Source organism: Arvicanthis niloticus, chromosome 23, assembly GCF_011762505.2.
Source record: "Arvicanthis niloticus isolate mArvNil1 chromosome 23, mArvNil1.pat.X, whole genome shotgun sequence".
NCBI lineage: Eukaryota > Metazoa > Chordata > Mammalia > Rodentia > Muridae > Arvicanthis > Arvicanthis niloticus.
This window is the reverse complement of record NC_133430.1, coordinates 9,293,979-9,355,099: the sequence shown is the minus strand read 5'-3', so window position 1 is coordinate 9,355,099 and position 61,121 is coordinate 9,293,979. Positions and strand designations below refer to the sequence as shown.

General features: G+C 48.8%; 1 protein-coding gene across 7 annotated transcripts; it reads left to right on the top strand.

The window, feature by feature from the left end:
• The first annotated feature begins 29,325 nt into the window (after positions 1 to 29,325).
• On the top strand, positions 29,326 to 60,820 carry LOC143436778 (uncharacterized). Of its 7 annotated transcripts, none has more exons than XM_076921172.1 (8): positions 29,335 to 29,438; positions 32,044 to 32,137; positions 32,362 to 33,083; positions 38,194 to 38,274; positions 38,383 to 38,456; positions 38,558 to 38,730; positions 47,118 to 47,201; positions 60,487 to 60,820. In XM_076921172.1, the coding sequence occupies exons 3-8, from the start codon at positions 33,021 to 33,023 to the stop codon at positions 60,603 to 60,605; spliced, it is 594 nt and encodes a 197-aa protein (XP_076777287.1). In that variant the 5' UTR covers positions 29,335 to 29,438; positions 32,044 to 32,137; positions 32,362 to 33,020; the 3' UTR covers positions 60,606 to 60,820. The 7 variants fall into 7 exon arrangements, with proteins under 7 accessions (XP_076777292.1, XP_076777287.1, XP_076777290.1 ...); XM_076921175.1 differs by lacking the exon at positions 38,194 to 38,274 and adding an exon at positions 34,729 to 34,840; XM_076921173.1 differs by lacking the exon at positions 60,487 to 60,820 and adding an exon at positions 47,504 to 48,868.
• Positions 60,821 to 61,121: the final 301 nt, after the last annotated feature.

Here is a 61,121-nt window from a genome sequence, read left to right as displayed (position 1 = left end):
CATAGTTCTGCATCTATAGACATCCAGTAAACCAGATCTCCACTGGGGAGGGCCATCTCTCTCCAGAGACTGGGATATGACTCAAATGGGCACTAGGCAGAGCCATAGGGTGGATAGGTTCATGCTCCCTCAGGGCACTGACGGCCTCCGAAGGTAAGCCATTTTGGCTAATCTTTATTTTTATGTGACAGAGAAGTAGCTTGTTGTAACAGATTCAGATAGGGAAGAATGTCGATTCCCCCAAAATATTCACTGCTGACTGGTTGCTGTGGCCCCTTCCAAATATTTTTAGGCATATCCAGTCATTTAACTAAATATGTACACACTCGTGCTTTTTTTAACAGATGGGATCATCCGACACAGACGGTCCCTTCAACTCGTCTTTGCTCCCAACAACACACTCCCGACTTCCCCTGCCTGTGCATGCCACCCCGGCTTCATTCTGTCTATCAACCAAGTAGTAAACAGGATTCCTTAAATGGAAGCGTTTCATCAAGCCATTTCTTTAATGATGGGCAACGAGGTCACCATAATTTTATTGGGGGGGGGGGGTTCTAATTACAAATAGAGCTGCTGGGGGAGAAAGGGGTGACCCAGACATTGTATCTATATGTACAACCTATCACAAAGGAGCATTTGAAGTGCTCTTCTAAACAGGCTATGCCAAGCCATGCTCCCATAATGGCAGATAACTTGGAGAATTCTCTTAAATTGGGAGAGGCTATCTTTACAACCACAGGGGATGCAAAACGCATAAGAAAAATAGGAACTTGGCATGAGCCGTGGGGAAAGGGAGCATGTGCCTCTTTTCCTCCGCCCTCGGGGGCTGCTTTGGGGGAGCTGAGCCTTGCTCGGAGGATGTGGAGGATTCCAGGGTTTGTTGACCCCCCCATCTATCTATGTCAAAGGATCCTGCCCAGCATCAGTCAGCTAGCTGGAGCTGACCCCACTGGCCAGTTTGTTACCTTTCCCCGGAGGCCCTTTGCTAGCAGGAGGTGGGACTTCTTCCAAGAAGCCCTCCTTCCTCAGTGGGGCTGAACAAGATCGTCTAACTTCCTCAATTAACCATCCCGGCAAGAGCATGCTTTTCCTGAGTTGCTAACACAAGAATGGCTATTCTTTCCCAAATCCTCGTTAAAAGATCTGGTTATGGAGATTCAGGTTTCTCAGGAGGGACAGGAGAAGTTCCATATTTCAGTCACTGTCAGAGACCTTGACACAGTGTCCCCCCAGGCCCGCAAGAGGAAAGCCACATGCTTGGCTGGTGTGGTCAGCACCCTCTGCCCTCTTCCTGCCCCTAACCGCACTTCAGAACCAGAAGCAGGGCTTCAAACAGAAGGTCACTGGGCCCCCTGGCCTTGGTGACTCCCTTCAGAAGTCAAAGGTCATCCAAGACACAGGAATCTCTTCAAAAGTCAAAGGTCGTGCAGAGGCCTTTCCTGCTGTTTGTGCAGGATGGGGGTGGTGTGGGCAGCAATACAAGCACACCGGAGGTCAGCACCCCTCCCACACACAGGGGCTCAGAGGACACACTCCTGGGGGACGTTTGAATCTCTACTTCCTATGCCTCAGTTTCCTTGCTGGCTCGGATGCCCCGTACAGGACCAGCTCTGGAGTTCACTGTATCTCATTTCTTAGATGGTCATCGTGGGCTACCCAACCCCAGGCACTGCCTTTGTAAATGGGTGAAGGGAGAAATCCCAGAATCTGCTAAGTGTTAGCCATGGAAGCTTAAAGCCCTTCTCTAGCCTCAAGATAGTGTCTGGCTGTGGAGAAATCCCACCGATTGCTGAGTCAGGTTCTATGAGAGTCTCCTACAACCGGACAAAGAGGAAGAGATTTCCCAGGACTAAGGAGGCTATGTACATGGAAGCCATGCTTTCTCTCTCCTAACATGAGCTGCACCCACCACCCTGGACAAGCCTGGTCTGGCCCCAGCATCCATCTTCCTTATGTATTTATTTAAACCCTGCTGCATGCTGAAGAGAACTTACAGCTTCACCATGAATACCATCTTTGTACAGCTTTCCAATGCTCAAGGTCGGGAAACCTAGGCAGGGTAGCCTGGCTTGGGGTGGGGCTCCTAACCTGGCTAGAGGCCCAGGCAGGTCACCTAGACATTGCTGTCTCCTCATACAGAGCTTCCTCAGGCTCTCTGACCTGGGGACAAACAGAGCTTGGCAAGCTCCCTTGATGGGAGGATAAGACCTATTGAAACTGTCCCTACACATATAGATAACACTTCGGGGCAGGAGCTTAGTGTACACTCTCGGGCCTGGTGCGGAGAGCTGTGCTATGCAGAAGGAAGGGTTTGAGAGCCGTCTCCTACCCAGGTCTCTGTATATGTAAGTCCTGCAGTTTCTAGGCAATCCTCACCCACTGGGGAGAACTGTTCCTACATCTGGTAGGACAGCTCCTGTCCTTTTCATGACACTTGCCTAGGTCTCAGGGTCTGCCACTGACCAGTTACGGCTCCTTTCTCCACATTTGTGATATATACTGTCTATCCTCACTTCCTGGCTGTCCTTCAATCTCCTGGAGTGCCTTTAAAGCTATCCAAGGGACGGCAAGAGTGGATGTTCCTTTCTGCTCACCCTTGAGGAGCAATAGCCAGGGTCTGGCTATTTCTTCATGAACAGAGAGAGAGAGCTTTAGGAGGTGGAGGGGAGACCAAGAGAATGCTGGGTCACTGAGGACCTTAAGGGAAGTCATGTCACCAAAGAGTCTGCACTCAGGAGAGGTTCTCAAATCTGTCCCCAGATGGATGAAGATATTGGGAGTTATGAAGATACGTAGCCACTTTCTCTGCAGCCCCTGGTCTTAAAACTCAAAGTACTTGTACTGTCAGGATGGACACTCTTCTAGAGAATTCTGTAGGTCTACATAGTGAAGAAGAGACTTTTTCAGAGACCGCTGTCCCCTACACTCAGTCTGGAAACTTTGGGAACCCTGTCCAAACACCTGTGCAGCTTTGGGTCAGATAATGAAAGGAAACGTGTAACAGTGAGAGCCGTAGCAGTTAGTTCTGGCCATGGCTAACACAATGGCTGCTTGTGGAGTGTAGAGGGGAAAGGCAGAGTTGAAACCAGACCCTGGGTCCCATGTACATTCCAGCCTGTGCCGGAATGAGCCTGCACGTACTCTGTCCCATTCTCCATGGCGCCTGTTCCACTTGTGATGGAGGGACATCGGGTGTCCTGCCACCTGTTGGAAACTCAGATGCCTGTAACCAAAGCAGGGCTGGAAATAGCCTGGAACATGGCATATCATGTTGGTACTGCCCTTGACCACCTGTTAGGGAGGTATCTAAAGAAGACTCTGAAAGGCAGAGACCTTTTATGGTGCTAGTTTGTTGCTCTGCAGTTCTCGGGATTGGAGCCAGGGTCTTGTGCAGGGTTCCGAGATGGGGGCCTCAGTACGTATCTCAAAATAGCCTACAACACGTTGTATAGACTCAACTTACCTCAAAGTCGAAAATCTCCTGCTTCTGGTTCCTGTGTGCTGGTATCCCAGGCCTCTCTCTTTGCCTCATCTGCAGAGAGACAGACTTTGTGATTCCCTCTGAAAGATCAGCTATGGTTCTTAGACACACACAGACCTAGATTCCCAAACCTGACTAAGCTTGTCACTTGGAGCCATAGCTCCCTTGCCTGCAGACTAAGGAAGGAGACCCTCCTTTGGGGGTCATGCAAAGCCCGAGAACTGTGAGTGTCCAGACAGAGTCCATAAGAAACTGCAACATAACTGTACTTGTCCTAAAACTCACCAAAGGGCAGAGTTGAGGCCCTTGGAGACAGGATCAGTCCTTTGGTGGCTCTTGCCATAGGTTAGAGCTACCACTTCAGAAAGACCTTTCAGAACGGTACAGAGGTTACAGTCCTACAATAGAAGGTCAGCAATGTTACAGCTCCTGGCACCAAGTCACTCCAGTGTCCCAAGGGCTGGGCTTATAAGGAAAAGATGCCATTCCCCTCTACCCACCCACTAGGTTCAGGCAAAGGTCTTGAGATGGCTATAGAGAGCCAGCAGGGCAACAGAGCTTCTCTGGGGGTCCTGGCCAACATACCCAACACACACAGATTCCTGGCCCCGAAAACAACCCAGGACATGGGACACAGTGCCAGGAAGTTTTTGTTTGACTTCTACAAGTTGGTGGCTGCAGAATGAGAATAAGAGACCTTCATTAGACGTTCCTATGGATTTAGGTGTGTGTGCATAATGGTAGCGATACCAACGTGCATGCCAGATTGTGACAGAACTGGGTGTCGCCGTCAGGTCTGTTCACTGCTGGTTATGTGAGCCTGAATATGTTACTTCTTACTGGTGGGCTCGTTTTCCCAGCCTAAAACTGGGACAGAGAGCTTTCTTGATCAACTCTTGTAAGAATCAGGCACACAGTCCTCTGTGTGTAATCACTGTAGGCTGCAGCCTACTTCCCACTAGGCTAAGGCCCTGCCTGGCCCCTGAGCCCCAAGCTGGAACCTGGTAAATCATCTCTCTGCCAGGAAACTCCTGCAGTAACCACACTGCTCTCCCTGTATGTCAGCTGGGAACACTTGAAACTAACAGAGGACAGCGGCTTTAGGCAGAAGTAAATTGCACACTTCAGAGCACAGGATGGATGAATCCTTACGTAGCCAACTCTGGGTGTTCTGGGTCCATGGAAGGAATAAGGCATGGCTATAGGACTTTGGGAATGAGAAAAAGACCAATTAAGGCAATTTGGAGAATGGTGAGTCTCCAGGCCCCACAGAGGAAAGGGCAAAGAACATGAACAAACGAGGAATGGGAGGCTCACAAGGCTTAGGAGACTTGCTCTAAGCCCCCAGGCAACAAGCAGTTGGGTAGAAATCCAGGACCAGGCCTGTCTGGTGCCTCAGCTCCCCAAATCTCCACAGGCTTGGGGAGCAGGAGGGATTAGCCCCTGTGTCTGTCCATAGAAACCCCGTGGCTCCTCACAGGGAGGCAGGGTGTAGCGCCATTGAGTCTCCTGTCCTGGGCTATTTTAGGTCTTCTGCTGAGAGCACAGGAATTCGGGCACATGGTCTCAGGGGTCAGGACCACCTGTCCACCCTTCCCAAGTGAAGGCCAATAATGGGTGAACCAAGGTTGGAAAAAGTCAAGACTACCTCAACTCCAATTTTAGCCCCACACATGTGTGAGATCAGGACATAGCTGTCTCCTGCCAGACTCTCAGCATGTCCTATTAAGGACAGACCCTCATCCCACACCCTCTCAATCCATCACTACCTGCCACAGGCAGCTTGGGTACGTACAGCTTTGTTCTACTTAGAAGGCCTGGAGCATGGCAGGGAGCTCTCTGGTATCTTATTTCTACCTAGGCAATGGGCCAAGGTGAGAGTCTGGGGTCTGGGTACCCTGGAATTTAAGGAACAGAGGTTTTTTTTGAATGAAGGGTCAGTCAATGGCTACAAAACAGGAAGACTTAGAGTTGACCCTTCCACCAGTTGAGTACCCCAGGAGTTCTGGCTCCTAACATGGAAAATGGGACCCAAAACCCACTCTTACCGGCCTCTTGTAGGGATTAGCTGATACCCTGGCAGCCCCTTGGCTTGGGCAGTCCAGCCATGTGAGGCCCCAGCTTGCCCCGCCTCAACCCTGAGCTGGCCTGCTGGCGGGCTTGACCTTGTCCCACAGGCAAAGGCCCTAAGGGAGAGAGGAGGGGGCTTTAGGTCCAGAGATGGCTTGGCAAGCAGAGAGGCCTTCAGCAAGAAATGCTGGCTGCTCTCCAGGGCTGAGCCCCTGCCCTGGCTGAACAGAAGTAACAGCTGGTGGGAGCCTTCACTTGTCACCCTGAGGAGTCCATCTTCAAGGGCGCTGGCCTCAGTGCTATGTCTTCCCCAAGATACCACCAGCTTCTGGTACATCTGTCCATTCCGTTATGAGCTTTGGCTTCCTGATAGTTTGGCTGAGCTGGAGCCTTTGTGCTTGGGACCCCTTGAGACCCTGTAAGAGTGTAGATGTCATGCTTGCCTGAACATATTTCTTGGTTTCCTAGAGAAAGCAAGCGGGCTGCTTTTTATACATAAACACTAGGAGATTCCCCAAATGACAACTCTACCCTCCTGACAGAATAGGACATACATTTAAACATGCCTAATTGAAGCTGTGGGGATATGGGCAGTCACCTCAGGAAACATGACTGCCGAACTTCCGTGTTTACAGTTGGTATAGCAGAGAACAGATTTGAGACTCATGTAAAATCACAAAAGCAGGCTGGGGAGATAGTCCTGTTGATTATGTGAGGGTTGGGTGAACATGAGGGGACTGAGTTCAATTCCCTAGAAATCATGTAAAAAAAGCTAGACCCGGTGATATGTACTTGGAATCTCAGAGTTTATGAAGTAGAGACAGAAGGATCCCTGAGGCTCACTGGCTAGCTAGCTTTGCCTAATCACTGAGACCCAGGCTAAAGACCTGTAAGAAAACACACACACACATACACACACGCACACGCATGCACACAGGCACATGCGCACATGTGCACACACACCCCACTACCACAAGAACACTGGGAAATAAATATATGACAATGTGGTTTAAGATGAACATGGCTGAGAGACAGGAAACAAAAGAGTGACTGTTCTAGCTTTTGTCCCAGGCTGAGATTTCAGGCCTTAATTCCAGGAGGGAAAATTCAGACAGCTTCTGGAGGCAGCCCTCACTGAGGAGCCAGCATTGAGCAGGGAGAAGTTCGGGGTGCCAAAGCTCTCAGGTCGGAGTACAATGAGAAGGCCATAAAGAAAGGAAATCTCTGAGGCTGCCAGGACTTGCCCTCAGTCATCCAACAGAGAATTGTGCTTGTGTGTGTGTGTGTGTGTGTGTGTGTGTGTACAAAAGAGAAAACTGTCAGGTACTGTGGGTGCCCCCTCAGAGGTAGAAATGCTTGCCTAATGTATTACAGGTCCTGGGTTTTATCCCAAGTTCCACAAAACAACAACCACCACAGTTTAAATCATCCAAAGAGATTAGACAGGGAGAGTGGCCAGCATTCACTCACCGGGGCTATGGATCACTTCTCTGATCCCTCAGTCAGTCTGGAAAGCCTCACACTCTCAGGGTGCTGGATGGAATTCTCAGAAGGTGAATTCTATCCCCAGCAGAGGGAAATAATTAGCTTGAGATTAAATGTGTTTCCAACCCACCTCTTATGTGATATAAACCAGACCCTAAAGGATGAAACCATTCCCAGGTAATTCGACTGCACCCCTGAACGGAGCTCAAGAATATTTACAGGAATGCAGAGATATGCAGCACACACTCCCGGGTGAAATTTCCAAGATCTGGCAGCCAGTTAAAAAGTTTACCAGACATTCAAAGAGGTTTAAGAATACCACCCACAACGTGGAGGCTGGCTAATTACAGCTGACCTGAGACTCCTCAGACTTTTGAATAAGCAGCAGAGAGAGGACTTAGAAACGGTGATTGCAATTCTATCTCCGAGTTTCAAAAGACACATAGCCATGCAGGAGATTGGGAAAAGAAGAAGACAAATTGAACTTCCAAGGACCTCTGAGGTGAACAGCACACTGCAGGGGACCACTGGCAGACTGGACATGGCAGGGGAAGAGGACATGGAGGAGTGGAGGACTTCTAAAATGCATCACCTGAGGGGATCAAAGACCCAAAGTAGCACCAGAGAGTTGTTGGGTGAGACCATGCACCTCAATGTAGAGGTGACTGGGGAGCCTGAAGCACAAGGGAGAGCTGGGTTAGAAGAGGTATTAAGAAATAATAACCAGTATATATGATCAGATTCACCCACAACCAGAACTCAATGAACCCCAAGTGAAGAACAAGGGAGCAAAAAATGACACCCAGACACCCCACAATCTGTCTAAACTAGTAACCATGGCAAGGAGGGAAAAGCCTTAAAGTGTGTGTGTGTGGGGGGAGACAGGGATTTAGAGAACAAAGCCAAGGATTAATGCAGATTTCTGGTTAGAAACAACACACAAACAAGAGGATGGCAGCAGCATCTTTGAAGTGTCCTTAAGGAAAGAGCTGTCACTCTCAAATTCCACCCTCTCTGAAAATAACTCCCAAGAACAAAGGTGCAATAAAACCTTTTACAGACATCCTGGAACTGAAAGGGTGTACCCACAGCTCAGGAAGTGTCAAGTAAACCCATCAAACTGAGGAACACCAAACATCACGCGATGTCAAGACTGTTTCTTTTTGTTGTTTTTGAAAAAAAAAATTTTTAATTCCCTTTTTTTTTAAAATATGTATTTCATATGCTGTGTGTGGTAACCCCAATCCAACGCACTGTCATGAAGATCTCAGACTTAAGAGTCCAGCCTGGTCTACATAGCAAGTTCAAGGGCTGCATAATGAGACTGTGTCTCAAAGAATTAGTTTATTACTTTTAATTATGCATATGTGTGCAGGCACATGAGCATGAGTACTGGCACCTGTGGAGGCCAGACACATGGGGTTCCTTCGGAGTTAGAACTCCAGACAGTGGTTGTGAGCTCCCCAGTGTGAGTCCTGGGAGTCATATGCATGAACTCTATTAATCACTGGACCATCTCTCCAGAGCAATTTTTAAGATTTCATTAGCAGTTTAAGACAATTAGCAGTTTAAAACACTGGAGATGTAGTGTAGAGTTTACAACACACAGAAAGTAGCATTTGTGACCATAGTAGAGGGAACCGGTGTCTTGGGGGTTGAAGTCCTTGTTCTCTGTGTGAAGCACCTTCAACGTGTGTGCTACAGTTCTTAAAAGCAATGAGCAAAGCAACAAAGTGAAGAATTGTGGTTAACAAACCTACAAGGGAGATAAACTGGTAGGATACAAAGTAACAATTAGCCTGGAAGATGGAAGACCAAAAGAAGAAAGGGGAGCTGGTAGAGAAAAGGAAACCAAGTAGAAGGTAGGTTTAAATGTAACTAAAATCAATCAGTGCACTACGTTGACAACCACCCCCATTAGCAGAGAAGCAAGGTTCAAGCTGCCTGCAAGGATGTGGAAACACAAAGGATGAGAAGAGACTTGAGCTGCTAACCCTGACCAAAAGAAAGCTGAGGAGTGTGGGTGTGGCTCCGCAGTAGCGTGATTGCCAAACAAGAAGCAGGGTGCTAGGCTGAGTCTCTGGACGGCAAATAAAGACCACATTAATGCCAGACCAGTGGGCTTCAGAGAGCAGCCCAACACCAATGCTAAAAAGGTTCATTTTGTAATGATAACGGGGTCATTAATCCATTGGGCATGATGACCCCCCCGCACAGCTTCCAGATACACAAAGAACTACACAGAGAAAGAGAGAACTCTGCCACACTAGGTGGGCATTTCTACATCTTTTTTTTCCCAATACTTGATGGAGCAAGTAGGCGGAACGCCAGCAAGGGTATGCAGGGCTTGGACTGCCCAAGCCGCCAACTGCACAGAGCTGACATTTATGGACCACTTCATACACAAGATATTTCTTTCAAATGCACATAGAACAGTTATAAAGATAAACCACAGTCTGGGAGGCAAGACAAGTACTGAGTGTAAAAAGATACAGGTCATAGCAAATTTCCAAAGAACCCCAGACTCAAAGACTAGGAAGGATAAATGAAGGGGGAACAGCAGACAGGATTTTTTTTTCTTTTCTTTCTTTGTGTGTGTGTGTGTGTGTAGGCCTGGATAGCTTTAAAGTTATGGCAATCCTCCTGCCTCATCCTCTCCAGTGCTAGCACTGCAGGCATGCACCACCACCCCAGCCAGAAAGTATTCTGTACTATAAACAAATCATATAAATAGCTTATCATACAAATTATAACATACGGGAATTTGAGGACTCTGTCCACCTCTGGAGTCAAATGTTTAGTTTAGGTCCCTGTCCCTCACCTCCAAACTGATAAGCCAGGAAAAGGACAACATATTTAACTCAAAGTCAGCAGAAAAGAGGAAATAACCAAGATCAAAACAGAAAGCCACAAATCATAAAACAAACGTGACAGAGAGAAATCAATGAAACCAAAAGCTGATAGTGTAAAAGATCAATAAGTGTTGGGTTGGGCCTGGCGGTTAGGCTTGTGATCCTAGCTGTTCCGGAGGCTGAGGCCGGGGGTAGGGTGCAGTTGGGCTGGAAAGTTCAAGGCCTGCCTGAACTACAGAGTAAATTCAAGGCCTGCCTGGGCAACTTAATGAGACTTTGTCTCAACATAAAATGTACAAGTAGAGCTGGGTATAGCTTTGTTACAGACTGTAAACCCCTAACCCAGAGGTTCAACATCCAATCCCCATAACCACAAGAAATACAGCCACTAATTGAATGGATAAGTCTGTAGGCAGGGAGACTGGGGAGAAGGAGGAGGAAGAGGACACTTTACTGATATTAGCAATGAGAACGGCAGCTCATTATTTATCTCCAGATGTCAGAAGCACGGTAGGGATAATTACAAACTCTGTGCCAACTGCATTCTTGTCTAAAGCCTCATGAAAATCTAATATAACAAAGCTATGGAGATCCCACAAATGGGTTTAGCAAAACTGAAGGCTACAAGATCAACATGAAAACACCAATTGTATTTATGCTTACCTGCTACAAATAACCAGAAAGTAAAGAAATAAGTTGAAGGAAAAGTACTACCTGTAGTAGTATCAAAACCATGAAACACCCAGGGAAACATTGGCCAAAGGTTAACACAGTGAAACTATAAAGCCTTGTCGAGAGAAGTCAAGGATGCAAGCAGAGAGGGGCCTAGAGAGATGGTACAGCAGTTGGGAGCACTGGCTGCTCTTACAGAAGACCCAGGTTCGATTCCTGCCAGCCACACAGTGCTTCTTAAGTATTGATGACTCCAATGTTTAATTTAATGGATTTGGTGCCTCTGATGCTTTCTGACCTCTGCAGGCATGAAACATGCATGTGCTACACTCATATACAAAGGCAAAATGATCATACATGTACAATAAAATATATCTAATATTTTAAAGAAAGAGTGGGGGAATAAATAAGGGGCTGGAGAGATGGCTCAGCAATTAAGAACACTGGCTGCTCTTCGAGAAGATCCAGGTTCAATTCCCAGAACAAACACACACACACACACACACACACACACACAATCACACAGATGAGACTTAGAGGAATGGCATGGCTTGGCAGGTTTCATGTTAAAGCATCATTGTTGGTTGGGTATGAAGGCACAGACTTGTGACCCTAGCACTGAGGAGGAAAAGTTGGGAGAGTAGTGAGTTGGAGGCCAGCCTGGACTACACAGCAAGACCCTCCCTCAAAGCAAAAGCAAAAAAAAAAAAAAAAAAAAAAAAAAAAGCATTTTCCCTAAAATACAAGTCAGTATAATATTAATAAAAAATCAGAAAAGTTTTTTTTTTCTTAAGTATAGAAACCAGTAAACTCATGCTAAGTGGATTCTAAAGTGTCTATGGAAATATGAAACACTGAGAAGAATCAAAGTCACTCTAAAAAAAAAAAAAAAAAACAAAACAAAGAATCAGTAGGTGCTACTGCCTGGCTTCAAGACTCACACTTCATGGTGGAGTCCATGGTGAACATGAAGTCAGTCCTCAATCTCTGCCTCCCAGTGCTGATGTGAACTGCCATGCCCGGAAGATGAGTCTTCAAAGCATGTTCTAGGCTTCTGTCCTGGGGCCTAGGGTGTCTTCTTGTCCTGCCATGCAGAGAGAAAAGAACACAGCTGCATATGGGTTCTGCTGAGGATGAAGGGGTAAGCGCAGGGTATCTTCTCTCCCATGAGGGCTGCTGGGTAAGCAAGCAGGTTAATAGTACACACCTTCTACTCACTTCCCTTGTAAATTTAAACATGCTTGAATAGTTCTGGATCATTCTGGGTCTTATACCGGTGCCAGCTAGCTCTCTGTCCCGGCCAGCTTTGTTCCAGACACTCAAGGAAAGCTCTGTAACCTAGCTAGGGCTCGGGGATAAATGGCTTCCAGGTTCTCCTTGTTAGGTAAAACCTGCGTGTTCTTAGGAGTTCACAGGGCATCCATTTTGCCAGCATTTCATTAGTGGACTTCCTGGAGCCGTGAGGATGGGGGCGGGGGTGCATCTGGGAAGAGAAGAAAGAAGAAGCTGAGAAGGAAGAACAGGACACTGCCCCCATCCCCCCGGGGTTGGCCCAATCCCTAACATGTGATCCTGAAGGGAGAATGGTTGAGAGTCAGCCCCTGAGCCAGAGCTATCTTTGTTCAGCACAGTGGTTTGGTTTTTCTCTTAGCACCTGCACTTTGATTTCCTGTTGGACTGAAAGGAAATATGCATGACTGCCCCCTAGGAATTTGTGAGGCACAGCCCTTGCTTTGGGGGACCTCCTCACAGAGTTTCAGACCTGGAAGAGGCCCATCTCTGTATTTCAAGAAAGGGTAGTGTCCAGGTGGCCGAGAGAAGAAGAATTTGTGTGTGAACTTGTTTTCAGAAGAAGATAAAATTCCAGGAGAGCCCCTCTTAGCTTCAACTTTCTCTCCAGGCTCTCTGAGGAGCCCTTTTCAGGGAGCTAGCTGGTTTCACAGTACAAAAGGTGACTCTGCCAGCTGCCTCACTGGTTTCCCCACCAGGCTCAAAACAAACAAACAAGCAAGCAAGCAAACAAAGTCCCAACCCATTGAGAGAAAAGAGAACACTCATATCTAGAGTGTCCAGACTCCCCTGGGGTAATGATGTGCCCTCTAATGAGGTCTTTTCTCCACAATAGGCTCCCCACCCCTGCCCCCTCCCCCACACACCACACAAGGGGAGGCCCCAGAGGAACAAGGGCCTTCCTTGGTCACATACCATTGGGTCCATTGGATTTTTTTGTTTCTATTGTCTTCTCCTTTGTTTTTGTGGTCCCCTCCTCCCTTGCTAAACAAAGGACAAGAATTTTTCCTATAATTGTCTCAAAGATTATAATTCTGTGACAGTTTCCAGATTGGACTATTGGGAGACTTAAATGACACAGGCTCCAAGGAACATTAGAGAGACATTCTGGATCTTTCTGACAGAGTAACAAAAACATCCCTATTGCCATCAGGTTTCTCTGCCTCAGTTGTCCACAGGGAGTGCTTGGTTCCCTCAGCTTGTCACACATCAGATGCTAGTAGCTGTTGGTATTTAACATGTCCCAGGATTTCAGCAGTCCTCCAGAGGAGACCCTCTTCTCATGATGACGTTGAGCTTAAAACATTGTCATTGTAAAGGATTAACTCTAGAGCAGGACTCTTAATTAGAACATTCTTCTTGCGATCTATCTGCCATACCCCTGCTCAGGACTCTGAGAGCTGTTTGTCTGCCTCTCCAGCCCTGAGCTCAGTGTCTGTCTTTTCTCAGAAACGTGCTGCCCCCACCCCCACCCCTCCACAACCCTTCCCAGTTTCATCTGGGGAATCTGTGTTTGAGGGTTTCTGACCCCCACCCTCACCCTACAACTTTGCTTTCTTGACAGCACAGAGGTTAGGGGTAGTCACGCTTCCTGTAAGTCAATCTGAAAACTGGCAAAGAAGAAGAAGAAGAAGGAGAAGGAGAAGGAGGAAGAGGAGGAAGAGGAGGAGGAGGAGAAGAGGAGGAAGAGGAGGAGAAGGAGGAGAAGGAGAAAAGAGGAGACGAGGAGAAGGAGAAAAGGAGAAGGAAGAGGAGGAGGAGGAGGAGGAGGAAGAAGAGGAGGAAGAGGAGGAGGAGGAGGAAGAGGAGGAGGAGGAGGAGGAGGAGGAGGAGGAGGAGGAGGAGGAGGAGGAGAAGGAGAAGGAGAAGGAGAAGGAGAAGGAGAAGGAGAAGGAGAAGGAGAAGGAGGAGGTCAAGGAGCCCTGGCATGTCCTGGCTTAGGCATCTCCAGTGTGAATGACTAAAAACTACCTTTAGGAACTTAGGTCAAGATCCAATGACAGAAGGCTAGGGTGTGCTCAATGGTAGAACACCTACTGAACACACAAGCAAAAATCTAGGTTTAAACTCTAATAAACAGTGGGGAGGAAAAAAAAAAAACAAAACCCAAGCCATTCAATGGGGAAAAAATGATGTTAGAACCCTGAGATAAATAAAATAAAATAAAATGACACCATCCAGACTCAGGGTCCCCCATGAGTCCAGCTCTCAATGGCATAGACTGGAACTCATCTCCATGCCACCAGTGCCGAATTTGCCCAGGTAGGAGCTTGTGTGATTTGTAAGCTTCCCTGAAACCTGAGGCAAGGGCCATACTGGCTGAATAGGGAAGTGCTGGCCAGAAAACTCTCCAGGGAGGTTGTCTTTGGGAGGAGCTGCTAGCTGCTGTTCCTGTTGTCATTCCTTTGAAAAGATAAAGCCTCCCCCACTCTAAAGGAACATCAGACAATCAAAATTCAAGCTTCCGCCCACTGTGGTTGCTTGCTTGGGTGTGTCTGAGGAAGGTGAAGTTGACAGACAGACAGACGGGTGGGGGTGGGGGGTATAGAAATGCTTAGGGTATGATTCCTGCATGTCGTTTTGCCCAGAAGCCCAAGGGTTGGAAAAATCAGGTTTGGGGGGCATGCTTGGGACCTATCGTGGGGGGGGGGGGGCACCTTAAGATCACTGGGTGCTCCTAGTTTGTTTATTCACCTTTAGCGATCAGGGGGAGGTTTGACAAACGGCAACGTGTGTGTGGGGGTGGGGGTGGGGTTGGTTGCCTGGTACTGAGAGTGGTATTGAGAGTGACATGCATTGACACCCACGCCAGTGATTTCAAACTGTCAGGATGACTCTGAGAGATGAGTCAACCTGGCAATACTGAGGATGCCTGGAGACCTTCACTGAGGTAGACAGGTTACCCATGCTGAGGAGATCTCGTGATGTGTCATGGCAGTTACTGTGCTGTGCTGATTCCACACATCTGTGCCATAGTGCACTAGGCCCATGATTATAATGTACCATGGAGCTGTGCCAAGGTGTACTTGAACTCATGCCACGATGTATCCTGTCCTGTGTGTACCTCTGGGCCTCATGCATGGGTGGTAGCACGCCACCCTTCTACTGGAAAGGGCTATGAGGTAATAGGCCTTTACCGTAGTATACCATTGATCTGTGCCTCGCGGCTTAGATACATAGCGCAGAAGTCACCGCAGCACAGCACAGGCACATTGCAACCTGGCACAAGTTCAAGTTTACTATGGCACATATACGTGGTCGATTAGGGCCTGATGTGTGGCGCCACAGCAGAGCGGTAGCGTGTCTCGTTTCCATAGCACGCACAAAGCTCTGTGGTATAGGCTGGGTGCTTCACAGCACAGGCACAAGGCGCTATGGCGCGGGCTTAAGGCTCCACAGCGCACACGAGTTCACATACACCGTGGCACAGACTCAAGCAGTGCGCTGTGACACGGGCATAGCAAACCTGCACTGAGGAACAGGATTATCCTGGAGCAATGTTCTTATATGGGCCACTGTGGTATAGGCTGGGTGCTTCACAAATACAAGGTATGGTACGGTGTAAGTCAAGTGACTTGTGGCCTGGTATATTATGGCACAGGCCTGGTGGTTTGTAGCACAGGTATGTAGGTGTACTATGGTATAAGCCAGATGCCTCATGGCAAACTACAATTGTCCCATGGTATGGGACAAATGCCTTGCATCACAGATACATGATATACTGTGGTAAAGGCCTGATAATATCCTGTGGTAAAGGTACACGGATGTTCTGTAGTACAGACCAGGTGCCTCGCGGCACAAACGCAGTATACTATGTACGGTACAAGCTGGGTGCCTCGCGGCACAGCGACGTGGTGTGCTACACGATAGGCCTGGTGTCTAGTGGCACAGACACATGAATGTACTTCCGTACAGGTCAGATGCCTCCAGCACAAACACATGGTATACTATGATATAGGTCAAGCGCGTTGCATAGCACAGCTACGCGGTATACTACGGTATAAGCCAAGCGCCTTGCGGCACAGCTACGCGGTATACTACGGTATAAGCCAAGCGCCTTGCGGCACAGCTACGCGGTATACTACGGTATAAACCAAGTGCCTCACGGCAAAAATGCGTGGATTATACAATATAAACTAGTGCCTTGAGGCCTAAATTCAAGATGTACTATGGTCTAGGCTTGGTGTCTTATGGGACAGATTATGGGTGTACTATATGGTACAGGTGATATACCGTACAGGATGGTTTACACGTACTGTGGACTTTTATGTCTATGTCATGACACAGCCTGTATCTGTGCCGCAGTACTTTGTGTGTCACGGTAGTGTTACACTACGTCCATCTGCTACAGGTCAACAGGCCTACTCTGTAGTACCCTGTGTAGATGTGCCGAGGTGTATCCTACACCAAGAACAATGCCTCTTGTACCTGCTGTGATTCGCTATACATGTGTCCTGTGCATCCTGTATGGGCAGAGATACGTCTGTACCGTGGTACACTAGGCAGCCATTTTATAGTACATACTATATTTGTGATATAGTACATCATGCTGGTGTTATGAAGAACTGTGAGTCTATACAGAGGTGTGTTATAAATCTCTAGTATACTGCGCTGTGGACTCATACCACGGTTCACCATAGACTAGTACACTGGTTGACTGCACATAAGTACTGCGGTTTGTCATAGGCAAGTCCCGCGGCTTACTGTTCACAAGTGTTGCTGTTCGCTAGGACTAATGCCGCGCGGTTCGCGGTGGACAAATGCCGCAGACCGCTGTGGACAAGTGCTACGGTTCTTTACGGTAAAGTGCCACGGTTTCACCTAAAGTTTTCGCGGTTCACCTAAAGTTTCGCGGTTCACCTTCCCCGTGGACTAGTGCCGCAGATTGTCGCGCGCTAGTGCCGCGGATTACCGCGTACTAGTGCTGTGGATCGCCGTGGACGAGTGCTGCAACTCTCCGGCAGAGTTTGACTACAGTTTTCATAACAAACCTCCTAGTAGCTATGTTACGCTGTTTCCTTCTTTTCTTTAAGTCCCGGGGCAAGGGAAGGGCTGGATTATTCTGTCAATGGAGTATGCCTTGAGCACTGCGAACTGCCAAAGCCTTCTCACAGATTGGGAACAGGCTTTCATGATTTAGAGGTCATTCTCTCCTGTGCTGTAGCCGTACGGACCTTAGAATTGAGCTTTGGGATTCCTGATGGAATCTGGCACTTGCAGAGTCCCCCCAGGACCTCCAATAGCACGGAGCTCAGGTTAGCTGGGAAATAAAGAGGACTTTCACATCTCAAATTCTAAATAGAGTACGCCAGTTTATGAGCTGATTTCCTTCAGCCACAGTTCCCTGACAGCCCTTGGTCGAGGCACTGTGGTCCTGTGCGCACATGAAACAACAATCTCTGAGTATTTGCCTTCCTGCGGTAGCCTTGCTGGACTGTGGACTGTGCTGAAATCTCTAATCCTGGGGTGGTGTGTGGAGGTCTTAGGTCTAAGAGATCCTTTCTTTGAACAGTGACTTCCCCCAGTCTCTCTGAGTATCTCTCACTGGGCCAAGGGTAAGAATAATATCAATGCCTCCTCCCCAGGTTGCCCTTAGTAAATTCTGATCTTCAAAAACCACCAGGAAGCCTGCAGGAGACTCCCTGTTTCTTTAAGAAAAGGAAGACTGAAAAGCTCCAGGGATCCTAGAAGAGTCTCATCCCTTCTTATTGTTTTGCAAATAGACCAGAGCCCTGTGGTTAACAAAGCTGCCTCCAAAACAGGCCCAGTGGATTCTGGGAAAGAGCCGCCCTGCCAATTCATCTCCGCTCAGTTCTGTGATTCGAGAAATTGAGTTTGGGGTTTGAAATCCGGAGCTTCATTTCAGGATATTCGTTATGCCTAAGACAAAGAGCAAACCTACGCCTGAGGTCCCCAAGCTGCCCACAATGAAGTGTGGATACCCGTGGTTTACCAGTTCCTTGTCTGGTACCGTGTCTGCAGTTTGCCAGTTTTTCTGTGGTACACAGAGATATTTTGTTGACCACAGCTCTTGGCATACTGGTTCACCCTTGTCTAGAAAAATTTTTCTGGCTTCGGCTCACCAAGTTTTTCAATTCTTTGGGTCTCAGGGAATCTCAGGCCTGCTCATTGTTATCCAGGTGACAAAACACTGGAATACTGAATAATCTTAATATATGCTAAAAGGCTGCGGTTGGGTTGTTTTAGGCTTTCATTCTAATGCAAGTGGCCCCACTCCTGAGCCCCTGGCTCTCCTTTGAGCCAGCCTGCAACCCCAACTCAAATCAAGGGTAGTTTTGTGGACCTGGCCCACATGGTCCAGTGAAATAGCTGGTATTGTATAAAATCTGAGGGCAGAAAACGCTTTTCCTAACATGGCATCGAGGCACAATTCAGAAATCAAAAACAATTCCCGTTTGAGTCACCGAAACCTCAGATCGACAGGCTGGGTAAAGGTGACCATTCTGACTTTTCCCTAAACCAGAGCAGAAAAAAATTACATTGGGGTTGGAGAAACCCCTAAAATATAGGAATGAGAAAGTCCCATCCCCAATGCCTGAACCTACTTGTTTTGGAAATGTCTCTCACCTGGCCAAGGGTTCAGTTCCTTACAGCTGCTATAGTTGACTGCCTGTGGTCTTCTTTAAGGCCCGACACTTAGGATAATAGGTTTTGGGGTTACAGGGAAGTTTGGTGACTATAGTGGGGGAGTACCCGCCACCCCCCCCCCCCAGTAGCTTGCAAACCATGGTAATGTTCTTGGGTTCAAGGCTCCAACGCCAAACAGTTGAGGACAGTGTGTCTGTGTGAAGTGACTTCTTTTGCTAAGTTGGGGTTTGCCAGTCACCCACATGCCATTTACTGCAGCCCGGCAGCTGCCTACGGTTGCCAACTACTTGCGGTCGCCTCGAGGTTGTCAATTACCTGAGGTCTGCCAGTTGTCCGCGGTTTGCCACAACCTAATTCCGTGGTGTTGTAACTAGCCACAGTGGAGAGAGTATGTCCCCTTGGCTTTCCAGACCTAATCTGTCCCAGCACAGCTTTTCTGTGACACCTTCCCGTGATTCTCTACAATTTGCTCTGGTTTGCGATTACATGGGTCTTTGTTCTCAGACAACAGGTTATCTACTACCATAGGACAACTTTGGATTCATCTTTATTTAGAGAGAGCTTAACTGTCACTAGCCAGGGTCTTTACTTCCCCCCCCACCCCAGAGGCCAGAGGCCTTCACTCCCCTCCCCCCACAAAACCTCCCTTTCATGAGAAATGGCGTCTTGATGGCCAGTTAACCCTCCCCCAAGGTTCTTGGTTCCTAGTGAATGGGCTGATCCTAAGCCCAGGAAATCCCTGCTGGCGGCCAGTGGTGGGGGATGGTGCAGCCTTTGGTTGGGGGGATGGGGCAGCCAGAAAAAGGAAGCCTCAGCCTCCCTTCCTGTTTAAGCAGACTTAAGGTCTTGACTGTGCAAAGAGAGGAGGGTGGGATACTAGTGTTCTTAGTACTGCTTAGGTACTAGGCTAGGCCAGATACCATCCTGCAAACAAGAAGCTATCTTCATCTCTTTGCACTCTATGTGCAGGCTTGCGTGTGTACACACACACACACACACACACACACACACACACACACACCAGGTTTACAGTCCCATGTCATCCTAAGCCTCACAGCTGAACCTCTGCTGACTTAGCTCTAGCCCAGGAGAAACCACTACAGCTTTGGAAGCCACATCGTATTGAGACCACATTGAGGCCTGGCTTTTTGAGGGTCCCAGGAAAGCAAGAATCATCTTACAGTTTACCCTTGCAGATACATCTCTTGAGATTAATGGGTTCTAAGACTTGACGCCAACCAGCCTCCAGCTCTGGGTGATCCAGCATATAGTCAGCTGGAGACTCCCAGGGAAGTCCACTAACTTTAGAAGAGAATGGTGGTTAGAGGCCCAGCACCCAGGCTCGAGCAGTCTGGAAGAGGTTGAATTCTATAGTGTGACATCCTGCATTATCTCTTAGCAAAGGTGCAGAGTTAAAGACCCAGAAGGCAAGGTTAGAAACCAATGCACTCTAACCACACAACAGTCCTTTTCCTCATTCAAGAACCTCTGTCATCTTTGTCACCAACTAGACCATAGTGAGTCCCAAGAAAGAGGCATCAAGGAAGGGCAGTAGAGAATTTCCCAAGCTATCGCCTCCGGAAAGGGACACCACTGTCACAAGACTGATATTTATTCCCAGGACAGCGGGGCTCCTGGGCCTCAGCCCTATCTTCTCTGTCCATTGCTGCTCTTCCTGCCCACACGGGATCCCAGGACTCTTTCCCAGTGGTGAGAGGACAGACATTGAGACAGGACTCTGTCATTGCCAAAGTACACACTCAACTGTGCAATCAAACTAAAAGGAAATGTATGGTGTTTCAAGTAAGCTCACAGTTCTGTCTGAACTGACTGCATGTCTGCATGAAGCTCGGGGACTTAGGTCAGACATTGCTTGTCTTAGGCAGAAGCCCCAAGGAGATCAAGGTACCCTACATTCACCCATTAGCTACAACCTCTGAGATGTCTGTGGGAATCCTCCTTTCCTGCCAAGGAACAGTGTGAGAGGACAATCCGGTTTCAGCAGCCAGTCCTCTGTCACCTTGGTCCCTCTGCCTCCCACATCATCTTCCTCCTCTTCCCACCCACAACACTCTTCTGTTGCTTCGTTTTATGAGGTGGGAGAGAAGAGTTGTATAAGGCCCCTTGTCACTTCCTGACTTTCCCAGTGGGGTTCCTCCATACAGATCTACTCCTGATTCTCTGAAGGATGGCCCTGGCTCCAGCTGTGGAAACAGCCATAAGTGGGCCTGGGTCTGTGCCTGCTGAGTGGTGTGTGTGTGAGGAGGCTCTGTGGGAACCCTAGAGCAGGGGCCAGGTTATACACTGTAGCCTTTCAGGGACATCTCTAGTCAGGAAGGCAGAGGGTTTTGCTTGGATCTCTGGGCTGGACACTTGGCCATACATTCAACACTCCAGACTGCCTGTTCCTGGAGCCAGACAGAAAAGTGAGTTAGGGTTGCAAACAGGATCTGAGTGGCCCCCTGCTCTGGAGAGGCCCCTCCATGTAAACAGAACAAATTTCTGGGAAACATACAGAAGGCCAGGCTGTTGGGAAAGGACGCGTCCCACATTCCTAATGTTCCCACCCAGGCAAGAGTGCCAGCTCTTCATGGGCATCCCGCCCCCAACTCAGCTCTCCCTGTCAGCTAAATGACAATTTCCCACTTGTTGACTTGTCCTTCCAGAGAAGGGGGGGCGGGGGGAAGGCACTCACCCATCCCCAGAGAGGCTGGGCTGCACCATCTGTCTACTTGAGATCTAGGCAGAGGTACCTAGAGGAAAGCCCACGCACAGTAAGGGCACAGTTAGCTCTCCTGTTGGCTCTGAGCATATGAAGAGAGTCACTTCCCCCGGTGCTTGTCATTTTATCGCTGGCACCTCTAGTGGTGCCAGCCTCCCTGCCTTGTATGCTTAGAACGTGCTTCTGGTGCGTCTGTGGTCCCTGAACTAGCAGAGGAGCGTGCCCACGTGGCTTTCTAGCTTTTTTTTTTTTTTTTTTTTTTTTTTTTTTTTTTTTTTTTTCCCTCTTGAAAGTCTACAGAATTCAGGGTAGCCGTTTGAAAACTTTTGATGTATCTTGGAGGCACCCAGGCCTGAGTGTACCCCCACTCCCAACCCCCTGCTAGGGACATTGATCAATAAGGTTTCTTTTTCAATTAGCCTGTAGGGAAGGTTTTAAAAAAAATCTAGTCTGTGTTACTCTGTGCTCACAGGGGATCTGTGGCATGGATGTTAATTTTCATATTTTTTTGCAAACACAAAGAGTGTCTCGATCTCCCTTAGTCGATGGGTCTTCAAGAGCTACTGTCATTTCTCCACCCTCCCTAGGCTGTCTGCTCCCCAAAGTTCACAGAGCCAAGGACGACCTATTGGGAAGTGGTGGGAGCAAGGCCGGCCTTTGGAAAGCAGCCTGTGTTTGCTTTTCTTTATCACCAAATGCACAAGGGCAACCCCGTTTACCTAAAGGCAGCCGCCTGTAAGCTCATCCTTTCCACAAACACCTAAAGGGTATGTTGAACATTCGAGTCCGTGTCTCTCAGGGCATTGCGTTTGCACAGCATAAGCCCAGGCTACTTGCTCGGTGGAGGGAAAGCACAGAGAGCCACCAGTGACCTTTGTTCTTGTCTAGCAACCCAGGCTGCAAGGCTGCTCTAAAGGAGGGAAGAGGAAGTTCTGGGATAAGCTGCAAAATAATCCCAAGAGAGTTGTCAGAGGTACATTCATTAAGGGTCTAACCTGGAGAGTTAAGTGGGCTAGCTTCAAGTCTTCGCCATTGCCCAGATCTCAGGATTCTTAGGGCTGATAGAAGAACATGAAATTTAATTTACAGCCTGTAATCAATAGACCCAGAGTTGTTGCCCCAAGTAGGGGACTTTGGTAATTGTTTCAGGTTCTGCACACTTGGGGACAAGGTGGAATTAGTAGATGTGCCCTCTCTGGGCAACAAACAGTTTGAGCTTTCTACTCAGTTAATAGGGTGTTCTCAGAGATTCTCATACACTGGCCTAATGAACCCCGTGTATAACTCTGGGGAATGGGTACTGTGGTTATTCTCAGTTTTCCCATGTGGAAACTGAGGTATGGAGAGATGAAAAAGGATGCATTTGAAACTAGACTGCTGGTACTTCCACAGCTGACTCAGGTCAAGTCAACCTGAGTTGAGGTAAGAGTTAGGTAAGGCCTAGGAGTTTGAGGCCAGCTGCTACATAGAGAGAGTGTGTGTGTGTGTGTGTGTGTGTGTGTGTGTGTGTGTGTGTGTTTATATACATGTCTACATGAATAAATTAAAATGTATGCTTATAAAATAAATGAAAGTATCAATACCAAGGTCTCTTTTCCACCAACCTCTTCTATGTCCTCCAGCTGGGAGACATAGGAACACAGCTCACCGAGTATGATTAGTGCATACACAATTCTTTCTCAATTTAATCTTCTCCACTAATGGCATATTTTATTCAAAGCATAGTTATTATGAGAGAGAGGGTCACCCAAGTTAAGCAACTGGCCCACAGACACAGGTAGTGAGCGTCCTTAAACTACAAGTGTGCTCTCAAGATCTCATGGAGCCAATGTTTGACCAGCAGGCGAGACTTCTACTCTACCTGTGCTCAGGATTGGAGTTGGGGGTGCCTCTTTGCTGATCACCCCTCAAATCAGGTGATGTGACTCACCCCTCCAATTCAGCAGCATATAGGCTGCCCCGAGTAGCACCTCTCCCCACACACTGCACTGTCTTTTCTCATCTCCTTAAGTGCCTTGGGCTTCTCCTGTGCCTCCTGACCTCTCTTTCAGGGAGCTAGTGGCTGCTGTCTAGCTTGAGAGGTGAGATCAGCAGGTCTGAAAGGCTGCCTGTAGGTTCTGAAATGATCCAGACCCTGTTTAGAAGGGCAGCAAGCTCTATAGGAACCTTCATGTTAGCGAGACAACATTCCAGGCCTCGTGGAATCTAAGGCCAGTGTCTTCTCCAGGGTCTTGGGTGGGGCGGCAGTTTTTCAATTGTCATCAATCTTTTTCTTAAAGAAGAAGAAGGGGAAAGAGGAGGAGGAGGAGGAGGAGGAGGAGGAGGAAGAGAAGATGAAGGGGAAAAAACAAACTTTCCAGTTCTATTCTACCTGGGATATACTTTCTCCTGGGGGGCTGGGAGTGCTCCCCCGGCCTGCCTGCCCTCTGTCAACACACCTCCCTAGCCGTAGGCAGTTGAATGAAGCAGTTCTTTGCTCCACTGAAGGAAATATTTCCATGGAGCAGGGCCAAAAAAACCCCTTGCCTGAATCCGGGGTTGGCCCCTGCCCAAGCCAGGGGGGGACGGGAGGGGGTGGATCTGTCGACGTGGCCATCTCTTCCCCGTGTCAAGATGTGAATTCTAAAATCCACCCTACAGAAACGGCCCTTCTTGGCTAAACCCCTGTCCTTCTTCTACCTTGTCCTCTAGTCCTGGTTTTACTAGGTTCCTCCAGAAGAAAGGAAACTTTAGAGCCTCCCCCACCCACCCAGCTCCTAGCCGTTAGGAATCTTTGCTGAAGAGAAGAGAGAAAGCTCTTTTAGAGAGGGAAGCTGCCGTGTGCTTTCCTCATATCCTATGCCCACTGTTCACAGGGGGTGTTTCCTCACAGAAAGCATAGTGATGAGCCCCGAGACCTTAGATTTTTAATTTACTTATTAGAAAAACATTTTGTAGAGTTAAGTTCCTTTGTATGAGAGAGGCTAAAATGTAAGACTTCTTGAACTTGTATTTCCGTATTATCATGTGTGTTGTGTCAATGCATGAGTATGTATGCACACGAATGTGTGTGTGTGTGTGTGTATGTGCGTGCTTGCTGAGGCTAAAAGCTGAAATTTGTGCCATCTTGAATAATGCCCTAAGTCCTACCTTTCTTTTTCTTTCTTTCTTTCTTTTTTTGTTTTTGAGACAGTCTCTTACTGAACTCAAAGCTCACCTTTCTATCTGGTGAAGATTACAGGGACTGGCTTCAGTGTCTGAATTTCTACACAGGGATCTAAACTCAGGGTCTCATGCTTGGGCTGCAAGCCTTTTATCCACTCAGCCATCTCCTTCTCCTCAGCTCCTGATGGCTGCTTTTTGTCTTTTCCTTTTTTTTTTTTTTTTTTTTTTTCCTAACTTTCTTCTTAGATGTATTCGTTTTGAGTTTATGTTCACAAGTGCTTACCTGCATGTGTGCATTGCATCTCATGGCTGCGTGGTGTCCTCAGAGGCCATAAGATCCGGTGTTGCTGGAGTTACAGTTTCTAGTGAGCCATTCTACAGGTTCTGGGAAACAAATTCAAATCTTCCACAAGAGAAAGAGCTGAGACTGCTAGGCCATCTCTCTTGCTTCTTCTTCCTCTTCTTTTCCTAAGTGCAGTTTTTAAGTAACACACATTAGTTGAAAAGTCATAAGGGAGAAAAATATATTTCAAATCCATTTACTCAGAACAACTATGGTCCTCTCACCATGTGGGGAGGGTTGCTTTCAAACTTTCTCAGTGACCCCTGCTTAAGAGAAGACGCCCTGAAGAGCAAAGCCCCCTTCTCTCCCACGTTGTGTATCCAGTAAGATAAAGCAAGGGATGATTCTCTTTGGGAAACGATTACCCCTGGATCGCCGCTGGCCTTGGCTATGGCTCAAGCTGATATACCTCAAACATGACACGTACACAGGCCCTGCCATGAAGCTCTGCAGTCTGTCAGGAAGTGAACTTTACTCTTAGTCTTCTGCAAAAGGCGGGGGACCAATTTTTCTTTCTGCATCTACAATCTGGCCAACTCTTCTTTGCAAGCCAAGGTTGCAACACACTGAGAAGCTAGGGAGAGCAGGGGACTTCTGACACTGGAGATCTGGGGCTGATATGCCTTCTAAAGGAGAGGTTCATACTCCCAGAAGATGGGGGTTCTATTGATTAATATTTTCTGAGTCCTTCTCTTCCTGATGGTGCCTAACACCGCAGGAGAAAACAGCCCCTTTCAATTCCCAAAGAAACCCAGCCTAAAGATCCTCCTTGTCTATGTGTGATAGGAAAGGGTTGGAAGCATGTGGCCCAGAGATATCTGGGCATCTGAAGGACAGTGACATTTAGGGGAACTCTGTAAACCCTATTCCAGACAGCATTGAATTGCTATTTTGCAATAGCCCTCAGCACGGTTTTACGAGTGCATTATTCTCTCTGTGTTAGGAAGGGGTTCGGAAGCATGTGGCCCAGAGATATCTGGGCATCTGGATATCTGGAGGACAGTGACGTTTAGAGGAACTCTGGATGCGTTTTTCCGGGTGGCATTTATATGCTATTTTACAATAGTCCTCAACATGGTTTTACAAGGGTATTATTCTCTGTGTGTTAGGAAGGGGTTCGGAAGCATGTGGCCCAGAGATATCTGGGCATCTGGAGGACAGTGACGTCTAGAGGAACTCTGGAAGGGCTATTCTGAGCAGGCAGCATTTATATGCTGTTTTACAATAGCCGTCAGCATGGTTTTACAAGAGTGCATTATTAACCTATGCTTGGGAAAGGAAAAAAGACCTTGCGTTCACTTCCTAACTGAATCTGAGGACATCTGTATTTTTGACCACAAATATGTACATGGTGTGAGAGGCTGCTCACGTAGCCTTTTCTTTTAAATTTTATATTTGTGGACAAGGTCTTACTATGTCTTGGCTGGCCTTGATCTTTAAGGTTTATCTGTCTCTGCTGGGATTAGAGACTCAGGCTACCACATCCAGCTCACATTAGCTTTCTGAGTTCCTAAATATGAATTAAAAAAAAAAAAAACTAAAAATGAATAGATAAATGAGAACCCTGCTTGAAATTCCAAAAGCCAAAGATGGGAGAATTGTAAGGTTGAGGTTAGCCTGAACCATAATGAATTTGAGGCTTGCCTGGGGTACCCTGTCTTAAGAAATGAGTTAAAAAGAAGGAAAAATCTATATACCACGAGTTAGATCTACAGGGAAGGGGAGGAGGAGGAGGCTAGGTAAGCCGCTGGTCTGGAAAGCTGGCTGTTCTCCAGCCTACAAGAGAGCCACGTTGTAACACTCAAGAGAGAAAGTACTCTTTCTCAAACATGCATCTGCCTGTCTGTTCTCCTTCATAGATACCAATAGAGCCTTCACATATACTTTTTGAGCAGGGTAGCATAGTAGCATTGCCCAGAGAGAGAAACAGTTACCGTCTAAACATTAGCATAGGTTTGGCTTCTTCCAGAATCTCGCCCATTGCTTTGGACCAATAAATATTTAAGGAGTTAGGTTCTCAGCGTCAGAGAAACTGACAAAAACATTTAAACATATGGATTTTTTTTTAATTGTGGCTAAACCACAGTGCTCTGTAGAGATTCGTTTACAGCGGTCTTTGCTGCCCCCCGTTACCCCATCTTTCTTTTTTTTCCCTTTTTTTAGGAAGCCAGAAGGACAAACATGTTGCCATAGAGTTCTGTTTAAAATAAAATAAAATACAATGGAAAGACAAGCTCAGCGATGAAGTAACCACATGGACTGCAGCATACACCTGATACTAATTACTGTCATGAAGAATGTTCTGGAAGACATTTGACTCGCCTGATGTATACATTCAAATCAAGCAAAGCAGCACTGGAAGTCTCCCTGGGGACTCTCCTGTCCAACTCTTTCCTTTTTCCAGATGAGGAAATAGGGGCCCAGATTGGGGAAGGGCCTGGACCTTGGCCTTACAGCCAGGAGGGAACAGAGCTGAGATTCTAACCACAGCCCTTTCGTCAGAAACACATAGCTTCCAGAGTCTGTTACCTTGGCCTGTCAGTAAAGGCTTTGAAGCAGAAGGATACGGTTTGCTGCCAGGAACAGGCTTAGGAATGAGGGGCCCAGGAAAAAATGCAGAGGCTGACTTTGCTGTGGAGGCCCTCCTTCCCTCAAGGACACAGGGCCTGGAGCACAAAGAATGGCCGTTGGGTATCTGAGGGTTCTTTCAGTGCTCGCCAGCGGCTTGCACCAGGCTCCAGCTTCTTTTCTTTTGGGGGCTGCAATGCTGACAGCGTTCAGGGACCCCTAGTACATGGCTACTGATGCTCTCTAGTGGCCATTGCAATCCCACGCGTGGGCCACGAACAAGAGCCTCCATGACAATGCGCACCCCTTTCCTCTGCCCCCAGAGGCTAGCAACTGGGCCTTCTGGTGTCTGATTGGTCACAGGGGCTTGACGACAGGGTCTCCTTACTGATGATTGGCCCCAGCCAGCTCTGGCTGTTTCCTAGCTATTTGTACTGTGGGTTAATAAATGTCTCCTGTTGACTAGGGTGCTGGGAGCCATGTTTTTTTGCTGCATTGATGACGTCTGTGGCTGGTGAAGGCCTTTCTAGCTTGTCAGGGGCCTTCTTTTGGGGGGCTGCTTGCAAAATGGGGTGTTTTCTTTCTCTCCCAGTATCTGGCACATTCAGATAGCTCTTTGTGAAGCCCCCAAAGCCCTAAACCTCCATTTTCACCCTGCGTAGTTCCTCAGCTCCGACATGAACAACGCCCCCACCCCTGAAAAGGCCTGAGTCATCTCACCGGAGAGCTGAGGACCGGTAACCCTGGGCTCAGCGGTAGCTTTTCTCAGTGCCTCTCAGCCCCAAGACCCGAGTTACAGTGGCATCCTAGGATTGCTGGCCATAAGGGGCTTACGTGCGTGAAAGCAGCTGCAGAGCCGTAAATAAGGCCGGGGTCTGCGGAGGGGGGGTCTCTTCCAACTTCATGTCCTCCATGGAGCCTCTGATTTTCCTTTTAGGGTCTCAATCATTCTCGCTCCTTTTCTGTCACCAGACGCTTCTTCTTTGGACTCACAGTTGCCACCCACCTGTCACCCTAAGATAGATCCTTCGTCCCTTTCAACAGCATTTTGACCTTTGCGAGGGGACATTTGATTGACGTGTTGCCCACTTTGCCACTTAGGGTAGGGCAGAGCAGCCGGGGGTACCACCTGTTAGGGATTAGTTCTCCTGTGCCAAGTCTCAGTGCGTACGCAGCCAGCAGCTATGCGCCATAGCAACATGTGTCACTGTCTGTCTGCTTGGGCTGCGGAGGGGGGGGGGGTGCACCTTTCAAAGAGTGGGGAATCAACCCGATTTGGGGGTGTACTCTAAGCATTAACACACAGGACCCTATTTTCACTAATGAAGTCCTTTTCTAAGGGGGGCACAGTTGCGTCTATATTCACACTACACTCCGGGTTGCTGGGTACCCCCTTAACGGGCAGAAATGGATCCTCGGGAAAAGGAATGAATAGCGCAAGGTTTTTGGTGCACAGGTTGTTTCTTCCATAAAGCCCAGGACTAAAAATCAAGGTCCTTTTGACTCAAAGATGCCAAATTTCCCGTATCAAGATAGTGCGTCAGAATCAGGGTGCTCTGTGTGTGTGTGTGGGTGGGGGGGGTGTGACAGCCTCGGTCTAACGTTTGGGAATCAATTATTTTATCTGGTTTTTTTTTTTTTTTTTTAAATTTTCCAGTGCAATTAGGAAAAAACAACGCTCTCCTTTCCTAAGCCCGAGCCTCTGACTGATGTTCTGAAAACCCAGGCAAGCCATCTGCCGATCCCCGGTACCCCACCTTTATTCTTGTCTGCCTGAGAACAATCACCAGTTGGGGTTATTTCTCCCCAGATTGTGTCTACAAATCGCCCTTCCATCCACAATTAGGGCTCATGTAGGGAAAAATCACCAGCGACCATAGGGTGTTGGTCATGGCGGCCAGGGGCACTGCGGCAGATTTTTTTTTCCTTCGTTCTTTGCTGCAGTCTGGGTGCGGCTACAGCAATTTGTCATAGAATCCGGGGGGCTCATTTTTCCGGCCAATCACTTTTAGAGAAATGAGCGCATTGCAGCAGAATGCGCTGACGTCAAAGACCACCCCTTCTGCGCCTTTATATAAACCCCACCCAGCCAGCCCCTAGCGCAGAAGACGAAGAGCTGGAATAGAGCTCGCCTCGGCTCTGCTGGCCTTGGCTGCAGCTCTTCCAGAGACCCGGGGCGTCCACAGAAGAAGCTCTTACCTGGTGAGTGGTTGGCCATCCTTTGCCTAGAAGGATGCGCAAAAATGAAGACGACATCTCCTTCTGGCTTCGGCTCTGTCCTCCTGGACATGCCGAAAGGCCAGTGCTGGGGACCTTCTCCCAAAGGCAGCCCCTTAATTAGCCTGGTCCCCAGCATCCGACACGAAATTCTGTCAGGAAAAGAATCCTCAGGCACATTTTCCTTTGGGGGGGGGGGGGTCCACTAGGGCTTTTTTCTCACTTGAGAGTGGGCTGCGTAGCAAAGACCCTAATTAAGAAAAACGGCAATAATGAGATATTTGCCCCCCAAATCCAGTGTATTTTTGTTTCTGGGGTCTAAAAACCTGATTTTGGCGGTTCAAAGCCCCCTTTAGAACCACATTAATGGTGGGAGACATGGCGGCGATGCATCCTGCAAGCCCCTTAAAATAGGGAGGGGAGGTACCTGAAAAGAGGGGTCTTGAGCCATCTTTTTCTCCCAGCCATTAGCAAGGTTCTCGGTGGATCGTGGGCGTAAGATTTAGAGGTTCACGTTCACCAGCAATTCCGAATCCCGATACGTGGGTTTAGTATAGACCTGACCTCAGGAAAAATATAGGGGGAAAAAAATGTAACCATTACAATCCGATTTCTGACGCAGCCACTTTAACAGCGGAAAGAGATGATGTCAAAGGCAAATCTTCCCGGAGACCCCCAGACCACATAGGAAAGGCTGCAGTCGACGCTAGGGTCAAGGAATCGGGGGCGCAGGGAGAATAGATGTGGGAGGTGGGCTGACGTAGGAAAAAAAACCATGTCCTTGCGTCTCATAGGAAGGAAAAGAGAAATGCGCAAAAGGGGGTGTGTGGAGGTGGGGGGGTGAGCTATTGGGAATTTGGAGGCAGGGCTCTTTTCAGCATTGCGCATTATGGCTGCGGCAGGATTCTGACGTGTTGAAGGCTTCTGACTTTTGGTAAATCACCTTTTGCCGTTTCCTTTGTCCCTGTCAAGCCCCCCCCCCGGCCACCCCCTCCTCATCCTAGGCTGGCTGGTGGGGGGGGGGGCGCCTGTGGGCTGCTACGTGGCAGGTTTCTAGAATGTTCTATTGATGGCCGCAAGAGGGCGCTGGTGGCACTGCGGAATTTTGGGGGGCGGGGTGGGGAGGGGAGAGGAGGTGGCCTTTGTTCTGTAGGAGGGGGTCGAGCACGAGAAGGGCTGCGGGACCGTGGGTTCCATTTACCTAAGGGCAAATGTTAGTAGATACATGGATTCACTGAGGTGCGCTTGCAGGACTTACACAGGTCAGAGATGGCGTCATCTGCAGTGGCTGCATGATTTAGGGTGTCGTGGACGCAGATTAATTTATTTTCATTGATTTTTGTTTTCTGGGGGTCTTAGAAAGGTGTGGCTTTTTGAGGAAGAATAATTACAAAAATGTTAATTAGGCGTCATCCCTAAGGGTCTTGAGAGTTGACGTGGCAAAGGGGGGGGGTCAAGGTTTTGGGGAGAAGGGTGTTGATGGGGGGGTGAGGTAGGGTGGTCTGCCTTTATTTTGTCATAGCTGAAGACCTCAAAAATGAGTGTTGCGTATTAAGAACTGAGTCTTTAAATTTTAATTATGTTTAATTGGATTTATTAATGGTAGGGGCAGCGTTCTGCTTTTACTTATCAGGAGTAGAATTGTGGTCTGGGGGCAGCCCCTTACTGCAGGGTCTTTATCGTGGTGGCTTTGGTGCAAGGCGGCTCCTAGACGCTTGTGTGTGTGCTGCGTCATGTCTGGAAAATGGCTCTGGCTAGTGGTATCTGGGAGAGGCGATGGGGGTGCATAGCGACCCTTAAAGATGGCTGGCGTGGGCTATGCCCCCCTCCCTTAAGCCTGAAACCTGTTGGGCACCCTCCCCCCTCCTACGTCAGTCTAGCTCTAGCAGCTGCGCCCTGGCGCTGGTGGGGGGGGTGCCTCAGGTGGTTGGGCTATTGAAGTCTTGGTGCGGGCTGAGCGCCCCCTAGCGGTCTTTATGTGCAAATGGTTCTTGGCCCGCCAGACTAGCGCTAGAGTTGCGCATGCGCACACAGCTAACACTTGTGACCTGTCAATCAATTCATCTGTACCCCTCCCATTGCTGTCCTCCCCTCCCATTTCTCCTCCTACTTCTCCTCCCATTTCTACTTTCCCTCCTCCCCCTCCCATTTCTTTTCTCCCTCCTTCCCCCTCCCATTTTTTCTCCCTCCTCCCCCTCCCATTTCATCTCTCCCTCTTTCCCCTCCCACTTCTCCTCTATCTTCCCCCTCCCATTTTTCCTCTCTTTCTCCTCCCACTTCTCCCTCCTCCCTCCTCCTTTCTCCCCCGCCCCTACCCATTTCCCTCAATTCCTCTTACCCCTCCCTTCTTCCTCCTTTCTCCTCCCGCCCCTACCCATTTCCCTCATTCCTCTTACCCCTCCCTTCTCTTCCTCCCCTCCACCCCATCCCTGCTTCTGCTCCCTGATCCCTCCCACCCCTCCCTCTTTCCCCCTAAGCCTTCCCCTCCCTTCTCTTCTCTTTCAGTTGCCCCCTCCTTCTCTCTGCAGTTCTTGTGCTGGCCGTTAGAGGTCCTCAAGGTGGTTTCTAACAACCCCCTCCCATATCATAGGCTCTCTCTTCAGGGATGACATCATCGGCTCACACCAGTCTTCCAGGACCACCTTCTGGATGCTCAAGTACCTGCTTCGCACCTCTGCCTCCTGGTACCACAGCCACTCCCTCAAGTTGCTTGCATGCTATATGGCCTGTGGGCTCCTCCTGCCCATTCCCCATTCATTACCCCCAGACCCATTAGCCATTAAAGACAACTTAAAATGTTAAATAATTAGCTGTAATTGTAATTAGTTGTAATTAATTAACTTAAATTTTAATTAATACCTATACCTGGGCATTTAATAAATTCTCTAACCTTTGGTTATTTGTACAGGAGCATGGATTCCAGGAACCTGCTAGCATACAGAACAACTTCTTGTGGACCCCCCTGGATCAGGACAGCGAGGGACAAGTGACAAAGAGGATCACCAGTGTCCAGCTAGTCTCTCTCTGGGGTTCAAACCTTGAACCAGTGCCCTAGTGAGGGGGCACTGGCCATGACCCTTGACCTTTGCTCTGCTTGTGTCTTGAGTCTGAGCCCTTTCCTGTACATCTGTGCTTGTGTTCATCTGCTAGTGAACTGGAGTGCTTCCCTCCCCGAAGGGGGGTCGTCCCTTGTGACTGACCATGTTGTCCTAACAATGTCCTGAGCAGAAGGGTCCCTTTGGGAACCTCTCAGGAGGGGGGGGCCTGGGTCGGGGGCGACCAGCATCTTGCTGGCAACTCTGTGGGTGGGGTGGGGTGGGGTGGGGGTGGGTGCTTCCTTCTGGAATGAGCATGCGGCTGACCCCCAAAGGCATGTCCCCTCCCCCTCCACCCACCTTCTTGGAGATGTCCCTTCCTTTTGGGGTAATGGGGACATTAGGAGCAACCTCCTAGGGCTGTTGTGAGGATTAAATGAACTACAGCAGCCTGAGGCTGGGCTGGGCAGAAACCTCAGCACATGTTTGTTGAAAGGTTTGCAGGTGGATCTAGTCCCCAACTCACGGTCTCATGTGCCTCATCTATTCTCCTGCAGACCTGGAGCCCCTATGCCCAGGGCTCTCCTTGCTCCAGGTAGGGGCTCCTAAAGACAACAGGTCGTCCGGGAGACTTTGAGTAAGGACATGAGTAATGTGTGTGGCCATTTCCAGAGCACTTTCTACGCGATGTGACCGTGTTATTCCTATGTAATTCATGTGTGTCGAGGGGGTAGCCTCGTGTCTAGAGAGGGATGAATTGGCATTGGGTTGTTTTTTTGTTTGTTTGTTTGTTTGTTTTCCATGAGTTTTAAAGAGGTAGGTGGGAAAAGGAACTGGGATTGCCCAGCCTCACTCACGAGTGAGGCTGAACTTAAATTCACACGGAGGACACTGAACTCTTGCCACATTGGGTAAGAAGAGAAGGGGTCAAAGTTGGACATGGGTGCCATTGTGGCGACCCCTGATGGTCCAATCCCCTGTCCTCCACCTAAAGTTCTTCAATTCATATCAAACATTTCACCATGGGAAATCCTAGTTTCCCACGGGTGGTCCTGGGGAGTTGCTGGGGGTGGGGGGGCGTGGCCCAAGTCTGGTAGCATGTACTGACCTCACCTCTTAGTAATGGTGTGACCTCAAACAAGTCATTTAGCTTCCATGTTTCAGTTCCTTTCACACCTAAATAGGCTTTTTTTCTTTTTTTAAAAAAAAAAGGAGGAATAAAAAGTGGGGGGTGGGGGGAGGTGGGGGGCTGGGGGGTGGGAGGAAACCTGTTTATCTACCCCACAGAGTGCTTCTGAAGACCAAACGACGTAACTCACAAGAAAGTGCCTTGTAAATCGCCAAGAAATTGCAAAATACTTACTAACCAATAAGGCTGTCCCTACTACTCACCAACCAGCCCTAGTCTCTCATAACAGTGAGCACCCAGTAGGTGCTGGGTGTCTTTGTGCTCAATAAATAATTTCCAGAATTAAAAAAAAAATTCATTCAACAAACATTTTCTGAGATGCTGACCATGTGCCCCGTGCATCAGGCTATGGCTGAGGTACAAAGATAATGAGAGCAGTCTCTTTGGGAGGGTAATTAGGACCCTCATTTTTACCAGCACTTTCTTTGGTGGCCTTTTAAACCAACCAGTTTTGTCCAGACAAGACAAGACCAAAAAAAAAAAAAAAAAAAAAAAAAAAAAAAAGGGTTGCTTTAGGGAAGACTGGCTTGGAGTGGACAATAGTGTCCAGGCCTCTGAAAAGAGCTGATTGGATTATGAGGCAAATGGTAGCAGGAGAACCACGTAGGAGCAGACAAATGCTGTGGGCGGAGACCCCACTCTGAGCTCATTCAGGCTAATTGGAGGGACCCTTTCCGCCTTGCAGAGTGGCCAGGGTCTCTCACTACTGCCTGCTCCGTCCGCAGTACTGCTCTGTGCACATGGAGACTGGAGCTACCCTGGTCCCTCTCTTGCAATTGTCCATTCATTTGATGCTCACAACTTCCTGTCCTGATCCAGGGCCGGCCTGCCGTCACGCAGGGAAGCAGAGGTCGCCAAGTGGTTTCTGATGGGGCCCCCACATATCGTTAGCCTCATGGTCTCTTCAGTTTTAGTAGCAGTGGACATGTACCTGTTTCCAGCCTGCACCTCCAGTTCCTCTCTGGACTCCTGACTCCACTGTGCTCACCTGGAGTCCCGCCTCCCCCTGTCTTCCTTCCTTGCCACTCCAGTGTCTGTCTTTCCTTCACAGCCCGGCTTCTCGAGGCCTGTCTACACTCGCTGCTTTCCTTCCTCACCTCCAATTTCCCCTCCAACCCACTGCTTCCTGACTCGCTCTTCTCCATCGAACGGCTCTCGCTCAGGTAAAGACTTTTCTGTAGCTTGACCCTTGGCACGATTCCAGCCTGGCTGGACACAAGGACACATGCATCTCCATTCCTGCTGTTCCATGGCTTCACGGCTCTGGTTCCCTTCTATTTCCACATTACTGGCTTCATGGACACAACTTTTCTCACTTTCCCTGGGAACTTAACATTCTTAGTCCTCTCAGTTTCCCAAACCTGCCTCAGGCTACCCAGCTTCCAGGGCTGCCTAGAGCACTCTGGGGTTGGTGGTCTGGGTTCAGGTCCTAGGAAAAGGTGGGACCACGGTCTAGGTCAGTTCTTCCAAGCTACCTTGGTTAAAACAGGGTTAATGGTCTTCAGCTGGGAGGCCAGGTGAGCTCCACCAGGTAAGACTGCAGACTCCTTAGCTGAGGGATTGGAAGGGAAACCAATTAGGTGCCCCTGAGCAAATGTAATTTGGGTCACAATTAAGTTTTCTCAAAGTTAGGTTCCCACAGAGAAGACCAAAGAGCAGGGGTGGGGGTGGGGGGGTTGGCTGGGTGGGGGCAGGTGAGCATTAGAGACAGCAAAGGCAAGGAAAGGGGATTTAGAAAATACCCACCCAAACCTCAACTAGGGAAAGTTTTCCTCCTAGGTTAGCCTGGGCTTAGGGGAGAAAAACCAGAAGGAAGCTTTTAAGTTGATTACCCAGTGACACATCCCAGGAAGCCTCGATATCACATAGCCCCACTGAAGGGTTTTGAGTTCCTCTCCTGAGGTTTAAGCTATGCACCACTTGCCCCTTCCCTAATGCCTCCCTGGACTGGTGATTAAGTCCCGATGGTACAGGAAGGGGAAGGGTCTCAAGGAATGTCCAGCTCACGGGACAGAGCCACCCCTGGCCCCCCCCCCCCCCCAGCTGCTTTTTTTTCCTTTTTTTTTCCAGTTCTATTCTACTTGTTGCCCTTTCTCCTTAATGAACACGGGGCTAATCTTGGGCCTTGTGGAAGGAAGAGGCTGCAGTGCTAATGAGGTCGCTGCTGGGCTCCGATAGCCATCTCATAAAGGAGCCCTCTTTGTCTGCAAAGGAACAACACTATTTATCATAATGAGGGCTGAGCTGGTGGCTGAGGGGTAGGAGGGCCTTGGATTCTTAAGGCCCTCTTTAATGTCCCTGTTGTAGATTTCCCTCCTCCTTGAAGCCCTGGTCAGTCCCAGTGCAAGACCCATTGAACGGGGTTGGAAGTTGAAGGTAGCTTTGAGTCAAGGAGCTACAAGAACTTCCTAAGGGCCACAGTCATTCCTTGTCACCTAGACTCCTGCTAGTTCCCCAGTTAACAAACCAGGTGAAGGGGACTCCCTTCACCCATTTTCCTCAGTGGGTCCAGAACAGCACCATGCTAGACTTGAAGTTAAAGCACTAGGACAGAGTTGAGGCCTAGGGAAGTAGAAACCACTCGAGGCCCGCTGTCCACAGTGCACAGTCATTCATAGAGGCTTCCACTCTCTGCAGCGCCCCTTGTCTCAAATATCTATCGATAATATTTACATTGAAATCATAGGTCCCTGAAGCCACTTCTGACACTCAAGGAGTAGCTAAAAAACTAGGGAACGTGCAGAGGGCCTTTGTTCAGTATTTTACAGTTTTAGGTCATCAGGCCTCCCAACTTAGCCTTGAGCAATTCAAACAAGACCCCTCCCTCACAACTCCCCCACCTCCTCCTCTACCATCTCAGCCCTTGATGTTCTGAAAGGCAGGAAGCCTGTAAGTAGGACTCCAGGTAACTGCTTCCTGGAGCACAGTTTGCTTTTCACCCCTTAGTCCACTTCCTGGGACACTCGAGGGTGCCTCTGCCCACCAGTGGGTATAACAGTCCTCCTCCCCTTTCAGTCCAGGCATCTAAGCTGGCTTTAAGAGTAGTTGACCCACAGGCCCAGAGCATTTTGGGTACTCAGTATCTATGGGATCAAGCAGGAAGCTACTGAGATGAGGCCAAGGAGGGGGAGGGAGAAGGCAGGAAAAGAACCAGTCCCCCAATTCTTCTGAGAACAACTTTTTTCTGCCTTTATTACCCATTCCTCCCCCTCCATTCTCTGTCTCAGCCTCCCTCTGTTTGTCTCCCTCCCTCTCCCAATTGGATCTGGCCCCTTTTGGGGTGCCCCTAGGCCACCCACTCCTCCTCTGGGTGTCCCAGCACCAACCCGGTAAATAGTGGGGCTCAGTAAGAGTATGTGGGATGATGTATGGTGGGACAGGCGGACGAATGGATGGGTTCAACTGCCACACCTGGGCAGCTAAGGGTCAGGGGGAGTGGGGGGGGGGTTCAAGGTACTTGGGAACCTGTAGCCACCTGCCCTAGTCTCAGCCCCCTTTGAGGGGTTCTATGGTTGCGCCCTGCATTCGTCCGCGCGTTTACTCTGTCATCCACAGTTGATCCTAACTGAGCGTGCCCATGGTCCTGGCCCTGGGCTTGGCACCTGCCACCTAGCTTGTCCCTTGATGGCCTCTGCTTCCCAGGGAGGGCAAGCTGGGGGGTTGTCTGGGAGCCAGAGCAGTGGTCTCTGGCTCCGTAGAGAGCATTCAGAGGGCATGGGGTGGGCCTGGTTTGCCTGCCCACCCCCAGGGCCTTGCCCCCCTCTCTGCCTCCCTCCCCATTCATGGCTGAGTATGGGCTATTGGCCCTGCAGCTTAGAGCTGAGGTTAGATCCGAGGAACAGCTGTGATGTGCCTGTCCTGGCCACACAGGTCTCCCTCTTGAGGGTGATGGATGGGGGTCTGAGGCTTTTGGACCCTTTCCACAGTTTGTTCCTCCCCTTGGGACACAGTCCAGCCTTTTTGTCCCCAAATATGGCTGATGACTGTGTCCCATGATAGGAGCCTTTAGAGAGCATGTGCAGGCCCCGCCTCTGCCTGGCTGCCCACCTGCTCTTCTCTACCTACTGGGTTCCCCCCCCCCCCCGCCCTCCGCCCCCCCAACCCCCCCCCCCCCCGCTTCTACAGTGCCGGGGTTCATCACCCACTTGATATCTGCTTGCATAGCCTTTTTTCATAGTGTCTCCCCTAACACCTACCTTTTGCTTCAGTGTCCCTGGGTGCATCCTATGCCAACCTCTCCCACGGGTTTCAGCCATTCCTACCTCTGCTTTACAGTCTGGCTTCTCTTGCTAAGTCCATACTGTGGCTAACCTGGTCCACCTGCTCCCCTTAGCCTTGCTACCAGGTCCCCATCCCTTTGTGGTCCGCTCTCCCCCCCGCCCCCCCGACTTCCGCCTCCCCAAACTCACCTCAGTTGCCAACAGCCTCCCTGGTGCCTGTTGGACAATCCCTTGCTGGTTTTTCTTCTCCTGTGGGCCTAGTTTCCAGGGGCTGAGTGACCAGGGTCTTAAAACAGGTTTATGACTTGACTTGCTGGCTCTGGAGATCCTGGTGTCGTCTTCGTCGAACTCGAACTCGTAGTCGTCGTCCTTTCCTGGTGGGTGTTTACCACACTTAACCACCACGGTGTCCTTGAGAGTCCATGGCTCCGCCCTCCTAGGCCCCTTGCTGACCATTTGGTGTTGTTTTGGGGGCTACTATCCAGGCCTGTCGCGTCTTCCTGTGCCATTTCCTGTTGTGCTCAGGTTCCACGAGCTGCCCATCTCCACAGAAGAGCAGGTGAGGCCGCTGCGTGTCTTCATGCGTGTGAGTACAGGTGGTTTTTCTTTCTTTCAGGGTGTTCACTTGTAGGAATTCTAATTTTTTGCCTTTCCTCAAAGCTGGCATTGCCCACCGGCCATGCCGGCTGAAGAAGAGAAGACTGAGGACCCCAGGACACCCAGCGCAAGGACCCCAGGATGCCCAGCGCGAGGACCCCAGGATGCCCAGCGCGAGGACCCCAGGATGCCCAGCGCGAGGACCCCACGGCACGTTTCGACCATCCTGGATTGGGGTAAGTCTCTTGCGCCGACAAACACAACTTTGTTAGAATTCACTGACATTACATCTTCACTCAAGAAGGATACACGGGGAGGGTGCAGCTCACCACGCTTCTCACATTCACCTCGGAACCTGGATGCCTGAACGCTGCCTGGAGCTGAGACTGTTGCCACGAGACAGCACGTGTGGGAGTCCATCCTGGCCCCTGTCTAGCAGGGAACCAGAGAAGGTAAGTGGGGGTAGGGCACATATAGTCTACACTCAGAAACACAGTAGGCACACAGTCAATCCGACTATGTTCGTGATATGAATTGACAGGCACTTGGCCTTGTCCGACCACCAGCTCCAGCCTTGTCTCATTCGGAGATAGGGACACAGGTGGCTATCCACTCTTGGTGGGGAGACATTTCTCTCCACCAGCCATGGCAACGCTGTTTATTACTTAGACAATTTCAGCCTTGCATACATACATGGAGCTTTGACAATGCCGTCTAATGAGATGGTAATTCTGAGCGAGGTTGTCTTTCTTTTCCTCACCCTTGACATTGCTTTGAGACAGGAATATGGTGGAGAAGACACAGAAGACTTCATCATGTGTTCGCTGGTTTTTGAACCACAAAGAATGGTTCACTTATTCAAGATATATATATATATTCGTAGAGTCATTGGAGGCTTGTATGTGTTAGGGGAGGGGGTAGGACCAGGCTTTACACAAAGGGTTGAAGGGTCAGGTGAGAAGGGAAGGCATTAAGGTGACTTAATGAGGAGAGTCCTTATGCTTCGCCCTGCTTTAGGTGGTGTGAGACACTGGGGTACTTTGACTGGGTCCAGGTCTGACCTTGGCCTAGTTGCTATCCTTTGATACTTTGAACTTCATGCCACTGCCTCAAGATTCCTCCCAACATGTTCACCTGCATGGAGGCCTTGCCTTTTCCATGATATCTCTGCTTTTGGATGCAGCTTCCATGATACTCTCATTAAACGAGAGAGATTTATAGGTGGCCCCTCTACAGCTCCGCCTTTTCCCCTCTGAAGTGGAAATGGGATTGGGGATCTTATTATCAAACAAAACCTAATTCATGAGGGGGCCAAGCACCCAGGCCTGGCCTTTGCCTGCCTGTTTTCCCCTCTCTAGAGAGCTCAGCAGGCTGTAAGGAGGAGGGAGTGTGTGCCTAAAGCACCTGGAAGGCTCTGTCTTGTGACATTTACTCCGTAGCTGGCATTTACTGAGCAACCTGCAAACACAGTGACGTGGCTAGGGAGGAGGGCTAGGAGGGGCCTCAGGGCAGGATACTAGCTCCCAGGGGCATCAAATCCCGAGCTTAGACAAAGCCACTGGGTAGGTAGTCTGAGCTGAGCCACGGGCTTGCAGCTCTGAGTTTGTTCATTAGGGGCAGCCGAGAACTTGGGAGGTAGACTGAGCCAAGGGGTTAGGCTAGGTTAAGAGGAGGCCGAACAGACCCAACCATGAGACCAATATGCCCACTTATCCCAGAATACTCCCCACACTCTGCAGTCAGCCCCACATACCCTCCCAGGGTTTAAGAACAGGCTTTTCATGAAGGTACAGTTTGATTGATGTCAGGAGTTGTGGAAGCTAAATCTCAGGCAGATACGTCTTTGGTAGATTTTGTGTGACATTAGGTTAAAGAAGCAAGAGTATACTAGGCTCTCAATTACTATACAATCAACTAGCCCCTCGGGTGAGAGTCTTAGGAACTGCCAAGATGCTGGGACTTGTGAGAATCAAAAGACATGATAGCTTTCTGTAAAATTCTTTTTGATGCTTTGGACAAGGCCTAAGTCATGAAGGGGGAAATGAGGCCCAAATTGCCTAGACAGCAGGCACAGGGATCTTGTCACCTGGTGGGAAGATGGGAGGTGGTCTCTGGTCATTTACCATGGTGATAGGAGGTACTTAGCGCCCCAGAGTGCATTCTAACTTGGTGCTTCACGAGGAGGTCAGACTGTGGGAAAAGATAACGGTTTCCTATGGGAGTGCATGTCCATCTGCCCCAGGGGGTGGGCAGGAAAGGGATGCCAGAAACTAAGTTGAGGTTCCTCGTGGAGGGGGGACTGTCTTTGCTTCTTCATTTCCGCCTGCAAGCTGCTGGCTGCAGTCTTCAGGGCCCCTGACTTGTGTGATTCAAACCCCAAATGTATTCGCAAGTACATTTCTCTAAATGATGTCAAAACCTGGCAAGACTTCGGGGCAGCAGGACGCATATGTTTTTTATTCCTTCATTTACATGGAGTAACTTACATTTTTTTTTTTTATGAGCAATCTGACTTAGAATAAAAAGAAAATCTACTGATATTTTAATGAGCTGGTTAGTGAAGAGTAAGGGGTATCACACAGAGGGGGAGGGTGGAGGGAGGTAAATTAAGGCCCTCAACGGTTACAGAGCAGCGGACAGAGAAGGACAATGAAGAAGCCATGCTGGAGGAACTGGGTGGGGGCAGCTGCCCTGGGAGCCCTTTCTTCTCTAGAGACTGGAATTTAACAGACTGAGTCCCAAGAGCTACCCTCTCTTCTGTTGCTTTGAGCCCTGTCCCTCTCAGACCGAAGAAGGAGGAAAGTAAGGGTTAGGCCACCATCCCTAGTGAGAGAAGATGGAAAAATTCTAGAATTGGGTCTTTCTGGGTGGGACTACTTTAAGCACAGCAGTCTTTAAGGGAGAGAGGCACTGGGTGGGTGGTGGGTGGCCCTGAGTAAACCCTGGCTATTCATGGACACCTCAGGCTCTCTAGGTTACCATGGAAGGGGGGTATTTCAGAGTGAGGGCGCCTTTGTGGTATAGAAAAATTAGTCTGGTATGAGTCAGGGATACTTAGGAGGTTATTAGGGACCTCTGATGGTATTTTCTTTTGGGCACCTAGAAACACAGCAGCGGTGCCACAGAGCAGAACAGTGTTAGGAGAGGGACCTACCTAGACCTCCATCTTTGATGCAAATGTCTGCTGTGTCCTGGGATTGTCTGGCCCTGAGGCTAGTGTGTGTGTGGGGGAGGCTGAGCTTCTCAGAGGCATTGTCTATGTTTGTTTTTTTCATCTTCCTCCATCCCCAAGTCCAGTGTGTGTGTGTGTGTGTGTGTGTGTGTGTGTGTGTGTGTGTGTAGGGCAGGTGTCAGGTGACCGAAGCCAGTAGCCCCCACCCCCCCAACTCAAGCAGGATGAGCGTGGGAGAGGAATTAACTAAGGCGAGAATAGGGGTGGAGGGTATGGTGCAGTCTTGACTTTCTTAATTGCTCTCTAGTTTCCTTGGACTTAAGAGAAAATTGCAGATGGTGAGGTCCTCCCTCCCCTAGCCTGGGAGTGGGGCCCCACAGCCTGGCTCCCCACCACCTTGAGTTGGCCTTCTCTTCTCTTAGTGAATAGGGTCTTTGGCTAGGGCTTAAGGAGGAGACTCTTAGCCTGGGAGCTCTGAGGCTGCTGCAGCTGGAAACAAAGGCTCAGGCAGAAAGGAATGTGGGGGAGCCCTGTGGAGCACAGCCACCTGGGGATAATTGGGAGAGCTAGCTTCGATGAGTTTCCCAGGTCCTGTGAATGGCTCCTGTCAATGGAAGGTGCCCTTTCTTCAGATGAAAGGAAGAAAAACTCAATTACCTACTCGACATGGTGTGTGTGTTCCCAGGGTGCTGTGTGTGGGCCCCTCGCTCTGTGTGTGTGTGTTCATGTGTGTGTGTGTGTGTCTGTTGTTGCTCCTAGAAGCAGACCCCTGCTGTATAATGACCCACGTAGTGACCCACCCACTGTCTGACCCTGGGGACCCTTGAGCTTGTCCTTCCCAGGGCTAGATCTGTGGAAGTCTCTAGGAGCAGAGCGATAGGAGTAGCTAACTATAAGGAAGAATGTGGTCACATTGGGCCTGAAGCCCAAAAGATGCTTTAGAGACAGAATGGGGCCAAGCAATAGTCCAGAATGGAAAATTGGGGAAAGAGGCTCGTACATACAAGGGCCAAAGAGTGAGCACATGTCTTTTCTGGTCACCAGGGACCACAGCTGTGTAGGTTTTTTTTTTTTTTTTTTTTTTTTTTGCCTTCCAGCACGTTCTCTGGGTCATCCTGTATGTGGATGGTTAGGGAACTGTGGGGGTAGGGGTCTCAAATTGAGTTAGGGTATGGCAAATATGTATGTTTAGGGACATAGGGCAGTAGGGCAGAAAAAGTCAGAGTGACCATCTCCCCCCCCCCCCCCCCCCCCCGCCAGGAGTTGTCCCACTACTGCTGTAGATTGGCTCAAGGCAAAAGTCCCTGCTAGGAAAAGGAGTCCTGGTTCTCAGTCATGGTCATTGTCTTTGTGACGAACCATTTCTGAGTCTCAGTTTCTCTGTCTGGAAAATGGGACCAGAGCCTAGCTGTGCCTATTCTGTAATGAAACACAGCCCCTGTGTAACCAGAGATGGCCATGCAGAGGTCCATGACTGGACACTTTGTGCTTCCATTAGCTTAGAAAGTATCAGGTGATCAGTAGACAGAGCTCAGAATGGGTACATGGGTCCAGAATAGGCAGCTGTCTGGAGCTGTCTTCTAGTGTCTGAACCCAGCCCCTTGTCAGCCCTGCCTATTGATGTGACCCCAGCTTCTGCCTTCAGCCTCAAAGTCATCCTTACTCCATCCTTAAGATGAGGAGTACAGATCTGTAGTCATCTAAGGCCTTTGGAGTTTGAGTCTGTAAGTGCTGGGTCTTTGGCACACTAGGTCCATTGGCAGCCTTGTTTCTACTGCTATTGCCCCCCTGCTTTAAAGATGAGGGGGCTGGAGATTCCAGAAGGTCAGATTGTCAGTCCAGCTGGTTGCAGCCCTGGGTGAAGGCTGCTGATTGCAGGTTCCCGAGTGACAAGCGTGGTCAGGGCGTCTCAGAGCTTAGCTAGTTCCTCACTGACAGGTTTTAGAAATCACAGGTCTTTGTAGAGGCTGTTGCTGCCCCATGTGTTGTGGCAAAGGTATTACTTATTACAGGGAATTATTCAAACATCCCACAAGCCAGTCTGGGAAACTCTTTTTGGGCCAGAGAGCATCCCTTGTATAATGAGACTAGATCCATGACTTCCCTGCCAGGAGGATGTGTCCTAGGGATACTGTCCAGAAGGGGTCATTGTGCACCCGTTGGTCAAGAGACCCTTGGCATCATCCTTGTTGGCATCCTGGCCCACTCAGGGAAGGATTTCTAGCTAAATCCACCAAGGTAGCAACTTGTAAAAAAGGGAGTGGTACCCACCCACCTCCACCCCCTCGTGCACTCATCTCCATCTGACTCTGGGCCTCAGCGAGGCAATCAGGAGCTCACAGACCTTTTCTGTCAGTCTGCGCCCGTCATTACCGTGGTGGACTGCAGCTTTTGTTTTGTGACCTTGGTTGCTACAATACCGATGAGCTGAAATGAGGAATCAAAAAATTGCCAGCTTCAATTAGACTAGCAGACTGTGTTCCCAAAGCTGCTTCAGCCTTTCTATCCATTAAGGGTAAACATGTACCAAATAGGTCCTAATTCTCTCTAATTGCCCACTCCTGAAGCAAAGAGGTGAAATTCCAGGAAGAGGCGTATATAAACATCCTCTGAAACCCGACCAACGAAAATTAGAGGGGGCCCAGTGCAGAGAAGGGGACATGGTTTCAAAAGATGTCCCAATTACCACTCCCATTTTCATAAATGGGCCTGTAATGTCCAGGGCCTGGGTCTCAACAAAAGTACAGGAAATGAGCCCAGCAAAGAGCTCACATTTGTCAGGGGAACTTGCAAGAGGGGTAGTATTTTCTCAACAGGTAGGAGACGGAAAGGCTGATCATTTGTGTAACAGCAGTCTCTATTTCTTGAAATCAACATTTTAGTAAAAAATAGTCCTTTGACGTTTTTCCTCTGTTTGAAACATCAGTGAGATATTTGTACCGAAAACAAGATCAATTAGGTCCTGTGTGCCTCCGGAAGAGAGAAACTTTTAAAAACATTATCTCAAGATGCAGAGTTAGAATGTTCTAATCCTGTTGCGCCATGGGGGCTGCACTTGCCGTACCCACCCTCATTTTATATGGGTAGCATGAGCTCAGGGCATACATTTACAAGGTCTTCCATCAAACGTCTGTGACAGTGGTTCCTGCGGACTCTATAAAATCTTGTTTTTTCCTTTGGCTGCAGTGAGTCATCACTGCAGCTTTTCTGACATTTGTTAAGATTCCAGCCCTGCACTGCGTTATTAATACATCACGTAGACCTGGAGCTGGTGCACGCAGCTTTTAAACCAAGGCACGACTTTGCCAGGGTTACGTGCTAGCGTAGCAGCCTGGGGTCTGCATGCCGAGTTCATTAAGGACAGTCAGGAGCACCTAGGGTCCACAGGGGCCTGGAGGAGAGGCAGGAAAAAACCCAGATGCCCTGGGCTGCTTCTGATTACCTCTCTGCCATTAAAAACAAAATAGAGGAAAACAGAAGTGGTCGAGTAAAGGCCCCAGCTCAGGTTCCCACAAGGAAACAGCAGCGTCTTTGGTCTTGCTGTGTGTTCTTGGTCTGGAGTCTCGTTGTCACCTAGAGACCATGGTTATGATGAGTGACCACCCCAGCCTTCAGGGATCATGGGGAGAGGGGTGTTCAGTATGTAGTTATGTGGTCCTGAGTGTTAGATGACCAATAGTGCTTGGGTCACTCATATCTTCTGGTGTCCTGTGAACACTTATTTTTTTTTTTTTTAAGACACAGATTCCAGCAATTATGGCAGAGTTGAGTTTGGGGAGCACAGGCCAGAGAAAGGATTTGCAGGAGAGTTGGAAATAAGAATTGTGTCCTCATTGTGCCCTGGCAGGGTTTGGGGCACCTCAGCCTGAGCACCATCTAGAAATGGAGGGTGTGGATGGAGAAACCTGTCTGTGGAGGTTGAAGTAAGGATAGGACAGAGAGTCCTTGGACAGCCAGCAGGACAGGTATCATCTGGCAGCCTGCACTAGGTGTTTGCCAGGTCTTATGGTTCTGTGCATCCCAGTCTGTGACATCCCAGAGCCTGTCACACTCAAATCCTCTCATTGTCTATTTCTCAGTAGTGCCCTCACTCCCCCATTCATTCCTCAGGGTCTCCTGGTTCCCTGCATGTCACTTAAAGGGTTTTGGAACTGACCCTGGCATTCTCCTGCTCCCATCCAGACCCCCACTTCCAGACAGAGTAGACTCCCTTTTGCCAGAGGTTTTGACCTTTTCCAGACTCCAGTAACACATTTTAAATATCAACTCATTTAAAACATGTTTTTGACCAGTCATTTTGTTTTGTTTTCTCAAGCAACTTGAGTTTGTAGAAAAATCAAGGCAGTGGCTATGGGGGTTGGGGTGTATCTCCGTTGTCAGAACGCTTGCCCAGCAGGTCAGAAGCCGTAGGGTTCAGTCCCCAGCACTGAAAAGAAAACCATGTGCAGTGGTACATGCCTATAATCTCAGCACTTGGAAGGTAAAAGCAGGAGGGTCAGAGATTCAGGTTCATTCTCTATGACATAGCAAACTTGAGGCCAGTCTGGGCTACATAAGAAACTATTTCAAAAATAAAATTAAAATAGAAAAGTATACAGAACGCCCCTGCCCTTGCATCAGCATGTTGTATACACATGTTTCATTTATCATCCTGCCATAGGACAATCCTGTCACGTGAACAGTAGAATGGAGTTTGTACCAGGATGTTGGCTCTACATTGTACTTTTTGTGGCAGTTGTCTAGTCATGTGAGTCTTCATTGTACATCTCACAGTTCTACCTCATGTTTGAGATAAGTCCCGGACTTTAAAGACTTGGTGTGCTGGTGTTCTGCTGGGTCTGTTGCACTCCTGTGACATGGTTAGCACAGAGGTGGCTGGATGGGTAACTTAAGGGTCACCTGTCATCCTGTGTGTGTGTGTGTGCAATGGTTGTTCAAGACACTGCCCACTGAAAACCCTATGGCCTTAGCATAGCCCATATACTGGAATCTTGGCCTCCATTGTGTGGCCCTCTACCCGGCTTGGTCCATGCTGAGTCTTGCTGGCCCACTGACTTGTCCCCGGGCACAACCTGTGCCCTACCTAGCTATCTTCAGAGCTTCAGAGCTCTGTCTACCTGGGAGTGGGCTGCCCACATAGGTGTCAGTTTGCATTTTATAGGTACAGCATCCCTGGAGCTTGGCTTCCCACTTTGCAGCCCTTAGCCCACCATGCAGGCTAGTACCAAGGCTCTTGATACATGCCCCATGCCCTCATAGGCAGCTGGTAGGGTGAGCATGGAGTGAGTGGGTTGAACAGAGAGTCTTGTCTCTGTGGATTTCAAATTTGTTGGACTTGAGAGAGTCTCTGCTTTAAGCCATCCTTGCGAACTTCTTTGCCAGCCCCCCCTCCTGGTACTTGCGTTCCTGGGTGGGATTCTATCCTGTGACTGCAAGCTTTCTGATTTTTAGCCAAAGTCGTCATCTGGAATTCTGCGTGGGACCCTGGACACACGGACACAGAAACCTGCCCACAGGACCCTCCAACTGTAAATCGTAAGTGGCTAAAGTATAGTGAGCGTACGTAATGGCTGATTGGGTGGGGCTTCCAAGTACCCTGTGAGGCGAGCTGCAGCTTGTGCAGATGGGGGTGGGGGTGGGGTTGCCCAGTGAGCCAAGTCGAGGGCTGACCTGACGCTTGTGTTGTAGGATGGGAGCCTCCTAGTGTTGTCTCTGTCTCAAAAGAATTCTATAGGCAGCTTCAAGTGTGGGACCCCAAAAGAATTTCTTCTTTTTCACTCTTCCAAATGAATGGGCCTTTCATTGCGGACTCTCCCTCTGGCTCTTGTACTGACTAGGATTGGAAGCGCCCTTGTGAGCTGGGGCCTTCAAAGGGCTGAGGAGAAAATGCAGGCCGAGAGACCAGCTTCTCAAATAGGCTTCAAGCCTCCAATGACCTGAGCTCACCCCCTGGAAATGTCTGCAAAACATAATGGGCAGGTTTTCTGTCTTCAAAGTTTCCATCGAAACCTCTTCAAGTTCTTTATTGTTTAGGACTGAGACATTTGGGGACGGTAATGGGGACTTTCTTTTGTATCTGTCTTAAAAGGCCAAAATATTTTTATATTGCTGTAGACAAAGCCACCTATTTACAAATGAACTCTGTTCCGTCGTTTCCCACTGGGAAGACCGTACTATGTTTGTGTCTCTATGTATTCTGGGGTCTTGAAACAGGTTTCTCATGGGGATGGCCATTCACTGGGGCCCAGAGGGGCAGAAGGGGAAGTGTCTGCCCTGCCAAGGGGGTCTGGGGAAGGAGGGGGGCTAGTCTCAGATTTGTTCCTTGTATATCTAGGGTAAACCCTGGGAGAATCTGGTGTTAAAAGAACATATGCTGTGTTTGCCCCACATCTGCCATTTGTGTGTGTTTCTGGGCTACGGGTTTGCACACTTTGGTAGTTAACATGGTGGGAGGAAGTAAGAAGGGCCAAGAGGGCACGGGTACTCTAGTTTTCTTGTTGGGAGGCTGTTTCACTGGTGTGTGTTACATCACATAATGCATGTTTAGCTGGGCAAGTGAAAGCAGTGTGAGGGATAGAGAAACAAACAGGTAGTCACGGGAGGAGCACACAATCGAATTCTGTCTCACTGGTGCCCAGGCAATTGATATATAAATCAAGAAAATGCCGAGGTGATAGGTTATAGAAAAGGCCATGTACAAACTGGTATTGTGTCATCATGGACCTACGGAATTGTTTAGCTGAAGAAGGAATCCTAAAGAACAGAAGGAAGGAGGAAAAGAGCTGTCTAAGCCAGCTCTGAGGTTTTTGAGGCCCCTTAATATAAAGAGAGATGACAGAGTGTGATCATAGAGAGAGAAGGAAGCAGGAAAGAGAGAGAACAAACAAACAAGGTGCTTACAAGGAGAGCCCAGCTAAGTCTGGTATCAGGGATAGTTAATCCCGTCTGGGCACCCCAGCTCCAAGGGCATGAGAGACAGCAAGTAAGAAAGAGGACATATAGGGAACTGTAAAAAGACAGAGACAGTATAGACAAAAGGAAAGAAAGTATAAATAAATAAGGATGTAAATAAATAAATAAGAAAGAAAGAAAGCAGACAGATGAGGGACTTCAGGGGAGGGTTAAACAAGGCTTCACAATCTGACCAATTCTATCAGCAGAGGGTTAAATACAAAAAAAAAAAAAAAAAAAAAAGAAGGAAAGCTGGAAGAAAGGATGGTGGATGCGAAAGGCATAGAGAAGAGAAAGCAGCAGGGATGTTTGCAGGTGACTCGATTCACCAGGCTGTGCAGCTGAGAAAGGCAGCCAGTGACAGACAAAGGAGAAGAAAGGTAATAATACACTCACAAATAGGTAGATGAATGTAGTTGGAAGACAGAGCCCTGCCAGGGACGGGACGAGAGGCTGTGTCAGCAGACTGGTTAATTCCCATCTGTGCTTCTGAGATGGACAATGACCCACCCGACCAAGAGACCTTTCAGGCATCAATATGTCAGGGAGGGCTTCAATGGGGCCTTGGAGGGAGGCCCATTAATAGCAGATTATGATGTATCCAATTAGGTGCACCTGCCCTCTGGAAGTGCAGAAACCAGTATTGAAATGGAAAGAAAGACTGAATGGAAGCGAGAGGACAAATGAATGGATGGGAAAAAAGACTTGCATTCACTCTTAGGGGGAGGGTGCTGCCGAGCCCCAGGGTCATCTGATCTCCCAGAGAATAAAAGGGCGAGGGAGTGATAGAAAGTAACAATAAGATGGGGGAAAAATGAAAAGGAGCGCAGAAGATAATAAGGGGGGGACAATTAAGTCTAGGATAGGCGCTTGTTTAACACAAGTCATCCATATTAATTCAAAATTGAGGCCCTGGGATGGAGCTCAGGGATGAAGCTGTTGCCGAGCATGTGCCAAGTTCTGGGTTCCATCTCTGCCTTGCGAGACAAACACAGGAAACAAAATTATAGCCCGGGGGTTGTAAATGTTGTTGTTGATCATGTTGGGACAAAGAGCTAGATCAGTGGGAAGATAGAGAAAAAGGAAGAGGTTGGAAAGACTTAGACGAACAGGAGAGGAAGCAGCAGTTCTCAGATAAGCGTTTAAATATGATGAATCCGTATCTGTTGGGTGCGTCAAACAAATGCGTAGAAACTTACCCATAAAAGAGAAAATAGCAAAAAGAAACAAGTTTACGAGTGGCCACACGAGGATGTGCGGGAAGTGGTGACATTAGTTTGTCACTGTGGCGCTCAAGTGATGTCAGGGATAAACAATGTACAGAGGAGATAAAGAAAGACACATGCCATACCAAAAAGAGACAGGACAGACAGACACAGCTTTCTAAAAGGTTGAGGACATAATGAATATACATGGAGACATATGCCTGAGAGGGCCGTATAGGGATGAGAGAGCAGCAACAAGAATTCTGTCCAATTCAAAACTGAGCTCCTGAGATAGCTAAATATCTTCTGAGACCAAGCACCAGCACAGGAGATTGAATAACAAAAGAGCTGCAGGCAGACCCATGTGGAGAAGGCTTGGGACCCTCAGAACATGCTTAATCTAAATCTGTGCACCTGAGGTCCATAGATAAAAGAATAAATATTGAAATAAAAGAGTGACTGAAAGGATGAATGAGCACACATGACTGAATTAGAAATGGGAATGGCCAGAGCAGCCAGGAAGGAGTGGCCCATGGGACTTCTGTTCATCTTATTCTGGGCACCTGAGGTCCCTTCGTGAGAAGACACAGGGGGAAGAGGGGAAGGGAAAGGCGTGAGAGAAAATGAAAGAGAGGGGAGGAAAGGAGAGTAGCAAAGAGAGGAAGCGATCCGTGGGTGCCTCGGAAGAGGAACGTCCATGAGGATTAATAACGAGGCTCTCATTAATCCTAAAGATGGATGAGGTAATCCAGACCCAGGTTCTTACAGGGAGGGAGAATGGAGAGAATTAAAAAAAAAAAAAAAAAAAAAAAAAAAAAAAAAAAAAAGACGCAAAAAGGGAGAGAAAGATAATAAAAGAAGCAACATGATAAATGGGTAATTAAGAGAGGCTGTCTGGACAGAAATGGTAATGAGTTCCCATGCATAGTCCTTAAATAGATAAATACATTATACCTTTCAAAGAATGCGTGAAAAATCGAAGAACACCATGGCCCCCAAACAAGGCTGCACCTTCCATTGCTATAATAAAATACAAGCAGTGGAGGGCCATAAATAACAGTAAATACTTAAATGTAAAAGGTGACCAGACAGAGGGAGAAGATTGCAAGCCCAGATACACAAGGGAGGTGATGTTTGGTTTGCATATGTAATACAATTATGTTCACAGGAAATTAATAGATTTTTCTTTTTTTTTTTTTTTTTTTTAAATCCAAACTAAGAAAGAGGAAAGACAAGGAAGGGAAGCAAGATCTGAGAGATGGAGCAGAGATTCAGGCTGGGCTCAGCATGCCTTTTTTATTCTGCACACCGGGCTTATAAAAGTGAGGTTGTCAGGGCAGGAAGACAGGGGGGTGGGCAGATGGATAGAAAAGGAATGAAATCTACATGGGGGAAGTAGAAGAGGGATTTGCAAAGTGAGGGCTCCAAGATCTGAGGTTATGGCTCATTTGAAACTCAGCTGTTGTCCCAAAAGGAATCAAATCTTAAAGCTTTTGTGAAGGAAGAGAGGAAGGTAACAATGTAGCAGAAAAAGAAGCAAAGGGGAGGCGGGGAGAGAGAGGGAGGGGCTTGCATGTGCTGTACACTGACTGGGATTTGAAATAGATCACTTTTGGCCCACCACAAGCTGCTTCCACACAGCCTAACTGACCGGGAGCAGCTAGCTGAGGAAGACCCTAGCCTTGCATCACCATTGCCATTTCTTGCTTGCGGGGCCATTTCACTGTCTGTCACATATTCAGTCCATGGACATATCCCTGCAAAGTGCCCTTGCCATAGACATAGATAGGTGGGAAGGGTTCGGACCTGGGGCTCTGTAGCTGGATAACTGCATGAATAAGGGATGTTATGGCCAGTGGGTACCTTGATTCCTCCCCGGGAAAGGATCTCTTCTAATCCTGATGAGACGTGGCTTAGCCAGCCAAAGGGCAGGAGGAGATCAGAGGTTAGGAGGCTTTGCCTGCTGCATACCATCTTGAGTGTGACTTACACCAAGGGTCTGGCGGCAGACAAAGCAAGTATAACCTGGAAGGCCAGAGGCCCAAGAGCCCCAGGTGAAGCAAGTATCTGTTCATGAAACTCTCTGAGATCAAGCCTGTCTTCAGCTCTGAGCTCTACGCAAATGTACCCGTGCACAGGCTTCCGCAGATGATCCTGGGTCCCAGACCCTAGACATACATGCCACCCCTGGAGCCTGTTTCAAGGCCCATCTTCCAGAATGTTTAAACATGTGTTCTGTAACCCGTAAAATGCGCGTTTGTACTGTGTATTGAAACTGTCTTCTTACTGGCCCCCATGGGCTGCTGGGGGAGACCTGGAGAGTTGTTTATTCTGGTGTCCCCACCTGGGACTCCCTGCTTCTGACCAGTTTTTTTTTTTTTTCTCTGTTGTGGACTAGATTTGTAGAGTTGTGTGTTGTATACTTGTGTCTGACTATTAAAAAAAAAAAAAAAAGAGTCACAGCCCCCCTTGACTTCTCAATTCCTATTGGGGGCATTAAAAACCAAACCAAACCTAAATAAAACAAACCAAACAAAACATAACGGATTCTTGTCAAGTGCCCAAGCAGGCGGACAATAGCTTGGCTGGATCCAGGGAGCATGTGCAGACCTGAAAACAGGGTGGACGGATGGGTTATATGGCAAGGGGTGAGAGTTGAGTGCAGGCTTAGTAGAGAGAAGGCACAGAAGGTTGGTGTGGGTGGGGCTGCTGCTACCTGAGTTGCCGAGGGTCTGATACACCAGCAAGGAGGAGGGGCCCTTGGAAGAAGCATTTTGAAATGACTGAAGAAGGAAGATGGGCGCTTCCTCCGCTTCTAGCTTTGAGGTTTTTAGTGTAGGCACTGGATAGACGGCAACAGCCTCCGATCGTGGAAGACACATGCTAACCTTCTGTGCCCCCAGCACCACGTGTCTGGGCCACGTGAGCAACGCCACGTGGGCCTGACGTGGAGCTGGGGCCGCAGGGGTCTGATGGCATCCTGTTTCAGAATCTGGGGCTCCAGGCTCTGCCTCGGCGATTATCATCCTTGGGACATCTGCTGACCTGGCTCCGGAAGATTGTCCACACAAGTCTGAGTGAGAGGGTGGGTGGAGATGCTGGGGAAGAAAAGTGACAGATGAGTCTTTGCATGGGGCTCTTGTATGCAGCTGTTTAGAGAGTCAGGCAAGGTGACAAGATGGCAGACATGGGATCGGGTCAGAAGAATGCTGGGACTATATGTAGGCTACTAGTGGGAAGACAGTGACGTGGGGCAGCATGGGGTGGGTCTCTAGGTGGGCCTTGTCTCAACATTCATGTCAGGAGACTGGAGGGGTGCCATGGGTTACCTTGGGTCAGTGAGACCTTGGAGGGTAGGAGGGCTTGGTTAGGTGACTTTGCCATGTCACCTTGGGAACAACAAAGGATAGATCCAGCTGTTGAGAGTCTTTGACTCCTAATCAGATCTAGAATAACAAGTGTCTCTAGTTCTTCGGTTCTGAGAGTCATGGTAGGATCACCCAGGATACGTGTGGGGAGGGTGGTCTGCATGTGCTCCCAAGATGAGATCCCAGCACTTCTGCCTGCTCAGGGCTATCTTAGACATGCTTGTTTTTTCTTTCAATATTATAAAAGAAGGCAAATTTTGTCTCTTGATTGACACTCATATGCAAAACACAACCTCCTTTCTCTGATAATACTGAGACCTGCAGCTCTCCTCGGCTCCCCCTGCAATGTTCAGCCCATCTTAGGGGCAGGTGGGCCAAAAGCCCTGGTGTTTTCTGAGGTGAAAAGATGTGTAACTCAGAGCAGGGGGACACATGCCCTCAACCTCATGTGTTCCGTCTTTCTTTCTGCCTTCCAAATTCTTACAAGCAGTTATTTCTTTTGTTTTTTCATATAACGAACATCCTTTTTTTTTTTTTTTTTTTTTTTTTTTTTTTTTTTTTTTTTTTATCCATTGGTGTTACTCACTTTTCTGTTGTTGTTTTCTGTCTGTTGCAATGAGCATCTTGTTGTCCATGTTTTCTTTGCTCCATGGTCTCTCTCACCTGCTTGGGTACCACTGAATGGCTATGACATGACCCACCCATCTGACTGTTGCTGATGCATGATCATCTTTTTTGTTTTTGTTTTAACATTACCAATGACATCACAACCAATGGCTTTGCACAACTAGCTTCCCCAACATCCTTAGCACACCCCCTCCCCCCACATCTAGCTCTTGCCATGTTCCCTTTCTTTTCACCTTGCTTCCTTCTGCTAGACTGTGAGCCCACTCAGGGCAAGGAGCTCTGGATTTTTTATAGGATGTATATGAATGTTGACTGTGTGTGGAAGGATGGACAGGTATGAGTGACAGAGTGGTTGAGAGATTGGCAGGCAGATGAGAGGTTAGATGAATGGATTAGTGACTGAATGGCTGAGTGAGTGAATTAGTGAGTGAGTGGATGAATTCTCTGTGACTGAGCTTCTTGGATGAAAGATTTGGGTGTTTGAATGGCTGTTGGTTGATTGAAGAAAGCCTATAGTATTTTATCTTGTCTGATGTATTCGCATTTAAGGTGATGTACTAGTATTTATGGTACCTGCTGGCTCCCCACCCCTCCTGTTAAAAAATGCTTTCATGTGTGTAAAACTTGTTCTAAGTACTAATGAAGGCTGAATACTTTTCACCCATGTTTGTTAACAAATTGTATTTAATCTTCTGTGAACTGTTTGTCCAAGTCCAGTGGATCATGGCTTTTTAAGGATCTTGGTTGAGGATGTCCTTAGACTAGGCAAGGCCTTTTCACAGATATCTCTAGAGTGATGTGGGAGACCCAGCTGACTTCTAGGTAGTTTGACATTAGAATTTACTTACCCTGGGAAATAGGGAGGGTGATATCTTTGCACCAGCAGGTAGAGAACATTTTTAGGCTTGCGTCTGGGTTCACCCTGCCTTTTTAGTTTATGAACTCTGACCTGTCCTCTGTACCTTTTGTGGTGTGGCCATCCTCCATCTTGTCCTCCTGAGTGATAGACTATTCATTTGCCTCTCCCCTCTTCTCAGAGTGTAGATAATAGAGACAGTTCTTACAGGAACTGGCTTTTTAGTGTTCTATCTTCTGTCTTCATACATCCCTTAGCTCTGGCCTGCCCTTGTACCTCAGTGGCAGCTCTGGACTTTTAGGGAATAAATGGGAAATTCAGTTCAGGACTGATGTGACCGCTTCAGGTTCAGTCCTAGGAGCAAGGCCATTCTCTGGTCTCTGCTCTTCCTCTCCCAACCTCCTCACAGGGCAACTACTGCCATCTGGGTAGGGAGAATAGTCCAGGAGAGCCTAGCCTGCCTTCCAGAACACTCTCCCACCACTCTACTATAGCACTTAGCGTGTCTGCCTGTGTTCAGCCCTCTCACTCCATGCTTACCTAGACATCCAAGCTTGGAAAGCCAGTGGTGACTTCAACATGACTTTGATTCATCCACCCATCTATCCAGCTATCCATCTAGTCATCTGCCAGTCTGTCCATCCATCCATCCATCCATCCATCCATCCATCCATCCATCCATCCATGCATACACACATTGGATCTCCATCACTTGACCTGGTGCTTTGGGCTTTTCTCCCTCTCCTGAAAGCAAACCCCTTCACCTTGGGCAAGCTGTGTGACACCATGGGCTGTGATCATGAAGCAAGGCCCCCTTTCATAGCCTCCACCTCCTAGGTCACGGCTCTGAGCACGTCCCAGCTGGACCCCATCAACATAGCTTTTTCTCCATAAGGCTTCCCACACCTCACACCCCTCTACTGTAATCCAGGAGGGTCAGGTTCCCAGAGTGCCCTGGGGCCAGCCCCTCCCACCATAAGCAGAGCTGCCTCCCCAGGCTTCACCCTGCCTGGTGCATGGTCCCTGTCATGAGCTTCGCCTTCAGCCTTGCAGCTTCCTCCACCAGATGGCAGTGGTTGTAACTCATGTGCCCATTCCTTCACACCTTCATTCATTCTCTTATAGTCAGCAAGCATCTTTAAAAAAAAAAATTAGCTAGTGCTATACTAGAGCTGGCTCACAAGAACTCATTGCACCGCTGCCCTTTGAAAGAAAAGATGGGGACATTCGTAAAGAAGCTGTGTTTGTGTGGCCAATAAGAGGAGCTCCCTGATTTCAATTCAAACTTCAGGTCTGAGTTCTATTGCAAGCTTGATTGCTCTCTCCAATTTTATTCCTCACAAAACTAGGTTGATTAGTAATCAGCAAACTGTGTTCCCTGGGTGCTCAGAAATCATAGCCCATATCCTTAAGAGGCCCAAATGGGGGAGTGGACTAAGCATTAAGCAGCTGCCTCTGGCTGCGAGCAGGCTTTCAAGGCTGTGAGAGACACCCTGTTCTTCCTACAAGGATGATCTGAGAGTCATTCTGGCCACTTTGGAGCTCAGCTAATGCTCGGCTCCTTTTTAGAGAAAATTGCAGGAGATGGTTGCTTGTACAGGTGACAGGGATCATGTCCCAGTATCCTTTCTGAGTAATCTATTCGCAGACCCAGACGAGAAAGACGCATGGCGCTTTGCAAACCCCAAGCTCAGCCCTCTGTATTTGAAGGGGTCCCAGGCTAGGTGAGGCCTCCCTCCAGCTTTCTGCTGTGAAGGGGAAGAGGCACAGGTCTCTTCTGAGTTCTCCTCCCACTGGAAGCAGTAGAGTTGGCAAGGCCAGGTCCTGGAGCTGGACAAATTGTGATAGATCTTCTCTGAGAGCTTGACTCTGTCTTTTGTGGTAGGGACCATGGTGCCCACCTCTCAGGGCTGTTGTGAGGATTGGTGTAACTGGACACTTCTGATTGTGACTCTAGAAGGCAGTGTATGTGTCCCTGGGGGTGTGCCAGAGCATTGGGAACCCTATCCCTGGGGTGGTGTAGCCTTGCTCCTGTATAATGGGGAATAGTTTATGTTTGTTAAATTAGTGTATTTTCATATAAAGTAGGGACTTTAACAGCATGGGTAGGGGGATTTTTGGTAGTACCTCTGCCCTCCATCCCCCCTTGGACACATCCACACCTACCTTGAGGAAAGGTTGGGGATGCCTTTAACTTTTTGACTGAAGACCAAGCCCCTGACTCAGAACTGTGTATGGCACCTAGTTACATCACTTTCCAAAAGGCTCTTCCCAGGGGAGTACTTGGTATGGTCTGGCAGACCCCATTGTCCCTTTCCCAGTGTCCTTTCTCCCACTGACAGCGTCAGGCCAAACTGCTTGAGATCTGGTGCCTACCACAGTGCCCGACCAGGGGTAGGGTTTCAGTTACCTTCTGTTGTATTTGTGTAGATAGATGGACAGCTAACAATTGTAACAGGCCCCAGGGGCAGCTGCCTATGGTCTCATACAGTGATCTGTGATGGAGAATGTATCTGAACCCATATCAAACCATCTTACTGTATTTCTCTGTTCCCTAAGCTGTTAACTAGCCACTGTTGTAGTGGGCTTTTGTACAGTGCCTTGTGGTCTTTCATGCTAAGTAAAGGAACTCTTACTTTCTGCTGAGAGTCTGTTTCTTTTAGGACTCACCCAGATGTGATCTGGGAGGGCCATTAAACTGTCCATCTGTCCCTCTGACCCAACCCATAGTCGTTTTTCTCTCTCAGGTGTGTGTCACTGGCAAGCCTACCTCACAGGGTTGTTGTGAGGGCCCAGGGCTGATTCATTTTAACAGTATGATGTACATGCTGGCTGGCACCAGGAATGGTGCCGTGATGGGGTTGGCTTGAAACTACAACCTATGTCTTTCTTTATCAGTGGTCACTGAATAAAGAGTCTCACTGTGGACACTGAGGTTGTATTTGCAGCAGTTGATGTGGTATGTGGAGCTGGCTGTGAGCAGCTGGCTGTGTGGTACAGGATAAATGCTTGTGTGGTTCACGCATGTTAGCTTCTACATTCTTCTGTGGTTCCCTGGCCCTTTCTTTCCATCATGGTGCCTGATGCTGTTGGGTTATGTGAAGGCCAAAGCTGGCTGGGCCACTGTGCTTTGGGTGGTGTCATCTGAGAGATGCTTTTTCTAGCTTGTGTTTCTGTGTATGTGATGTGTGTGCATATATTGCTCCCTGGACCAGTGCCAAGAACCAAGGGTCAATATAGGGGCTTCCACATAATGGCATCTTTGAATTCTTTCTTATGCCATTCTTCACTTTTAGCTGGTAGGCCTGGATGGTTGTTCTCCTTACCCCATCCCCTTTCTTTCCCTGCCAGGAGATGAGAAAATTAGCTTTTCCTATACCCAACTCTGATTTGGACTGAGATAAGGTCTCACACACTTTTCTGCTGTCCTCAGCATGGTCCCATTCTGTTGATGGATAGCCTGAGAGCCAGATATAATAGTCACATTCCTGTGTGGATAACTCTTTCCATTCCACCAAACAAAACCCTCAGCAAGCCAAGTTTCTTAGGCTCACCGCTGCCTGGCCCTGGTGCATGCGCTCACAAAGGTCTCCATTCCACATTATGTCCCACTGTCCACCGAGTAGTTTCCTGGCAGGGTAAGGCATAAAGGGAAGGAGCCAGGAGGCTGTCTCCTTCCAGGTCTCCCAGTTCCAGGGTGTCTCGGTCAGTGTCTGGCTGGGATCCACGTTTCCTATGAGGGTCTTTCCATTACATTGACTTGCATCCCCAGTCCTTGTCCTGTGAATCTGGGAGAGTAACCTTAGATCTACTTTCCCATTCTTGCTCCATGGCCACTCCACAGAAGCCCTGCCCACTCCACAGAAGCCCCGCCCCACTCCACAGAAGCCCCGCCCTTCTCAGTTTCTTGTGTTGCCTCTGGTTTTCAAAGCCCTCGTGTCTCAGCCCTAGATGGCCTTAAGCCCTTGGTGTTGTCACTATGTCCTTGGGTTCAGGAGCCTGTGTTTCCAGTGTTGTCTCTGGTTGCCATGTCTTTGACTTATCACGCCCCATTACCGAGATCCTGATTCTGCCTCCCTCTGGCTGTGTTCAGGGCCTGCTATGTGGCTGCTACTGTTCATCCTCTGTCTTTGACAACTTATTGGAGGGTTTGCTTCTGAGCTTTGGGGTCTCGTGGTAGGCACATGTAGATTCGGCCCATTGGTCAGGTAATTTTCACTCTATCTAGGTGCCTGGTTTCAGATGGACCTTTGGCCCCTTGCAGGCCAGGTTTATGGGTGATTGTTAGGTGGCTTGTGTCCCTTGGAAGTGACAAAAGGGAAGCCAGGGGCGTGGCTAAGCTGTGATTAAACTGCAAGCTCTTGGCAGGCTTCAACTCAATGTCACCCTGCCCACTCTATAGTAGTGGGCGCCTAATACTTTACTTGCTCCATGACGGAGGAAGTAGGGAAGGCTAAGTGGATGTGGGTGAGTGAATGACTGTGTGGTCTTTCTGTAAGGGGGTCTCCTCCACAAAGTCTACAGAGTCCCTGAGGACTTTTCCTAGTAGAGATCTAGTTAGCTACAGGAAGGCCCTTCCTGGTAAAAACGCAGCTTTGGAGATATTTATGTCTCGAATAAAACTTTCTCAGGGCTAAATTGTCCTCATTGATATTTTGGCCTGGATGATCCTGAAAAGGAGTTGCTCGCCATTTCCCAAATTCTAGGGGGCACTTGGATGTGCCCATGTAATTTCTGAGGCCCTCCTTCTGGGTGAAAGGACATTATTTCACCCAACAGACTTTGTCCCCACCATTGTTGACAATCAGCATTGACTTATAAGTTACTTGTGAAGTTTGGGGTACAGTCCTGAGCACCCGGCAGACTGGGGATACAGGAGATTGGACCCTAGACCTTGGATTCTTATTTTCTACAGAGTGTTCCATGGGCACATGGGTGGGGGAGGGGCTCCAAGATCTTACCCATTTGGACCTGTTTTTGTTTGTTTGTGTTTGTTTTCTTCCAACTGAACTTTGAACTGCTTACCTAAGCCACCCTCAGCCTCAGTTTCTCTTCCCACACCAAAGGGTGTCATTGGTGACTGCCTATCATGGTGGCTTATGAGAGGTCTGGGTTCTGGTCCATCCTAGACCCTTGCTGACTGTGTGGCCTTGGCTTTTGGCCACATCCTAGAAATAGTTAAACCTGGTTTGACTGGGGGATTCAATGAGATTTTTTTTTCTGTGAAAATGGGTGTTTTGTTGCATGGTATGCAAGGTGCTCATTCTGCTAACCCATACTGGCTGCTGTGGAGGTGGCCATGGGCCCTGGGTACAGATGTACCTTGGTTTCTGAAATTTCAGGTCCATGTGAGACTTGGGCAGACTGGAGGGCATGAGGGTAGCACCTACCCGGCTCTGGAGGGACAGAAATAGAGGGAAGATTTAACAGTTTTGTTGGGAGACATTGAGGTACAAGTGGTATACTGAGGTACAAGACTAGGAAGAATATTTAAAAGGACCTTCCAGGCGGGCTAGGCCAAAGTCTTTGGAAAACCACCAAGGTTTATTAGACTGAGAATTGGCTAGAGGTCTTGGGGATGGTATGAGAAAGATGGAAAATTCTAGAATAGGTTAGTGAGGGCAGGAGCTGGTGGGTAGGTGTTGCCCCACCCCCATGGCTGCCCAGAAGTTGGGCCTTCTGTATAGCGCAGGCTTTTTGAGCACAGGGCTGGATTGTCCTTCTGGTTCCTACCCTGCCTGGTGCATGAGAACTCTTATAAGCCACGGGGATGGGGAGCAGATGGTCTTCATCTGCAGCTGTGTCTCTCTCAGCTTCCACAGCCACGGGGACGTCTTGCACATTTCCTGTGGGACATGCTGGACCCAAGACTCTGGACCCTGGCCTCCCCTTGAGTAGAGAGACCCACCTACTGACTGATGAACTGTGCTGACCCGAGGGTCAGGCACGTGGCCTTGATCCCTTGTCCATGGACCCTGAGACTTGCCTTGGGGGAGGCTGTTGAGTCTTCACTGTTGAGTCCACATCTGTGCAATGGGCTCAGGTTCCTACCTCACAGGGCTGTTGTGAGGCAGCTGCAGTGTGCTTAGAAGCATGGGGCCTGGTGGCTCATGGTGCTTTCAATAAATGTTTCTTGTCTTAACTAAAGCAGTAATGGGTGTGCTACTAATACAAGGGGTGGGGGGTGTCTTGCTGGGGCTTCCTTTTGTAGTGTCGTGGGGCAGAGGAGTTGCCTCAAATCCCATCGAGTCACCTTTGTGCTACCCTTTGTGTGCTTAAGAGATGATGGACTGGGGTCTGATGAAGGGGCTTGTGCTAGGTGGGTTTAGAAGAACCCTCTTCTCTCGAGCTCAAGATGTCAGTTTCCTTCTGGAAATGAAGCCACGCAAGAGCTGTGGGAGGTCTGGCTTGGGGCCTGAGGGGCTCACAGCTCCGGTCCTTGGAGCTC

Bases quoted from the DNA above. Each gene is read 5' to 3' on its own strand.
- LOC143436778 (XM_076921172.1), top strand. From the start codon at position 33,021: ATGTGCCTCATCTATTCTCCTGCAGACCTGGAGCCCCTATGCCCAGGG. The intron at 33,084-38,193 runs GTAGGGGCTCCT...GTCTTAAAACAG, and splicing joins CAGGGCTCTCCTTGCTCCAG to GTTTATGACTTGACTTGCTG. The intron at 38,457-38,557 runs GTGAGGCCGCTG...CTTTCCTCAAAG, and splicing joins CCATCTCCACAGAAGAGCAG to CTGGCATTGCCCACCGGCCA.